The 63505-nt window shown below is 36.9% G+C and overlaps 1 protein-coding gene across 1 annotated transcript; it reads left to right on the forward strand.

Moving 5' to 3' along the window:
- Positions 1-1881: 1881 nt before the first annotated feature.
- On the forward strand, positions 1882-58147 carry NAALAD2 (N-acetylated alpha-linked acidic dipeptidase 2). The gene is made up of 19 exons (XM_046684728.1): positions 1882-2050; positions 2787-2898; positions 12924-13110; positions 14642-14743; positions 15445-15570; positions 17775-17961; positions 19498-19591; positions 21178-21276; positions 25167-25252; positions 25532-25651; positions 25756-25838; positions 28309-28372; positions 29467-29534; positions 33174-33265; positions 35056-35146; positions 37010-37274; positions 40267-40348; positions 41497-41589; positions 57060-58147. The coding sequence occupies exons 1-19, from the start codon at positions 1969-1971 to the stop codon at positions 57247-57249; spliced, it is 2223 nt and encodes a 740-aa protein (XP_046540684.1). The 5' UTR covers positions 1882-1968; the 3' UTR covers positions 57250-58147.
- The last annotated feature ends 5358 nt before the right edge of the window (positions 58148-63505 follow it).

Genomic DNA, 63505 nt, shown 5'->3' on the forward strand with positions numbered 1-63505 from the left:
TTGGCTGCAAAACTGCTTTTGGTTGGATATGAGGAATCTAATCAGGTATTGCTAAAGATTTCTTCCAGGGTTAAACGGATGGATGCAGGAGTCCTATCTACAAGGACCACCATTTGCAAACCTTCTAAATACTTTTAAAGAGAAATGCTCTATAAATGTCATAAGAGGAGGAGGACAGGCAGCCTGACATTGCTGAGAATCTACCATCAGTTACAGTAAAAGGCACTTTCAATGGTTAATCTTATTAATTTTGTCAACCTGCAAAAACAGAAACCAGTTGAAGAGGCAAAGCATTTATTTGGGGACAAAGAATTGCAATTCAGGGACCACAGATTCAGGTAGAAACACAAATCGTGTCCCCCTAGGGAGTAAAAGTCAGGGGCTGTTAAAGGCAAAGAAGGGAGGTTGCATTACAAAGAATTTTAATTGGAGTTGGAGGCAGAGAGCGAGCCTTAGCTAAACATTGATTGACTATTGATTCTTTCTTTGAAAGGCCACAATCCTCAGTCTTTGTGATCAGGATGTCTGTGCTCTTGCTGACTTTTCAAACAATAGCTCATAAAACAATTGTCGTTTTGACCCAGTCCAAAGTTTTGGCCCAGATCGAGATTCAAGACAGTAAAGCAGTTTGTCTGGAAAGGCAGCTCCTACTCAATTTTAAAATGGTTCCACTATAATGAATTTTAACAGTTTGAACCTATACCACACTAGTGAGGCAGGGAAAAACCCCAGTTACAGAAGAAGAAATGAGAATTCCAGAAATGTGGAGACTTGTTCAGTTAAGGGGAAACAAAAGAGTTCAGTCTCATCAGTGTTGATGTTGATACGTGGTTAAGGAATTGTCGACAAAAATAATCCATAACCAATCCATAAACGAAAATTTGGGAGAGTTTATTCTGAGCTGAAATCTGAGGACCATGGCCCGGGGCCTTTCTTCCCGAAGGAAGAAAGGGCACCAAAGAAGTGAGGTATACAGAGTGGTTACATACCCCCAAACAGGATGTTTCACATATGATTGAAATCTCCCTCCCACAATAGTCACAAGATTGGCCTGTCGGCACAGCACTTGATGGACACAGCAGGTAGTGGGTCTGCTATCTCAGGAGGGCATAGCAGGAGGCAAGTCTGTTGTCTGGAGCTGGGTGGTCACAGGTGAGTGCAGCAATCAGTTTCTAGCCTAAGGAAAGATGCTTAATCCTTAAAGAAATGCCAACGTTGGGAGGGGGAGGGAAGTTGCACCTTTATCTCAAGGGCCTTTTGATCTTGCCATAGGGAATCTCTAAAGCAGATATACAACGCATGCTCAAGGGCCTTGGTCAGGCCCTTTTGGAAAGACAAGGTCAGGCCGAATTAGGTTTACACCAAATGGCTTCCTCATATACCCCAATATAGCCTATTACTTGCCATTTTTATTTGTCAGAACTAATGTGTTTTGGTCCAGCAGCCAGGACTAGAAATGCTTCCCAAGCAAGAGCAGTTAGAAATGAGGACAGAGAATTTGGCAGCGGGGTAATCAACAAGGAAGAAAACGCAGAACTTTAACGCACTTCACAGTCGAAATTCAGCATTTTCTGGGTGAGCGTGGCAAAGAAGCGGGTCAGAACAACTTTGGGAAACAATTAGGGACATTTTCAGGAGCTCCCCACACAGACTTTGTCCGCATTACTGCAGGATCAACAGAATGGAAGTTGCCTGCCCATAGGAAGAATATGTCTCCTCCCCTTGCAGGGCTTCCTCTCTTCCTCTGTCCCCTAGAGGTCCCCAGGGGACCTAAGCAGCCAGGAGTGGTTTGGCGCTGCGTCTGGACCGACCTGGAGCGCAGAGGCGGGGCTTTGCAGACGATCTGCGGCTGACACAGGCTCCCGGGCCGCCGGAGCGCTCACTGCACTCCAGGCGTGCTCTCTGTTCTTCCGCAGCCCGGAGGCTTCCCACTGCAGCCGGCGCCCTAAGGTCAGTGCCCAGGAAGCCATGGCGAAGTCCAGGGGCCGCCTCTACCTTTGGATGTGCTTGGCTGCAGCGCTGGCATCTTTCCTGGCGGGATTCATGGTGGGTAAGTGCACGAACCCCTTCCCCCAGCCCGTTGCTGGTGTTCCTCCCTGCAGCCGCCCCTCAGCGGGGAAAGCGCGGGGAAAGCGCGGGGAAAGCGCGGAGCTGCGGTGCTTGGGCTGGGTGTGGGCTCGCCTGACCAGCTGAGCCCCCTCGGCCTGGCGAACTCCGGAATTTCGGCAAAACTGGAAACCGAATGGAATGCATTTTAGCCTTTCTGATAAAGTGTGTCTGAAATTCAGATTTATTAAATACTCACTGAGTTTAGGGTAATGTTATGGGCCGTGGAAAGACAATTTAGAATTGTCAGTATCCGAAGGGATGAAAAAGATAATTTCATTTCCAAGCACCATTAATGAGTCAAAACTTGCCACTAATATGGGCAGCACTGCAGAAACTGCCTTTCCCTCATCATTTATTAAATTAGTATTTGTGGAATGCTTCCTGTGTGTCAGGCACTGTGCCAAGAACCAGATACCTCCCGCCACCCCAGCACAAGAAAGACAGAGATCCATGCCTTGATGCATAACATCCCTCATATAAAACTCGTTTTAACCAACTCAAAATTATATTACACAGCAGAATTTGAAGGTTTTCTGCATTTAATGTGAATATTTTTGTAAATATCGTCATGATCTATTTCTTAGGGAAGGGCTATTTTTTGGCTTCTAGTTTTTGTAAAAGTCAAAAGCAATTATGTGTGTATGTGGTGTGCATCCGTGTATGTATTCTTCCCCCAGGCTGGTTCATTAAACCAATCAAAGAAACAGCCACTTCACTGCGCTATCATCAGAGTATACGGTGGAAACTGGTATCCGAGATGAAAGCTGAAAATATTAAATCATTTCTCCGGTAAGTTTTGCATATTTGATTTTAAAAATAAAGTGGTTAAAATATTGCAGAGTGAGAAGTGTATTAAAACTGGTTATCTTCATGTGGGTAATCTTCTTTGTGTGAGATTACGATAACACACCAATTTATGATAATTTAAAATGTCTCTTTAAACTACTCTTAGGATAAAATCTATTTGAACGTTGCAGGAGTGAAGTCTTTCCTGCCTAACTTCATCTACAGAAAAAGTATCTGGTTGCTTTGTTAGATGTTTCAACTTCATGTAACTTTGGACTGCAACTGAATGTTGTTCTTTGTTCCTCGTGCCTGGGCTTAATCAGCGATTTTATTTAAATGTCTTATTCTGTCAGGAAGTTTAGATGGTTGTAAACTCTGGTTTAGAGGAAAGAGATTAGAGTTTCAGATTGTGTCTGCCACAGATTAAACTTTATCCCATGTTACAAATATAAGTAACACAAACAGGACAAAATGAAAGCAAAAGGGTCAGTGCAAATCCACCAGTCTCTAAGGATGAAAAAGAGTGATGTTCAGGGCAGTGATTATGAGCTCCCTGAAGGTAATGACCATGACATTTATTTCTATCTTCAGTCTCTATCAAAGTAGTGTCGTATAAAGGAGCGTCAAAAAGTGGCTTTATTGAAGTATAATTTATAAAAAATACACTGCATCCACATAAAGCCTACAATTTGAGCGTATTGACAGAGGCGTCATATACTCTACAAACCACTTCCTCAATCAAGATACAGAAAATTGGGGTCGAGTGGTTAAGTTCGTGTGCTCCGCTGCAAGCGGCCCAGTGTTTCGTTGGTTCGAATCCTGGGCGCAGACATGGCACCGCTCATCAAACCACGCTGAGGCGGCGTCCCACATGCCACAACTAGAAGGACCCACAACTAAGAATATACAGCTATGTACTGTGGGGCTTTGGGGAGAAAAAGGAAAAACTAAAAAATCTTTAAAAAAAAGATACAGAAAATTTCCAGTTTATTCTTCCCTTCACACCTGGCCCTAGGCAATCAACTGATCAGTTTTATATCACTGTGGATTTCTTTGCATTTTCTAAAATTTTGTATAAATGGAATCATACAATATGTGCTTGTCAAAATTGACTTTAGTGGAGCCATTTGAAAATGGGCTCAGAGCTGCCTTTTCAGAGAAACTGCTTTGCTGTCTTGAACCTTGTTCTGGGCCAAACCTTTGGACTGGGCCAAAATGGCAATGTTTTTTCAAGTAATTGTTTGAGAAGTCAGCAGGGGAATAGACATCCTGATCAGAAAGACAGGATTGTGGACTTTCTTAAGATAGAAATCAATAGTCAATCAATGTTTAGCCAAGACCAGACCTCTGCCTCCAACACAATTAAAATTCTTTGGAATACAACGTCCCTTCTTTGCCTTTAAAAGCCCCTGACTTTACTCCCTAGTGGGACCCTATATGAGTTTCCACTTAAATTTGTGGTCCCCAAATTGCAATTCTCTGATCCCAAATTAACGCTTTGCCTCTTAAACTGGTTTCTGTTTTTGTAGGTCGTCGTGCTCGTTTGTGTCTGTCATCTTTTACTCAATGTAATGATTTGAGAATTCTTCCAGGTTGTTGCATGTATCAGTATTCCATTGTATGGATATGCTACAATGTGTAGTTGATGGACATTTGGGTTATTTCTAGTTTTCGGTTATTTTGAATAAAGCTACTGTGGACATACGTTTACAAGTTTTTGTGTGGACATACATTTTCATTTCTCTTGGATTGGCTGTGTTGGATGATAAGCGTATGTCTGGCTTTTTAAGAAAATGCCAAACAGATTTCAAAAGTGATGGTACCATTTTACATTCCTACCTATCATGTGTGAGTGTAGTAGTTACTCCGCATCCTGGTCAATGCTTAGTATTGTTGGTTGTTTTCATTTTAACCATTCTAACGGGTATGTAGTGGTATCTCACTGTGCTTTTAATTTGCATTTTCCTGATGACTAGTGAGGCAAAGCATCTTCTCAACTGCTTATTGGACATTTGTATATCTTTTTTTATAAAGTCTCGGTTCAAATATTTTCTTATTTCTAAATTGCTTTGTTTTCTTATTATTGAGTTGTAGTTCTTTATAATATTCTGGATATAATTCCTTTGCCAGACATGTACTGTGAATATTTTCTTCTGTTTTGTGGCTGGCCTTTTTGTTTTCTTAGTGGAGATTTTGAAAAGCAGAAATTTTTAATTTTCCTAAAGTACAGTTGACCAGGTCTTTGTTTTATGTTTCATACTTTGTGTCCTATCGAACTTGGCCTGGGAGAAGTTGTGAAGACTTTCTTCCGTGTTTACTTTTAGAAGTTTTATAATTTTTAGCTTGCACATTTCAGCCAATGATCCACTTCAAGTTAATTTTTATGTATAGTACAATGTAAGAATTGATGGTTTTTAAAATATAAATATTCACTTGTTCCTGCAACATTTGTTGAAAGAACTTTTCTTTTTCCATTGAGTTGCCTTGGCATCTTTGTCTAAAATCGCTTGATCATAAATGTGTAGGCTGTTTTTGGATTTTACATATTCTTCCATTGATCTATTGATTTGTATATCTACATATCATTGAGATGTATAGATCCACACTATCCCACAAGCCACACTATCTTGTTTAGTGTAGCTTAACAGTAAGTCTGAAAACCAGGTGGTCAATCCTACAGATTTTTCTTTCTCAAAATTGCTTTGAGTGGCTGGCCTGGTGGAGTAGTGGGGAAGTTTGAGTGCTCTACTACAGTGGCCTAGGGTTCTCAGATTTGGATTCTGGTTGTGGACCTACACACCTCTCATCAAACCATGCTGTGGCAGTGTCCCACATACAAAACAGAGGAAGATTGGCACAGATGTTAGCTCAGGCCCAATCTTCCTCACCAAAAAAAGAGAAAAATAGCTTTGACTATTTAAGTCATTTGTATTTCCAAGTAAATTTTATTTATTTTATTCTTTTTATATACATATATTTTTATTTACTTTCATCCTTTACATACTGTTTTGCATCTTGCTATTTCCTCTTCCAAATATCTTAGCTATCTTTCCATGTCATCTTTTTTTTTCCCCAAATAAATTTTCTAATCAACTTCTCAATTCCTACAAAAAAAAAAAAAACGCCTGCTGGAATTTTGATTAAAATTGCATTGGATCTATAGATGAATTTTGAAGAGAAGTGACATCTTTAGAATATCAAGTCTTTCACTCTCTTTATTCATTCATCGTAGGGATATTTCAGTTTAGCTTTTCACTGCTGATGGACATTTGCATTATTCCCAGTTTTTAGCTATTATAAATAAAGCTGCTATTAACATTTATTTATGGAAGTTTTTTATGTAATCGTAGGTTTTTCATTTCTGTGGGATAAATGCTGGGTTGTATGGTAAGTACGTTTTTAGTTTTAGAAGAATCTGCCAAACTGCTTTCTAGTATAGCTGTACCATTTTATATGTTCCGTTGATATTATCACTATTTTTAATTTTATCCTTTCCGACAGGTTCATAGTGATACGTTGTTGTGCTTTAATTTGCATTCCCCTAGTGGCTATGACATTGCGCCTCTTCTCCTGTTCTTGTCTGCCATCCATGTGCCCCTTGCAGTGAAGTATCTGTTCCTGTCTTGTACCTATTTTTGATTTGGATAGTTTTTTTCCTGTTGAGCTTTGAGCATTCTTTATATTTTCTAGATACCAGTCTTTTGTTGGCTTTATGGTGTACAAATATTTTTCCCAATCTGTTTTTGTCTTTTCACATCTTAATAGGGTCATTCGCAGGTGAGAAGTTTTAATTTTCATGAGGTCCAGTTTATCAGTTTTTCTTTTCATGGATCCTGCTTTTGGGTTCGTGTCTAAGAACTCTTTGACTGGCCCTAGATCTCTTTTCTCCTTCCAAACTTTGTGGATTATATTTTACGTTGAAGTTTGTGATGCATTTAGAGTTAATTTTTGCATGAGGTGGAAGGTTTGGTTGAGGTTCATTCTTTCGCCTATGGAGGTCCAGTTGCCTTAGCACCGTTTGTTGAAAGGCTATCCTTTTCCGTTTAATTGCTTTTGCACTTTGTCAAAAATCCTGGGCATATTTGGATGAGTCTGTTTCTGGGTTCTCTGTTCTGCTCTATTGATCTATGTATCTACTCTTTGCCAGCACCACACTGTCTTGATTATTGAAGCTATATAATAAACCTTAACAGTGCGTAGAATGATTCCTCCCACTTTATTCTTTTAGACGGTTGTTTTAGCTGTTCTATATCCTTTGCCTTTTCATATAAAATATAGAATAAACATATTTATGTCTAGAAAAATCGTTGTTGGGATTTTGATAGGAATTGCATTAATCTTATGGAGTAATCTGGGACTACTTGACATTTTTACCATATCCAGTCTTCTAATCCGTGAAAAGGTAAGTCTCTCCAATTATTTAGGTCTTCTTTGATTTTTTTAATCAAGATTTTGTAATCTTTGGGATGCAGATCTTATATATATATTGTTAGATTTATGTCTAAGTATTTCATTTTCTTTGGAAAAAATTTAAATTATATTGTGTTTAATTTCACTTTCCACAAGCCATCTTCAAATAGGGACAATTTTATTTCTGCCTTTCTAAACTTGTATACCTTTTACTTTTCTTTCTTTTGTCCTTACTGTGCTGGCTGGAATTCCAGTGCTATGCTGAATAAGTGTGATGAGAACAAACATACAACATCCTTTCCTTGGTTCTAATCTTAGGGGGGAAGCATTCAGAGTATCACCATTAAATGTGATGTTATCTATGGATTTTTATAGATGCGGTGTATCAAGTTAAGGAAATTCTCCTTTATTCTAAGATTGCTAAGAGGTTTTTTTTTTTTATCATGAGTAGGTATTAAATATTGTCAAATGGGTTTTCTGCATCAATTTATATATCATATAATTTTTCCTCTTTATCTGGTTAGTATGGTGATTCCTTTATTTCTTTTCTGGTTGGAGGGGGATTAAATTCTATCATGAAGGGTGTTATAATCTCCTCCAATAATGTGAAATTGTCTATTTTTTCCATTCTGTAAATTTTTTCTGTACATATTATGAGGCTTATTTTTAGGCATATACACATTTACATTGTTATGTCTTCAAGACAGAACTACCCTTTTCTATTTATGACATGTTTTTCTTTATCTTTGGTAATCATCTCGATCTTTAAGTTTATTTTATTTGGTATGAATATAGCCACATCAGCCTTCTTGTAGTTATGTCTGTGTGATGTATCTTCTTCCATCCACTTACTTTTAACCTATCATTTTCTTTACAATTAAAGTGTATCATCTATAGAGAGTATATAATTACCACTTTTTTTTTATACATTTTGGTAATCTTAATTAAAGTGTGTCCTCTGTAGGCAGCAGATAGTAGTAACTTGCTATTTTATCCATTCTGGTAAACTATGCCTTTTAATTTGAGTATCTAGTATCTAGTAACATATAATTCTACCACTTTATTGTTTTCTGTTTGCTCCCTTTATTTTTGTTCCTTTATTTCTCATTTTCTGTCCTTATTTGGTAGTGAGGGGAGTGTTTGAACTTTTATTTCATTTCAATTTATCTTTTGGCTATAGCTCTTTGCATTGGTTTTCTTCAGTAGGTGCTGTAGGGATTGCATTTTACATCTGTAACTCTTTACTGTATTCTTAAAGTTACTGTTGTACCACTTAATATGAAAGCAGAAAACTCACATTTCTGTATGTCCGTTCACCCTCTCTTCTACCATCCTTTATACTATAGCGGTCAAAAGTATCATGTATCCATACAGTATAAACCTCACAAAACAATGTTTTAATTTTTTCTTTGAACAGTTTATATGTATTGAAAGCCAATTAAGAGTTAAAAAATAGTATTTTCCGTTTCTCAGATATTTATTATTTCCAGTGATCATTTATTTCTGAAAATTTGGGTTATCCTATGGAATTTCGATTTAGTCTGAACAACTTTCTTTCTTTCTTTTTTTTTTCTTTGAGGAAGATTAGCCCTGAGCTAACTACTGCCAGTCCTCCTCATTTTTGCTGAGGAAGCCTGGCCCTGAGCTAACATCCGTGCCCATCTTCCTCTACTTTATATGTGGGACGCCTACCACAGCATGGCGTGCCAAGCGGTGCTGTGTCCACACCCGGGATCCAAACTGGAGAACCCCGGGCTGCTGAGAAGCGGAATGTGCGAACTTAACCTCTGTGCCACCGGGCCGGCCCCTGAACAACTTTCTTAATTTTAATCACTTTCTGTATTGTGGGGTTTGGTGGTGACAGATTCTCTTAGTTTTTCTTCATCTGTAAAATCCTTATTTCACCTTAATTTTTGAAGCATATTTTTCCTGGATATACAATTCTAAGATGACCTTGGTTTCTTTTCCTTTCAGAATTTTAACTGTTTTTCCACTGTCTCTGGCTAGTACTGTCATCTAATGAGAAGTCCATAGTCATTTAAGTTAGATAACATATGTCACTTTTGTCTTTAATTTTCAGCAGTTTTACTATATACCTGGGCATAGTTTTCTTCAAATTTATTCTGTTTACAATTCTCTGAGATTCTCGACTTTGTTAATTTATGTCTTTCACTAATTTAGGAAAGTGTTTTGTTCATTATTTCTTAAAATTTTCCTGCAGCATTCTTTCTCTTCTCCCCTTCTGAGACTCGAATTAAACTCTGGAATCAGAAAAGCCAAGTGAAGTGCATGGAGTGTGGTGTATTTCCTCCCCGTCTGTCCTGTGATTTGATGGGGTCACCAAGTTCCACCTTAGTTTCCACGGATGAACTAGAACAAGCAATAATAATGAGGAATGAAAACAGCTATACTGTCCTTATGAAGTCTGAGCTGATTTGTGACGGAGGCACGTCAGATATTAGGAAGCTAATTCAAAATGTCTGTTTTAAGGTGCTTGTTTCGAGATAAAAGAAAAGAGTCGGTAGGCAGTAGGATGGATGTCACTTGAAAAGAGGCTCAGTCCATATTTCTCATGTGGTATGGTAAAATGGCAGAATGTCTTATCACGAGAGACAGAATGCTTATATTTAAATTTATGTGAGTTAGAAGACCAGATAAAATGGTAACACTATTGAGCTCTGTCTGCAGCATAGCAGGAAGTGTCCAAAAGAAATCACCCGGAAAATTACATGAGGTGATGCTCTTGACCAAACATTAAAATTTATGTCTATTTTATCTCTGTTTTGCATGAGATGTTATGTCTGAATAGTTTGAATGACAATTATCCTGTTGGAGTTGTCTTTTCTCTCCTTTACAGCCAACTGAATACAGAAATCGCACACCAAAAATCATGACAAGAATAGAGGTAGAGTGAAAGACGTTGAATTAGGAATCCAAGACTTCAGTGAATGAAGAGGGGTGACCCACTGTTTTGACAGGACCTGGAAGGTAGAGTAGCTGGGGACATTTGACATGAGCTTTAAAAGAGTTGTTTTTGTTGAAAGAAAGAGGAAAAATATGAGGAAGAGCCAGTGGGTATTACAAAGGACTCCTGGCTGATCTTCTAGCCCTGAGATATGTGGGGCGTGAGAAATAAAACAGCCTGCAGGTAAGCAGGGTCCTCTGAGGAAACCGGTTAAGGAAGGAGGGCAAGCAAGCATTCAAAGAAGGGCCTAAGGATTTAGAATTGTCGATCACGGATCTAGAGGGTCTATGATCAGTGAAAGAGTCTAAGAGGGAAAGGGGGGGTTCAAGACTGGGTTAAAGGGGTTAATGTAGTGGGAATGATTTGATTTCTCCCCAGCCCCTTTCCTGTTGGCACAGCTGTTGCTGTGAGGTGTTTGCCCTCCGTCAAGGATTATCTTCCTTCCAGCCCAGGAATCTCTTGATTGGTCTATAATCCAATCATTATAACTGTCTTCCCTCTGGCGATGAATAGTTTGAGAAGGCATATATGACCTCATTACCCTAATGAATGGTAGGAAAATTTAGCTGAGATCTTCTACAAAAGGCTTTCCTCTGTTAAAAGAAACCCGAAAGAGGATAGCTGTTCTTGTTTGTACTTGTTTCTCCTGAACATTAGTGTGAATATATGACACCTGAAGCTGTAAGAGCCAACCTGAGACCATGCGGAGAAATTCAGATGTAAAGTAAAGGTTGTTATACCCTGCTGCTGTTCCTTTGCACTTCTTCCTTTTTTTTTTTTTTGAGGAAGATTAGCTCTGAGCTAACATCTGACGCCAAGCCTCCTCTTTTTGCTGAGGAAGACGGACCCTAAGCTAACATCATGCCCATCTTTCTCTATTTGATGTGGGACACCTGCCACAGCATGGCTTGACAAGCAGTGTGTAGGTCCGCAGCCGGGATCCAAACTGGCAAACCCTGGGCCGCCAAAGCAGAACATGTGAACTTAACTGCTGTGCCACTGGGCTGGCCCCTTTTTGCACTTCTGTATTTTGTTTCAGTGGGTTACCTAAAAGATGGGAGGCAAAAGTTCATGGTAAATCCTCCATCAAAAATATTTGTTGTTTTTCCTAGTTGTAAGAATATTATCTGTTCCTTATAGAAAATAAAACAATAATGAATTATATAAAGTAGAAATTGAATAATCCCAGGCTCACTGTTTTTCTATGCATATAAAATAACTTCTGTCTATGAACACTAATAATTTTTTTCAAGTAGTGTAAGATATTAAATATCTGTAACCTGTGGTTTTCATTTAATGAGATAGAAAGGCAAAGCTTCACAGAGAAGATGCTTGAGTCCTAATGGATGATTAAGAGCTTGCAGGTGGGAAAGGGATTGAACAGACGTGGTGATAGAGGGAGATTCAGGTAAATAGAATATTATTTATGTGTGAGAGAAGACTTTGTGCAAAGGCTAAAAGGTGGTCATTTCAGTAGAAAAATGCATAGACTAAATGATGTAGAGCAGAGAAGTGTATAAGGAGATGGGTAGGAAATGAAGGTGGAAGGGTGGGTGCATGAAAAAGGGCGCTCTGTGCCATGTTGGAGTGTGAACTTTATAATGCAGGGTAAAGGGAGCTGTAGAAGGATTTTAGGCAACTGAAAAATATGATCAGATAAATGATTTTAAAATATCGCTATTTCTCAAGGTCAGACATCTGTGACTTTCAGATTCTAGCCCCAGCATTTAATAGTTATAAAATTATGAGCAAGTTATTCAACTACTCTCTAATTTCCTCATTTGCAAAATGGGGACAATGGAAGAAGGGTTATGAGAATTAAATGAGAGAACCCATGTGAAAGAACCTGGTCAGGTGCCTGGCATATAGTAAGTTTTCCATAAATGTTCATTTTTCTTTACTGTCGATCTTTTTTGGTTGTCCTGTGGTTGGCTAAAAAACTAATTTACAAAAGTATTGCTCTACTGATCAGGGGGAGGGGTTTTGGGAAACTGTTTTAAAATATTATTTATCTCAAGCAAAGTGAATCTCTTTAAGAACTATGTCTGTGAGGTCACTTAAATCCTCCAAATCATTTACACCCAGAACCAAGAGAACACTGTCCAAATTCGATTCAACAAACCTGTATTGTGGAATTCCTGGATAACAGGCAGGAAGTAGGCACTAGAGAATATGAAAATAAAAATGCATGGACTTTAACATCAATGAGATAGTAAACAATGGCATACAATATGATAAAAATAGCAGAAGTATTTGTTAAACAGACTGCCCCACTTGGTCTCTGGCAAACATTATGATCTTGTTTTTCAAAATGTCTTCATTTACTGATGAACAACAAGAAGGAGCACCATTGTATACAGGCATGACATTCTTCCAGGTGTCTTTTCATACCTGGGCCTCTGCTGAGTGTGTGTTTACCATGGCATGTGTTATTTTTGGAGGGAGCAAAATGTGAAAACCGCAGTTACACACAGATATTTAAAAACTGGCATATCTAGAAACTTGTATCTCTAGCTGGGTTTTTTATATCTCTGATGCAGAAACGATAACTTAATGCCTAAATGGTGAGTAATGCATCTAGAATAGTTCTTGGGCACATTATCTGAATATAGTCTCTAACTTTAACTCCACTTGTGTTTTATTTTCATTTTAGTTCTTTTACAAAGCTTCCTCATCTGGCAGGAACAGAACAAAATTTACTGCTTGCCAAGAAAATCCAAACCCAGTGGAAGAAATTTGGACTGGATTCAGCCAAGTTGGTTCATTATGATGTTCTCCTATCTTACCCTAATGAGACAAATGCCAACTATATATCAGTCATGGATGAACATGGAGTTGAGGTGGTATAGAATTGTTGATACTTTTTGTACTTTATAACTCCATTTTTTGTGTGTGAATTAGAATTTAGGGTCAAGTAAAAGTAGAAATTTGTTAATAGTGCAATGGAACTCATAGTTCTTAGAAAAGTTAATAAGTTGCAAATTAATTAATCAGTGTCTACTATGAGTTAGACACAGTGTTAGGTCCTGAGGTCAGAATGAAGACTAGGCCATGGTTCTTCTGCTTAAAAAAGGTGAAGCAGACATTGGAACACATCATTTCAAATCAGTATGGTAAGTGCTTTGAAAAATGTGATTAGAGTTCTTTATCTACACAGAAAAGGACCACTCAGTCCAGCCCGGGAGTTAGAGAGGTTTCCTGAAAGGGTTGATATGTGAGTCATGAAAGATCCTAAGAGGTTAACCACATGAAAAAGCAAGGTAGGAGAATTCTAGGCAGAAGAGAAAATAACTGGCAAAGGTTTGGAGACATGTACTAGCTTAGTATTGGAGGAACTTAAGGATTTTCTGTATTTCAAAAGTGTAAAATACAAAGTGGGTCATGATAAGAGATAAACCAGTATGTATTTGGGGACAGGTCATAGAAGAACTTATGCGCTGTCCTAAGGAGCTCAGAATTCAACTTTAGTCAGTGGAAACATTTGATAAATCCTAAGCAGAGGAAGGATGTGGCTGGAGAGACAGTTTAGGTGGTTGGGGCAGTGTTTACATTAGACCCAGACTCAGCAAGGAGTTAAAGTTGGAGTCTTAAGACAGTAGTCCAAGTAAAAGATGATGAAGCCCTGATTTAGGAATGAGGAAGGGAGATGGATTGAAGAAATAGTTAGGAAGCAGTATTAGCAGGACCTGATTAGTGATCGACTGGAGGAAGGAGGTGAAGACAGAATTCAGAATGACTCCTAGGTGTCTGGTGTGGGTGGGTAGCTAGTGCTGCTATTAACAGTGGTAGGGAATGCAGAACCGGAAGTAGGCCTGGGATGAGAGAAGATAAATTCAAATTTTGACATGTTGACTTTGGACATCCAAGACGAAATCACCATCAGGTCCTTAAAATTACAAGTTTGGAAAGCTGAGTTTCATAAGCATGTTAGCTGTGGGTAAAATTTAGAGAGTCAATGACATCCTGCAGGAAGGGAGTGTAAAATGAGGCAAGCAGTGGGCTGGGAGTAAAACGCAGGAAATGTTACTTAAATGGAGTTGGAAAAAAGGGGGCTCACAAAGCTGAAAAGGAATAATTGGAAAAGGAGGAGGAGAATCTGAATGCCACCTTTAAAGCTCTTTTTTTATACTTCTCATGGGAACTTTTAGTTACCTGAGGTTGCATGCATTTGTGAAGTTTCTACTATTTTGAAGACAGCAATAATGGATACAGTTCTTTCTCATCGTTGTCAGTGGAATTTACCTATTTAATGATAGAACCAGTGTTTCAGAATGCTTCATCCTGAGTGTGTGCTTGGGGGCAAAATGCATTATTCTTTAATAACAATCTGGAATATTTCTCTTCAACTTTGTGTGTTTCAATTCTTGCTAGATTTTCAAAACATCATACCTTGAACCGCCACCAGATGGATATGAGAATGTTACAAATATTGTACTGCCATATAACGCTTTCTCAGCCCAAGGCACACCAGAGGTAAAATAAAAGACATTTTTATTCAATTCTTTAAACGTTTCTTTGTTGTATAAAATCTATGTAGAGGACTAAACCAAGGAGATTAGGTGGATCGTACATGCTGATCTATACTTTGAGGTTCAGTGCTATGAACACCCTCCCGAAAATAATTTAAAAAAAAAAAAGAATACCAGAAAAGGAAAAAAGGAAATAAATAAAAATCAAATTCTAATGAAGCAGATGCCACTCTTTGAAATAAGTGCTGAACACGATTTAATTCAGTAAGGGCAATAGAGGTTTTTATAACCTTTTTTCCTTTGTTCATAGTCTGACTTTGTTATAGGTTTATAGATCTGATTTTATAGATGACACTACAGAAGTTCTTAAATTAATACTATGGTTGGAAATTAAACAGAGTTGGGATTTTTTAAATGGCTTTTATTTTTTCTATTTCCTGTGGCTTAGCATACACTTATACTTTCTTCAAAACAGAACATACTGTTTAAAATATGTTTAAATATTGTCATTTTTTTTTTTAACTCTTCAGGATTTTGAAATATTCTCAAAAGACTTCTACACAATTAGCGTGGATCTATTTATTAAGGCAAAACCAGGAAAGATAACTTTTGATAATGCAGTATTGTGGAGCAAACTTAGTCTTTGGTTTTCCCTTTAATTCTAGCAATAGTATACATTTTTTTTCCTTTTTCTTTTCCTTACAGGGAGATCTTATATATGTGAACTATGCTCGAACTGAAGATTTTTTCAAACTAGAAAGAGAGATGAGCATCAACTGCACTGGAAAGATTGTTATTGCAAGATACGGGAAAATCTTCAGAGGAAATAAAGTATTGTGTTATTTGCTTTTCTAGAGAGAAGATAGGATATATCCTGTAAATATAAATGATCAGCTTGCATCACAATTTCCAAAATTGCTTCCAACACATATACAGTCATGCCCTGCATAATGATGTTTCGGTCAGTGATAGACCATGTATACAACGGGGGTCCCATGAGATTAGTGCCATGTAGCCTGGATGTGTAGTAGCCTGTACTATCCAGGTTTGTGTAAGTACACTCTATGATGTTCACACAATGATGAATTTGCTTAACAATGCATTTCTCAGAATGTAGCCCTGTCATCGTAAATGACTGTATTATGTGGTTTGCAATTTGCCATCTTTGCGCAGAAAATCCTGTATAACATATGTAAAAGTGACCTCACATATCTAGAGAGGGAAATTATTTTTATGACAAAGCAAAGTTTGCTTTTTAAAATTTAATCGAAGGAAATTTTTTATTTTTTTAATTTATTTTATTTATTTTTTGAGGAAGATTAGCCCTTAGCTAACATCTGCTGCCAGTCCTCCTCTTTTTGCTGAGGAAGACTGGCCCTGAGCTAACATCCGTGCCCATCTTCCTCTGCTTTATATGTGGGATGCCTGCCACAGCATGGCTTGACAAGCAGTGCCATGTCCTCACCTGAGATCTGAACCGGCAAACCCCAGGCCGCCAAAGTGGAACGTGCGAACTTAACCGCTGCGCCACCGGGCTGGCCCCTGAAGGAAATTTATATAAACTAAAAAATGAAAAACTTCCCTGCCTTACCCAACTCATTTCCCAGACATAATCAATCTTAACAGCTCTTTCCAGACCTAATTCTGTGAAATATTAGTATAAATATATCTATTTCTATATATTCATTTTACACATTATTTTTTTTTACAGAGAGTGGTCATACCCTGTATATTGTTTAACTTTATGTTTTTCACTCAGCAGTAACTTATTGGTATTCCTCCATAACAACACATTGAGAGTTGTGTAATGTAGTGGTAAAGAGTATAGGACTGTAGATCCATACAACCTGCGTTCTTGTCTAGTCTGGGCTCCCTATTCTCTAGATTTTTTACCATGAGCAAGTTATTTAACCTGTCTGTGCCAATATTTCCTCATGTATAAAATGGGGAATGCTAACAATAGCACTAATCTCATAGAACCCTCATTAGGGTTAAATGACTTTATATTTGAAAGCACTTAGGAGAGTGACTGGTACTTAGTAATTTCTGTATAACTGCTTATTAAGTAAATACCTCATTATTTTAGATGGCTGCATAGTATTTCGCAGAATTGACAAGCAATTTATTTAACAATTCCTCTTGACAGATACTTGTCTTAAATTTGTTGCTGTTACAAATAATTCCATTGTGAACAACTTTGTCCGTATGTACTTAACTTTCTGTGTGAAGATTTTTATAGTATAGATTCCTAGTAGTTGAATGGCTGAACCGTAGTGTATGTTATTTCAAAATTTTGATAGGTGTCATCAAATTGCCCCTCAAAAAAGTTGTGACAGATTGCACTCCCATTAATATTATGAGTGCTTTCTGAATATTGGAATGTGTTTTTAGTTTATTAAGATGATGGTCATCTGTCTTTTGCTATAATACTTCTGGTAATGAAGAATTCAGTATCTTATGGGGTAGATTTCCCTATTCGTGGTCAGTTTGGGTTGCTAGAAAAATATTTACAATAACACTCAGGGCAATTTTTTTACACACTATGACTGTTCTGCATAGAATTTTAAATTAGTTTAGTTCCACAAATATTTGTAGAGTGCTCACTATATGATGTGCCAGATTTTGGAGGGTGGATAGTTAAAAGTGGATAAGACATGGTCCCAGTTCTCAAAAACACCTCCAGTCTAGTAGGGGAGAAAGACATTTAAAAGATACTTTAAAACACTATGACCCATCTTGTGATAAAAATATATACAAAATATAGATGTACAAAGAAGGGAGATGTTAACTTTGCAGTTTTGGGGACAATAGGAATGTTTCACAGAAGATGCACTTGTTTAGAGTTGTACAGAATAAATTAGAGTTGTTAGGTCTACCAAGAGAAATTGTATTCAAGGCAAAGAGAACTGAATGTGATAACAGCAAGATAAAAAGCAGTGTCTAAATTTTCTTATATTATTAAATTGATTTTCTCTAAGATGAATAAGTCAATCACCTGTCTCTTCTACATTATGGATTGTACATTGCCCCTGCAGGTTAAAAATGCCATGTTAGCAGGGGCCATAGGAATCATCTTGTACTCAGATCCAGCTGACTACTTTGCCCCTGGGGTACAGCCGTATCCTAAAGGATGGAATCTTCCTGGCACTGCAGCCCAGAGAGGGAATGTGTTAAATTTGAATGGTGCTGGTGATCCCCTCACTCCAGGCTATCCAGCTAAAGGTAATGGATGAGCCCATCGTGGTCCACCCAGTTTTGCAAAATACTACTGCCCTTATAGAAGACATAAAAGCAAACATCTACAGAATAATGTTAAAACTAAAATTGTGTGCAGTTATAGTATTTTGGGTTACTATTTCTAGGAATTCAAAAACATTTCCTTTGTATGATTTTAGTTTTAAATTTTCATGAGCTGTGGATGTGGAGAAGGGAGAGTCCATAGACTTCTCTCTCTACCTTTAGTAGGTACAGTTCAGAAACACAGATCCTCAAACCCAAAGTAGTATCACTCTTACCAAACTAAAACTTAGGTCTTTTGAAATGGCTAGTGATTTTATTCTTCTCTAGATCATATACATTGTATTTTTTAAAATACCAATGAGTTTTTAGCGTTATTTAATATGTAAAATGTGCAAAGTTTTGAACTTTGTGTATCCATTTCTAGAATCAAGGTAATGAACATATCCATTAGCCTAAAAAAGTTTCCTTTCATTGCTTTGCAAACTCTTTCCTCCCAACTCTCCCTGTCCTCTCCCTGGCAATCCCTAGGCAGCCACTGACATGCTTTCTGTCAGCATAATTATTTTGAGATCCATTCATGTTGGCATCTCTGTCAGTAGTTCATCCTTTTTTTTGTTGAGTAATGTTCCACTGAATGGATATACAACAGTTTGTTTATTCACATACTTGTTGATGGACATTTGGGTTGTTTTCATATTGGGGGCTGCTATGAATAGTTGTATTCAAGTCTTTGTATGTATGTATGCTTTTATTTCTCTTGGGTAAATACATAGAAATGGAATGGCTGGATAATAATGTATGTTTTAACTTTTTGAGAAATTTTCAAATTGTTTTCCAAAGTGATTGTACCATTTTACATTCTAGCAGCAGTGTGTGACCATTCTAGTTCCTACATCCTTGCCAACACTTAGTATGGTCAATCTTTTTAACTTTACATTCTAATAGATATGTAAGTCTTTCAAGTTACAATTCTTTTTTAAAGTTGTTGTGGCTATTCTAGGTCCTTTCTATGTAAATTTTAGAACCAGCTTATCAATTTCCACTAAAAAGCCTCCTGGAAGTTTGACTGAGATTGAATTAAATCTGTCGATCAGTTTGGGGAGAATTGACATCTTAAAAAATATTGAATCTTCTGATCCATGAACATAGTACAACTCTCCATTTGCTTAGGTATTCTTTAATTTCCCTCAGCATGTTTGTAGTTTCACTGTAGAGATCATACACATTTTTTTTTCACATTTACCCATGAGCATTTTCACAGTTTTGTGCTATTTTAAATTTCAGTTTCCAACTGTTCATTGCTAGTAAATAGAAATATTATTTTATTTCTAGAAGACGTACGTTGATCTTATATCCTGCAAACTTGTGAAACTCACTAAATAGTTCTACTAGGTTTTTGTAGATTCCATTGGAGTTTTTACATAGATCATCATGTCATCTGCCATAGTAAAGAAATTCCTTCATACCCCTTGCTCAGATTCTTCAGTTGTTTTCATTTTGTGCAATTGATTTTTGCAGAGTACACCTTTAGACTTGATGTTGAAGAAGGAGTGGGAATCCCCAAAATCCCTGTGCATCCCATTGGATATAATGATGCTGAAATATTATTACGGTACAGTTTCCTAATCAGATATGAGGTTAAGATATTTTGCACTAATGTGTCCATTTTCTTATCTAAAACCATTGTAACCTAATTATGTTAAGTAGAGTCTTGTTGTATACCTGAAACTAATATAATGTTATATGTCAGTTATACTTCAATAAAAAACAATTAAGAATAAAAATAAAGGAAACAAAATAGGAAAATGAGAGTTAAAGAAAAAGTAAAGTCTTTTATCAAAGTAGCTCCTGAAGTAGAAATAACAAAGTACACTTTCTTTTTATTCCATAAGAGAAGAGCAGTCAGTATAGTGACTAAGAGATAGTAAGAAAACATTACTCTGCTACAAATGAAAGTCTCAAATGCAAAACTATGTCCAAAGATAAAACTGCTGATTTCAGATCTTTCAAGTGCAGTCATATGCCACTTAATGATGGGGGATACATTCTGAGAAATGTGTCATTAGGCAATTTCATCATTGTGTGAACATGATAGAGTGTACTTACATTCCACAAACCTAGATTGTATAGCCTACTACACACATAGGCTATATGTTACTAATCTTGTGGGACCACCATTGTATATGCAGTCCATTGTTAACCAAAATGTTATGTGGCGCATGACTGTAGTTGGATTTTCTTATATATTCATTTGATATTTATACTTGCATTTTAGAAATAGGATAATGCCTGCCACTTACTAGACGTGTGAACTTGGACTAGTTACTTAGTCTTTCTCTGATTCAGCTTCCTTATTTGTACAATGAGGACAGTAATAGTTTCTCCCTGATAGGGTTATTATGAGAAGTAATGAGATCTATGTAAGTATATGAGGTATCTAGAATATAGTAAACATTCAATTAATGTTTGTTATTATTGTATTTTGTAACTGATGTTTCTGTACAAATCGCCAAACTTCTATTTTTTAAATGTCTGTAACGGTACAATTTGATAATTACTTTATGAGTGCCTACTGTGTAGTGAGCAGCTTCTCTAGAAATTTCTTCTCCTTAAGTCACGAATTTCCTATTTTCAGGATTTCTTGGACCTAATACTTCCTTACATAAATAATTGAAGCCAAAAGTAAGGGGGCTTGGGGGCTGGCCCCGTGGCCGAGTGGTTAAGTTCGCGCGCTCCGCAGCAGGCGGCCCAGTGTTTCATTGGTTCGAATCCTGGGCGCGGACATGGCACTGCTCATCAAACCACGCTGAGGCAGCGTCCCACATGCCACAACTAGGACCCACAACGAAGAATATACAACTATGTACTGGGGGGCTTTGGGGAGAAAAAGGAAAAATAAAATCTTTAAAAAAAAAAAAAAGTAAGGGGGCTGATACTTCCCACACTATTTTGGTTGTTTTCTCTTAGCTCTTATCACTAACGTAAAAATATTTTACATATTTATCTCAGTTATGGTTCTTCCATTAAAATGGAAGCTCCACAAGGGAAGAGAATTTTGAGAGTACCTGGCACTTAGTAAATGCTCAATAAATATTTGTTAAATATATGAATGAAATATCTTATCATCAGACTTCATGATTTCTTCTAAGAAATTGTGATGCCCAGCCTTTTTCTGTCATTTTCATTTTCTCTTCACAGCCATATAGGAGGAAGCGCTCCACCAGATGAGAGCTGGAAGGGGAGTCTTAATGTGGATTACAATATCGGGCCTGGCTTCACAGGGCATGATTCTTTCAGGTAATTTTACATTACTTTAATAGTCTGGAAAAGTTTTATATGTTTAATGGAAAAATGTCAAGATGACTGTTTTGCCAGGTATATTTTGCTTATCTTCTTTTTCTCATTTCTCATAGTGAACCAGTGATCGTTTTATATCACTGAAGAAGTGCTTATAGAATGATGTATCGAATTCTTCTTCCAATAGAGATATCACAACATTTGTTTCGTAAAGTCTCAAACGTTACTACTTTTGAGTTATAGTTTTAACATTTTAACTTCCCTTTTCATCGAAGTTTTAGAAGTTTTTCAGATAACTTTCAAAATGCTACACGTGTGAACAAATAGGTTAACTCAAGGGAAGGAGTGAAAGAGAAGAGGGAAAGGAACTGACGTTTATTGAGCACTTACTGTGTGGTTAAATGAGTTAAAATGGGGAAGTACATGACTGTGGTAAGGCTCAGTACACGTTTCGTTTTAATCGTTGTTATTAACACCTTATAGCACTGTTGTAGTGGAGGAGTGATCACAGAATATGTGTTTATTGAGCTTAATGTTACCGAAAGAATAAGCTTTCCATTGGATCAAGGCAGCCAGGAGATGCCAGTGAGAGAGCTCAGCTTGTACAGAGCTGTGAAACAGCATGGCGTGATCAGAACTTGACATAGTTTGATTTGCCTGAAATGTAAAGGGAATGGGGAATTTAACACTGATAAGTCAGAGAAGATAATATCTGGTCTTATTAAACCAAAATTACGAAATCGATCTTGTTTGCTAGCAATTTACCTTAACAATGTGCACTTGGATTCTTACAGTGTTTTTTAGTTTCTATAAGAATTTTTATCTCAGAACTTTTAAAGTATTTGAAGTTCAATTTTCTTATTTTATAGGAATTTTAGAAATTTTTTTAATATAGTGCTTATTTATCTTTCTAACTCAATCAGAACAGAGTCCCCTTGCTATAAGAGATTTTATTACTAATTTATTACCTTCCAGTAGTAGGAAAACATAACTAGGTAAGATAAAGGGCTTTCTGATTTACAGACAGAACCATACAGACAAAGAAAGAACAGAAAACATATAGCTTCAGTTCTGCAATTTCAGGCTCAGCTCGAGAGTAAACTCAGAAACATAAAAATTCCCTGGTCAAGATATCGAAAAACTGTTCTTCTTTTCCATGGGCACAAAACCCAATTTGAGCTTAAAATGGACAAATTCACAAATTTGAAAAAATTGCTAAAAACCAAATTTTGTCATTTCTCACTCAAAAGAGATCTTGATAATCTATTAATCCATTTAGAGATTACCAAATGACAAGATATGAAACCAAATTCCTAAGCATTGCTGTTACCAACGGGGAATAGTTTATCTGCTACAGGCAAAATAGAAACATAAACAAAACACAAAATCAGTAGAGAAAATTAAGTTAGAGATAGAATCATCAAAGTTAAACTTCTGTTGCTGCTTGGGATTTACTTCTGAGAGCGCAAGGAAGACATGTCTGGGTTAAGCTGCCCATAGCTGATTCTGCAAGATGGATGATAAAGGATGACTTCTTTTTTTAAAGTAAAACCATAATTCTCATACAACATAAAATGAACATGTCAGAAATTTTATTTAATTCATTAATTAATAAGGGAACCAGAAAGGAGGTAAAACTCTTTCATTCAGGGAAATTCAAAGATGATAAAAAAGATCAGCTCATCAGGAATGCTGAAATGAGTGCACTTTCTAGCAGAAAACCCGATTTTTTCCACATTGGGAGGAGGGAAGTCATTTGCTTGTTCACTAGACAGATTGAGTGTTTCGGTGGACGTGAGTTATTTCTGTTACTATCATGTTCTTACAAGTTACCTTCTGTTTCCACAGAGTTCTAAAATACTCTAGTCAAAGACAATGATAGGCAGAGGGAACTCTGATGGGTGAGCTGAGGTCTGCCTCTGTTTTTCCTTCCAGGAGTATATTCATTCGTTTTACAAATATTTATTGAACATTTTCTGTACCCCAGGGCACCATTCTGGGTGCAGGGGATTCAGCAGTGAACAAAACAGGCAAAAATCTCTGCCCCCTGGAGCCTACATTCAGAGCGCAGTTTATCTGGAACATGAGTTTGAAGTGATGAGGACAAATAGATCTTCTTTTAGGTTCTTCTGGAGTCAAAGATACTAAAAACTACAAAGACATAGGATTAAAGATGTGGATGAACTTCTTTGAGAATCTGAGCAGATAGCCTATGTTTATTTTCACGTCAGTGAAAATATCAGTGAATTCAGGTTTCTTACTAATAGATCTTAGGCTCACATTTTTAGAAACACATGCTAAACAATGTTTCTGCTTTTTTGCTATTAATTTTTCTCTCTCAGGAGCAAAAATAAATCCTTTACTTAATGTCTTAAAATGGAGAAAACACTCACTGATTACTTTTCCTCCAAAAGCACTTTTAGTTGAATATTGCACATGAATTAAATATGCATTCAGGAGCACAGTACACTTTTGAAGGGGAAAACCAGCATCTGCACTTAACAATGTACTACAAATGTTTTGACACCTCGTTAGTTCTTCCATGCAAACATGAACCACAAATTAGAAACTGTTGGGATTCCCCCCACCCGCCACTGCAGATAAAGACTTTTGTGCCGTTGTGAAAAAGAGACTTGGCATTTTCCCATGTCATTTTGGATTCATAAAATGTGAATGGCATTTTTTTCTGTTGGTCTGAGTTTAATTGTATTTTCCCTTGAATTCTAATTTGGTTAATTGTAATTCATGAATGAATATTTACAAGGCTGGCCCAAATCAGAATGAACAGTGAGGGCCTGGAAAAGTTTTATTATATACTTTTCTTGTACATTTTAGCAGGCGCTCCCCAAATTCCCATTTAACAATAAAATTTATCTTGTTTCTTATAGGCAGCCCTCAGCCAGCTCTTTAACAATGGCCTGATATACTACTTGAGTAATCTTGAAGAAAATTACTGATTAGCAGGAATTAATGTAAATACAAAGACACATTAAAAGATAGGCTAATTTGGGGCCGGCCTGATGGTGTAATGGTTAAGTTTGTGTGCTCTGATTTGGGGGCCCGGGGTTCACAAGTTTGGATCCCAGGCATGGACCTAGCACCACTCATCAAGCCACACTGTGGCAGCATCCCACATAAGACAGAGGACGATTGGCAACAGATGCTAGCTCAGAGCCAATCTTTTTTTTTTTTTTTTGAGGAAGACTAGCCCTGAGCTAACTACTGCCAGTCCTCCTCTTTTTTGCTGAGGAAGCCTGGCCCTGAGCTAACATCCGTGCCCATCTTCCTCTACTTTTTTTTATATGTGGGACGCCTACCACAGCATGGCGTGCCAAATAGTGCCATGTCCACACCCAGGATCCGAACCGGCGAACCCCGGGCCGCTGAGAAACGGAACGTGCGAACTTAACTGCTGCGCCACTGGGCCTCAGGACCAATCTTCTTCACCAAAAAAAAAAAAAGAGGGTGACCTATTTGTCCTTTAATACATAATGGGCTTTCTTTATTTTTGTAATTAAGTACGGTATATTTAAAAATTTTAGAATGAATACCCAAGACATGTTGAATAATAGAATATTTTAAATTTTAAATAAATATCAATAATATAGCTATGAGAGGGGAGGAGTATAAAATACTGACCTTCAGTTTTTAGAATTTGACTTTAAGGTGCATGTTTAAGTACTTAGGAGTAAAATTTTATGATGTCTACAACTTGCTTGCAAATGGTTCAACAATATTAACAATTATAATTTAGGTAGTAGATATATGGAAGTTCATTGGTCTATTATAGAGTTTTCTGTACTTTTGAGATTTTTCATAATAAAATGTTGAAAGAAAGCTGTTAGACTTAATGCTCTATGTGAAATAATTTATTCCCTTTGAAATTCTAGGAAGGTTAGAATGCATGTTCATAACACCAATAAAATTACGAGAATTTACAATGTAATTGGAACCATCAGAGGATCTGTGGAACCTGGTGAGTCAGTGAACTGTTTTTAAACATTTGTTTTTACAAAGATTAAAAGAGTAAGAGAAGATAAATTGTAGTCAACAAGTGATTTTTCTTCTGGTTGCTGTGAAACAACAAAATTTGAAAAAAAAATTATACAACTCTAAAAGAAAACTCTACCTTATAGTGCTGATTTTTTTTCTATGGAGGAAATTCAAGTAGGAGGAAGTTTATTTTAAAAACATAAATTACAACAATTTATGATGCGTTCAGAATTGTGGTTCTTTGGAGCACGTTCTTTTCCAGACAGGTATGTTATTCTGGGAGGTCATCGGGACTCCTGGGTGTTTGGAGCTATTGACCCAACCAGTGGGACTGCTGTTTTGCAAGAAATTGTCCAGAGTTTTGGAAAACTGATGAGTAAAGGTAAATAATGTTTCTTTGCTAGGAGATGACAAAAAGTGCCTCATTTAATTGTCCTTTATTTGTAGGCAGGTGTACCTAACTCTGTATGTTAACCATGATTACAGGCTGGAAACCTAGAAGGACTATTATTTTTGCCAGCTGGGATGCAGAAGAATTTGGACTGCTGGGTTCCACAGAATGGGCTGAGGTAAATAGGACAGAAGACATTCTTATTTTCCTGATCAACAGGAAACGACTCTGTGTATCTCAGGATGATCACAAATAGATTCGGTTACCGAATATGGTTTTAATTTGGAGAAAGACTCCAAAGAATTTAAGAAATAGAGTTTGTTTTTACTTTCATATCAGTTTGGCAAAACAGAATAACGTCTTAATTACTGGACTACAAACATTATTGTCAAAATATTTTCGTTTCTGTTTGTATTTGTTTTGTGAAAAGTAAAATCTGTAAGCTCAGAGAATAGTCAAAACTAGCAAGCTGTTTCTGACAAGTCAGTCAACTTATCTGAAAACGGATACAGATCCTTGGAGTTAATTGTCAAGTTTTGGAAGTTTCCTTGGCGTTCTTCTATCTAAGAAAACATAAGATGTTCTACTAAGATGTCTGTACTCTGATGATATTCATGTTTACAGATTCCATTTTAAATTGCAATCACTAGACATATTTTACCATTCACAAAGATAAGGACCTGATTGTTGAGTATAAGATGATAATTTTGTAAATTGATTTACTTTAGTGAATTGCCTTATTTTACAATTTAAGAGATTTATTTTTTTCTTCAGATGTGATTGATTTTCATATGTCACTGGCTCTTAATGCTTTATCTTTAAGTGTCTCTCCTAGGCCCCTTTCTTTCATCTTCTTCCCTTAGCCTCTCTGTCGAGTAACTCTAAGTTCTTAAATGTACCAGGTAAGATTATACATTTTTATAAAGGCAGGTGCGCCATATAGCACTTGCTCTCTCTCCACTATCCTCTATTTATCTTTTAGAAGTCCAGATTTTATAGAATTGTTTTAAAGCATGTCACACACTTTTTGCCATTGTGTCTAATTTTTAAAATGCTTTCCTCTTGACTCATTTCCTCTTACTTTACTGTAAAATAATAATATGAATCAAATGAATATGGGGATAAAAATCACACACACAGTTACTTGTCTGATATCACTTATTGTTTGATTCCATTTACATTGCAGACTTTTATTATTACGTTGGTATCATGAATATGCGTTTTGGAAGTAGACTGTTTAGATGCATCAAATTTCATTAAGGTCATTTACTTTTAGAAATATGTAATTTCTTATGGATACATGTATAAATACATGTCTCTATCTGTAATTTCCACAGCTTAAAATAAATATCAAAGACATCTAAAATCTAAAATAATAAATATGCTTTACATTAATTTAAATACATGTGGGTTAAAAAACAATTTCAACACTGTTTCCAGTTTTCTGCTAGATTCTTGATCATATTCAGCAGCATACTTACTTTCTTTAAATATAGTTGAGGAATCTTCTTTATTTCTACTGTAAATCTGTTGTAATGGAAACTCTAAATTTATCTATAGCAGAGACAACTGTCGTCTGGTCTGTGTAGGCAAGTGCAGACAGGCAGAAGTCCTCATTTGCGTCATAACCACCCGCAGCTTTAAATGTTTTTATTACAAGCTGTTCTTATAAGATGTGTAATTTCAGCATATTCCCAGCTGTGTGTTGTGACATTAGTCTTTCTCTGTTTTTATCTTGGATCTCTGTGGGGTGGGGGTGGGGTTGAGAGAGAGAGAGAGAGAAAGAGACAGAGAATCTTATCTTTGTCCTTTCTTCTTTTTTTTTTTTTGAGGAAGATTAGCCCTGAGCTAACTACTGCCAGTCCTCCCCTTTTTGCTGTGGAAGCCTGGCCCTGAGCTAAGAACCGAGCCCATCTTCCTCTACTTTATATGTGGGACGCCTGCCACAGCCTGGCGTGCCAAGCGGTGCCATGGCCGCACCCGGGATCCGAACCTGCGATCCCCGGGCCGCTGAGAAGTGGAACGTGTAAACATAACTGCTGCGCCACTGGGCTGGCCCCCTCCTTATCTTTGTCCTAATGTCCTGCCTTCTCTCCTTCTAGTTTTTTCTCTATCCTCTTCTTTTTTTGTTCTTTTTCTTCATCAAATCTTCTCTTTAGAAGAAATATAGATAAATGGAAGTTTTCTATTTCTCACTTTTAAGATGATAAACTTATTTGGGTATCCAGTCTCAGTGGATCTCAAACTACAATGTATGTAAGGATTGCCAGGGATATCTTTGAGAAAATAAAGGTTTCCAGGCCTTACTTTCAGCAATTCTTATTCAGTAGATCTGGGTTGGGGCCCAGAATCTGGGAGCCTCACTCCTTCATATTCTGGTGCAGGAAATCGAGCAAACCACTCTTTGAATACTTTTTCTCTGGGCTTCCCAGCCATTGCCATAAACAGTAGCTCCAGCTTCACAGAATTGTTTTAATTGCATGAATGTTGTCGTCAACCAACCAGTCATAAGCATTTTCTCAAAAATAGGTGTTGGATTCATAAAGTTATTTGAAGACCCTTTTATAATAAATTAATTTGCTCATTTTGTTTACATTTCCACAATTGTAAATACTGTGAATTAAGTAACAACTTTGCTTCAACTATAGGAGAATGCGAAAACACTCCAGGAGAGAAGCATTGCTTATATCAACTCAGATTCATCTATAGAAGGTAAATTTTATTTCAGGTTGTTATTAAACACTATACCATTTTTTAAGTCTGTAAGTTCCAACTTGTAAAGTATCTAAGATTATCCTCTTCCTATGAGATACCTCAATAATACTTTCATTTTCACAGATAAAATCATTATGATTCAAGTGAATCAATGTAATTTATAACTAAGCTATTGATCTTAAATTCTTTGGTATATTTATCATTGCCTATCTTGGATTACTAATTAAAACTTCAGTATTAATCACATTCTTCCTGTGGAGATATTAAAAGAATTTGGCTAAAATATTTCAGAAGAAATATTTCACAGAATTTTTCATACAGAAGTACTTATTGTATATATTGGAACCAATTTGAAGTAAGCACAAACTACAGACTTCTTTTGAACTTGACATGTGATGTTTGTGTCTCTAAGCTTTCATTATATTATGATTATTTCTAGGTAAGTGTCAGAGCATACTTACTAATGACTGGCATGCTCTAGCCTAATGTCTTGATATATACTGTTGAATTGAGTGAATGAGAAATGAATGTTGTAGCCTTTCCACTTCCTTTGCTAAAGGCCTTCTAAGAGATAAAGTCTTAAGAATGCCCTTATGATTACTGTGGGAGCTGCTGCCTTAGCAACCAAAGTCCATGTATACCTTCTTCTGTCCGAAGTGTGTACTGTGTCCTCTCTCTTTCCTGAAGAACCATTTCCACCCTGTTTTTTTTGAGGAAGATTAGCCCAGAGCTAACATCTGCTACCAATCCTCCTCTTTTTGCTGAGGAAGACTGGCCCTGAGCTAACATCTGTGCCCATCTTCCTCTACTTTATATGTGGGACACCTACCACAGCATGGCGTGCCAAGCAGTGCAATGTCTGCACCCAGGATCCGAACCGGCAAACCGCGGGCCGCCAAAGCAGAATGTGCGCACTTAACCACTGTGCCACAGGGCCAGCCCCTCCACCCTATTTTTAATTCCCTAGGAATGATGCCTTAGATTTGAAGTCTCTTATATCTTGTTCATAATTAGAAAACAAAATTACAATTAAACATAGATTGGAATTTCATTTGGAAGTATTAAAATACTCTGTGTTTTTTTTTTTTCAGGCAATTATACTCTCAGAGTTGACTGTACACCCCTTCTTTACCAATTAGTATATCAACTGACAAAAGAGGTATGTAAGTAGATCCGTCTTAATGTTTTCTGATCAATGGATAAGTGAATAACAACACTTCTTTTCTTAATTAGTCGTACTTATTTTTAAACTAGTGACAGACATGGCTGATTTATATAAATAACAAGTCAGAACAAAATCTTTAATACACTATTTATGTGACATAACTAGGAAGATAATTTTGCTAGTTTCTCAGTTCTAATAATAGTTCTTACTAATCATTGTGTACATTCTTGTAATGTACAGGGTATATAATTTCATCTGGCAGAGGTATTTTGATATAACAGAAAGAACACTGAGCTAGAATAGAAAAGCCTTGGGTTCTAAGATTGCCTTGGCTATTCCTTCATTCATTCAGCAAATATTTACTGAGTGGTTACTATGTATCAGTACCTATAAAATGAATTCTAGCAGCAACGGTGATAAAAAGTCAAGATCACTGAATCCAAATGCCTGTAATCTAGAAAGGATACAGACCTGTAAATGAGGAATTTTAGTTCACTAGAATGTTCAATACCATATGCAATGGAGAACAATTATGGAATAGAGAACCTAAAATCCTATGGTATCTTGGGAAGTTGGGAGGCATCAAAGGATGTTTACAGTATAATTAATGCTTGGGCTGTAAAATGGAAGGATGTGAAAGTAAGGGAGAAGGCATTCTCAGCAGAGGACACAGTATCTAAAAAAGATGTGGAGGTATCAAAGAACATATTTCCTGACCTGCAGGTAGCTCAGTGTGACCTAAGCATAAGGTGTTGGTGGAAAGATGATAAGAAATGGAGCATGACAAATAGGCCAAGGAGTTCAGAAACCTGGTGATGGAGAAATTAAGTAGTCTTTAGTAAGGTTGTATATTATCATATTGCTCATTAGAAAGATCACTGTGTATCCGTGTAGTGAAGAGATGAAGCTGTAGCAAGTCTAAAAAGCAAAATGGAAATAGTTCCACATGCTTACTTATCACACAGGAATTTTATAAATATTAGTTATTGATAGAAAAAGTTCTCTGAAAACTAATGCATTCTGAATCTCTAATAATTATATAATCTGTTCATTTAATACCTGTGTACTTCATTTAAATAGTTCCTTGTTATAGAGTTTAATTTTAGAAACGTTTCTTTCAAGTAGGTGTCACTTGGATGACAATGTGAAGTAGGTATCACTTTTCTGTGGGTACTGTTTCTCACTCTCCCTTCATCTTGCCCTTTCCTTTTTACTGTTAGTGTGTTCAAAAACTATTTCTCCCAATGACAGTCCTCTCATTATTCCCATCACAACTCTCTCACCGTATTCGGTAGCTTATGTCCGTGATCCTTTCATTGGAATGTCCCATAAAAATGTCTTATCTAGAAGCAAGCTGTAAAGAAAATCCTCTTTGGAGAAGCCTTCTCAAGATATGCTTGTATGCTTTGTGCTGTCCTGCAGAGATGGCTCCTGCCTTTGATGTCAGGGCCAATAAGAGAGGGAGAAGTTTAGGTCTATGCCCCATTGTACAAAGGCAGATGCTTATCTATGGCCATACCAAAACCCAGCAGAAAAAGAAGAGTTTTTTTTCTTCTATGAACTGGTTATTACAATTTTATCAACCCCTAGTGTGTGTTGGCACAAACAGTCAAACTATACTGGTGGCATGAGAGTATGGTGTGGGTGGCGGAGAAGGGCTGAGCTTAGAGAGAAGGGCAGCTGCCTAATAGAAACAAGAAATGGGACAAGGAGTTGATATAATGGTGGAGGGCCAGCAATTATGACAATACATATAGATGAAACAGAAAATTCTGATCTAGGGTGTACAGGCTACAGGGACACAGGTCTGATTAGCACTTGACCGAGTTGTGTGATTCCAGGAAGTGAAGATTTTCGGGGAATTCAATCTGAGCAGGAAGTAGGGATTAGAGCAGGATCTTAGATATTGCAAATTGGCAGGAGCAGAGTAGGGAGTGGAACCCAGACAGCTGGCTGGAAACGAGCAGAACGTCCCTGCAGTTGCAACTTGGTGGCGGGGAAGAGGATGGCTCTGGAGTGCCAAGACTATTTGTACAAGCTGAAGACCTCATGTGTGATGATGAGGGAATAACCAATTCTGTATAAAAGCCAGAGCAGATGATGGGTTGAGTGGGTGCTGTTATCCCAGTTTCTACAGGTCAGAAACTAGAGTTTAAAGAGGAGAAGCAATACACCAAAGGTTATACTTTCACAGTTGCATAAGTAGGGTCTGCCTTGGGTCCACTTTTGAACAAAGCAGCGCTGTAAACAAACAAATAAAATTCAACCAATATGTGTGATAGCATGGATCTAAAATAGACATGTTAGACTCCATGGCCAAAATTTTTCCACCACATGGCCCTGCTTTTCTTAGAATGGAGAAAGAAAAGGAAAGTATAAGTTTCTAAGTGTACTTTGAGGTTAATAAAAAACGTTTGTGTATACACGGAAGTTCTTAAAATTCCCACACAGAAATCTAAGGTTATATAGAGTTTTTTGGACCAATCAAATTCCAACTTTGTTTAAATATAATTAGCCTTATGAAACCAGGACTTACGTTGCCTATTTCAAGTTCGGCCTTTTAACTTCTTTCTGCTGCCCTGAGGCATCTTTATTGGTCTTGGACAAAAGCAATTTACTAAAGTAAGTATTATATCTAAAGTTTCCCCCCAATGACTTCCCACTAAAAGCCAAGCTGCCAAACATTAAAGTGACATTTGTTAAAAATCTGAAACCCTATTAAAGTTGACCAAAATAGGCAGGAAATTTTTCCTAGGTACATGGCAAAATTACTAACATGCAGGCATCATAAATGAACAAGAATTTGGTTGGGATTTTTTTCTTGCCATTTGCAAAAGCATATTTTTCTATAAAGAAGATGATATACGAATATACATACAGTAGTACCCCCTTAGCCGTGGTTTTGCTTTCTTTGGTTTTAGTCACCTGCAGTCTGAAAATATTAAATGGAAAATTCCAGAAATAAACAAGTCATAAATTTTAAATTGTATGCCTTTCTGAGAAGTGTGATGAAATATGCCATCCTGCTTCATCCTTCTCGAGATGGGAATTAGCCCTTTGTCCAGCACATCCACACTACACACACTCCCTACCTGTTAGTCACTCAGTCGCTGTCTCAATTATCAGATGGACTGTCGAGGTATCGTAGTGCTTGTGTTCGAGTAACCCTTATTTTACTTAATAAAGGCCTGGGAGTGTAAGAGTAGTGATGCTGGCAATTTGCATATGCCAAAGAGAAACCATAAAGTGCTTCCTTTAAGTGAAAAGGTGAAAGTTCTCTACTTAATAAGGAAAGAAAAGAAATTGTATGCTGAGGTTGCTAAGATCTACAATAGGAACGAATCTTCTATCCACGAAATTGTGAAGATGGAAAAAGAAACTTGTGCTAGTTTTGCTGTCACACCTCAAATATGTGTATATAGGGAAAAGCATAGTCTGTAGGGTTCTGTACTATCTGAGGTTTCAGGCATCTGCTGGGGGTCTTGGAACATCTCCCTCGTGGTAAGGGGGTACTACTGTATAGGCAGATAGAAGTAGAAGTTGATGTGAACTGACATGTGGTTTTATTTTATTTATTGGCATAAACTTAGTTGCTTCTGCCTCTAATGCCCAATATTTGATTTATCTTTCCAGATCTCCAGCCCCGATGATGGTTTTGAGAATAAATCTCTTTATGAAAGCTGGTTGGAAAAGGACCCTTCGTCTGAAAATAAAAATCTTCCTAGGTAAATTACTTGTATGTATATTTTCTACCATAGGATAAATTATAAATTCTCCTTTGCCCCTTGTTTCTCCAGACATGCAATTCTTAGATGTCTTGTCAACAATTTGAGTGGAGAAAAGATAATTCCAAAGGATCCCTCTGTGCAGCCTTCAATTTTCTGATCAGCCAGGACAGCCAAGTTTTTTAACCTAGAATAGAACAGATAGATGTTTTGCAAATTTTTAGTCAAAATTATTTTGCCACTTTATTAGGCATTATTTTGCCTTCTTGCATAAAATTTCATTCAGATGTGTAATAAATGCATTAATAAGTAACTTCAAATAATAAAGTAAAAATGGATTATTTGTGGGGCCGGCCCAGTGGGAGAGCGGTTAAATTCACACGTTCTGCTTTGGCGGCCCGTGGTTCGCCAGTTCCGATCCTGGGTGCGGACATGGCACCTCTCATCAAGCCATGCTGTGGCAGGTGCCCTACATAGAAAGCAGAGGAAGATGGGCATGGATGTTAGCTCAGGGCTAATCTTCCTCAACAAAGAAAGAAACAAACAAAAACAATGGATAAATATTTGCTTTTAAATTTATTAAAGGGCATCATCAATAACCACCAAATTGTTTCTTTACCTGTTATCAATTTAGATTTTATCTAAGTATTTATTTTTTACTTATTCATACAATAGCAGCTTTCTTGTGTTTATATTTATTTGTTTTCTACTGTGATACTATTTCTAAAACCAGCAGATGGTAGTTTATAGCTTCATTCTATATTCCAGATAAGTCTTGTGGAAGTTTAAATGTGTTTTCATTATAAAAGTTCCACATACTTGTTCAAGAAAAAAGTAGAAAAAGTATTTTAAAAACATCCAAGGCCTCAATCTCAAAAACATATCTAATAATTTGAAAGTATACAATTGTGTTCTTAATGCATATGTCATTTTATATTCTGCTTCACTGACTTACCATTATATTATGAATTTTTCCATGTCCGTTACATTATATATATGTGTGCATATGTGTGTGTATATATATGTATGTATGAGTGTGCGTGTGTGTATATACAGTCATGCATATATATATGTGTATATATACAGCTGCATAATGACGTTGTGGTCAGTGTTGGATCACATATATGGTGGTGGTCCCGTAAGATTTGTACCATATGGCCTAGGTGTGTGGTAGGCTATACCATCTAGGTTTGTGTGAGTACACACTACGATGTTCACACAATGACAGAATTGCCTAACGACATGTTTCTCACAGTGTATCCCCGTCGTTAAGTGATGCATGACTGTACATGTAGCTATATATATATATAGTGGTTTCTTAATTAGATGCAAAGAAATATATTGCAATTAAATGAGTTTCTGAAATAAAATAAGGCACGTTATGATTCTCCATGATCTTAAATATGGAGTTTCTCATGGCAATTTTCTTACTAGACTGTAGTTCCCTGAGGGCAGGGACCACATCTTATTTGTGGTTTTCCCCTCTAAACAAATACTATTAATGCTGAACATACGGAAGAGAGCATAGTCACTGGGCTACCGTCTTTGGTGGCACTGCCCAACTCTAGTTGTAGTCAATACAGGTTTATAGGTCTATCACACAGCTTCCAGCAGGTGACAGGAAAGTGTCTTAGGGATGATATAATGTTTCCTAATTCTTACAAATGTGCCATGCAGGTCCTTGCTATTTTGGGGCCAGAGTTCATCGTCCCATCTATGTAACTTCATATTATTGATTTACTTATGCATTTATTTCTCCTCGTGTGTATTTATTTATATTCTATATCTAGAATCAATAAGCTGGGATCTGGAAGTGATTTTGAAGCTTATTTTCAGAGACTTGGAATTGCTTCGGGCAGAGCCCGTTACACTAAGAATAGGGTAAGTCATTTTATTTTTTTGGATACTTAGCACTTAATCCACATTCTTTTTGTTAGGAATTCTGTCATTTAGTTGTTTGGCAGCAGGCATCAGGTGGACATGTGGCCTGGGAAGAATTCCAGGCATAGAGACAGACTACATGTCCCTTTGTAGATGGACTAGGATGTAATTTGGGTTATTTTGTGAATTTTCACTGCCAGGGTTATTCAGTGAAGTGGTAGTGGACAGAGTAATGCCAGCTCCTTGACTGGTTATCAGTACCAAGTTGTTCATATCCTTTTCCTGATGCAGGCTTTGTCGGAAAATCTCATTCTTTTAGTCTTGTAGGCTCTGATGTACTTTTCCTAAGGAAAATGTGCACTTGGAGAACACATTTGATTACAGGGAAGGCTAAACTAAGATTCTTTTTTTTTTAAAGATTGGCACCTGAGATAACATCTGTTGCCAATCTTGCTTTTTTTCCTTCGTCTTCTTCTCCCGAAAGTCCCCCAGTACATAGTTGTATATTCTAGTTGTAGGGCCCCTGCTGTGTGGGACATCACCTCAGCAAGGCTTGATGATGAGTGGTGCTAGGTCTGTGCTCAGGGTCCAAAGCAGCGAAACCCCAGGCTGCTGAAGTGGAGCATGCGAACTTAACTACTCGGCCACGGGGCAGGCCCCTAGACTAAGATTCTTTGTTAGCAGCCCCTCTTCACATTCCCACTCCTGCCTGTCATCTGAGTCCAGGGCTCTTGGGAGGGGAATAAAACAAGTTTCTCTTAATTTTTAACTTGATCCTCTTTGTTGTTCTGCGCTGACTGGTTTGCAACTTGCCACACAAACACATTGATGATATGCAAGTACTTGGATGTGCTGAAATATACCATGTTTGCTTGTTTATGTTATAAATTATGTCGTAAGCCAAATTGAAGATTACATCAGTAAACTCAGATTTGTCAGATTTTTAATAATTTTCAAATCATAATTTCAATATACCAACGTCTTGCTTGTCGGCTATCCATATCCCTTGCAAATTTGACTCTCCAGAATACAACTAAGTAATAATTAAAAACAGCTCCAAAATAACCCAAAATAAATGCATGAATCTGTTTACTAATACTCATTAAACTTAATACAGAAAAGATGTGCTTTACCTCTTTCAAGGCCTGTTCACTTTTATACTCTATCAACAATCTGACGTTATCTAGTTTCTAAGATAATGCAGATTAAAAGCAGAATATTAGATAGAAGGAGACTGATACAAGGATTCCTTTAAATGATACTGAAAGCAATAAAAATGATAGCCTTCTAGCAAAGTAGCAGATAGGTAAAAGCTAAAGTGAGGAAGTGCAGACCTAAGAAGTCAAAAAATATTTATACAGAATAGCACCATGTAATTGTGTTTATAATGGTGGCCCTTGATTATGTGATAGAGGTTAAATGGCATTTGGTTATACACTGTTTGGGAAGGCAAGGAAGGTGCTTAAATACATAATCCTTTAGCTATATGGATACCTAGCTGCCCAGAACCTTTCATTCTCAATCAATTGATAATTTTAAACTGTGCTGATACGCCATTTAAGTATGTACTCCTTAATTTTAGTTATCAGAAATACAGTAAGGAAAATTCTCGGGAAGCAGTATTTTGAATGAAGATTTCATGAATTATAAAACGAATAATGGTAAAATTTTAAATAGTGTACATTTGGGGGTGGTGTTTTAGTTAATTAGATTTTACTATTTTTTGCTTTATGGTGATAAAACTCAGGGTGCCATATGATTGTATTTTTTTCCTGCAGTCATTTTTATGATTACATAAAATCTTGTCATTTGAATATTTAATGTTTGTACTCGGTCCTCCCCCAACCCTTTTTTTTTTTCCAGAAAACAGATAAGTACAGCAGCTACCCAGTATACCATACAATTTATGAGACATTTGAATTGGTAGAGAATTTCTATGACCCAACATTTAAAAAACAGCTTTCTGTGGCTCAGTTACGAGGAGCCCTGGTTTATGAGCTTGCAGACTCTAAAATCATTCCTTTCAATATTCAAGACTATGCAAAAGCTTTAAAAAACTATGCAACAAGTATCTACAATTTATCCAAGAAACATGACCAACAGCTGAGAGACCATGGAGTATCATTTGGTAAGAAATGGGCGGGTGGGCAGATTTTTATAATCTTTAAGTTAGAGCTTTAGATATCATCTTCTGTCATCATCGATACACACTATTTCATCCTAGAATTTATCCCTGCCTCACTTAATTAATTCTGACTTCTAGAAAAAAACTTTAAACACACTTATTACAGAATGTGATTTAATCTGATATTTGCAGGATGGATCCATTTTGCTGTTAGTGCTGCAAAAATTGAGTTGGTAAATATTTTCCCCATATTGCTGCCTTTAAAAATATTTTTACTGTTATAAGAACAATAGTATAAAAATGTAATAATATTACACAAAGATTGGAAGGTAGGGAATACTACCAATTCTACTACATGCATGTATTATAGTCATTATTTTCTTTTATTTATTTATTTTTTTTGGAGGAAGATTAGCCCTGAGCTAACTACTGCCAATCCTCCTCTTTTTGTGCTGAGGAAGCCTGGCCCTGAGCTAACATCTGTGCCCATCTTCCTCTACTTTATACATGGGATGCCTACCACAGCATGGCCTGTGCCGACTGGTGCCATATCCACACCCGGGATTTGAACCAGCAAACCCCAGGCCTCCGGGAAGCGGAACGTGCGAGCTTAACCACTGCGCCACCGGGCCGGCCCCTATAGTCATTTTTATTAATACTGCATACATCTTTTAGTGTTTGTCTACATGGAGGATTTTTTACATAGTTTTGAGTATTCTTTCCTTTGATATCCAGCTGTTTCGTGTTTGCTGCCCTACGTCATGTATCTCCTGCAAGGCAGGGATGAAATAAGTATAGTGTAGTAGCGTTGAGCATTGGGTCTGGAAGCAGTTTCCTGGTTCAAATCCTGGCTCTAATATTTAGTCACTGTGTATCCTTGGGAAAGCTACTTATCTCCTCTACGTGTCAGTTTTCTTATGAGTGAAATGGCAAAAAAGAATATAACATGTTTTCAAGATTGCTGTGGAGATTCAGTTGGTTGATTTATAGAAACACTAGTGACTGTGACTGACACTTAGTGCTCATAAAAGTTACCTATTACTACTGCTCTATTGTAACCATTTTCTTTTATTATTCTGGGAGTACACATTCTTAGTATATACCAAAATTATCAAATAGGTACTGAGTGTCTACTAGGTACCAAGTAGTATGTTAGTTCCTGGGAGTTGTAAGGATGTCTAAGACATAGTCATTGTCCTCAAAGAGCTTAAAATCTCATGTGAGGAAGGAGAAGACGCAATGCAAGGGACATGCTATTGTAGGGGTACAGAGAAGAGTACTGGAAGTGCACAGAGAATGAAGTGGGCAGTACTGGCTTTTGAATATTATGACATAAGAATTAGTAATCTTTAGAAAGTTATGATGAGCAGCAGATCTTTATTTCTAAGATCTAGAAATAAAATGAAGCAAAGAAAATTTAGGAAATTGTATTTACTTAGACATGATTGGAGAATCTCTGTAATGGTGGGGACAATGGAGAGATGAAATTGGAGAAATAAGTAGAGCCTAGAACAAGTTGGATATTCATAGTTCTGTGGCTGTCCAGCACTCAGTTCTCTTCCTAAATACCCTGACTGCCTTTGTTGAATTACCTTTTATCAACTTGTAGAAGTCAGGGTCCAGTTGAGAGACAGAAACCACACCGTTACAGTGGGAGGACTCTTTATATATACAAGGTTAATTGATCCACCGGTTACCTTCCTAGGGACCTAGTCTGATCTATTAATGCCTGTCTCCCCCATATTTTCAAACTCTCCATCTCTACTGGTGACTCTCCATCAGTGTTAAACATTCTCATATCTTTTCTAGCTTGAAAACGTTTATTCTACCTGATGTGCCCTACTTCCTTCACAATCAAAATTCTTCACGTAGCGCCAGGCAAAAAGTCCCTCAGAAAATGTTTTAATGAAGGAAGGAATGATGGATGGATAGACGCATATATAATCTACAGTCCCTGTCTTGTTCTTTACCTCCCACTAACCAATCCACTGCACTGTCTTAGGTTCCTACTCTACTGAAATTGCTCTTGCCCAAGTTATCACTCACTTGTGTCACTAAATCCCGGGGACACGTTTCAGTTCTTATCTATCTTCACTTCTGTGCTTCAGTGGAAATTTAAAATTCCTTCTTCAACACTCTTTTCTCACAGCTTCCATAATATCTATTCTTTATTTGATTGTACATGATTAAAAAAACAGCAACAATAATTAAAGCTGAAAGAATATCTAGGACTAAAAAGACCTCTTTTCTTAGACTGAATGTACTACTTACTAGCTGTGTGACCTAATAGAAATCCCATGTCTGGAGCTGTAGGGGTTTATCTGTAAAATGAGTATGTATTCCATGCCTCATAGGATTAATGCAAGAAGCAGATTGATATTGAATATTAATGTCTGGGTTAGAACAAATGGAAAAATGATAAATAGTTTGTAATAAAAAATATACTGAGAACCTAATCCCTTTTTCTGCAGAAACCTTGTGAACTAAAGAAGAGTTTGATCAGACTAAACCTGATCCTATTTCTTAGTCTACATATATCAGCTTGTCACAAGTTGCCTTTAAACAAGATCTTAAATCACTACTTAAAAACAACGATTAGCATTGTTTTATTCTGTAATAATTACAGGAACATCGCTCATTTATAGCTGTATCCAGTATCTAGCATATGGTAGTTTTCCCAATAAATATGCATTGAATGAATAACTAAATGAATGCTGGGTTTCGGGTAAATTATGAGTTAAAAGAATTATTTACATCTTAGACTCTTGAAAGTTATTTCCTTAAGAATCAATTTAGCCATTTTCTATCTTATACATTATTTTGTTACAATATTTTCTAATAATTCCCATGGATCTGCAAGAAGGCTCAGTAGAAAAATGGTTTCAGTATCTATTCTGTCATATCAGCCTGGAAGGGGAGGGCAGGAAGGTGAACCTCTGAAATATGAAGCACTTGTATTTATGAAATTCATTCTACTTTTCTTTTTTTAAAAAAGATTCCCTGTTTTCTGCTGTGAAAAACTTCTCAGAGGCTGCTTCAGATTTTCACAGAAGACTTACCCAAGTTGATCTTAATGAGTAAGTTTCAAATGTAAAGCTCCCTACTGTTTTGAAAAGCAATCTGCTTACTCGACTGAACTGTGTACACTCATGTAAGCATTCAGCTCTAAATCACTGCTACTCAGATCATGGTCTGCAAACCAGCAGCATCAGCGTCACCGGGAAGCTTGTCAGAAAGGCAGAATATCAGACCCCACCCAAGACCGACTCAATTAGAGTGCTGCACTTTAACAAGCTCTCCAGGTGGATTGTATTCACATGAAAGTTCGAGGAGCATTGCTCTAAATCGTAGACTAAAACTTCATCCCAACACAAGGGCCAAAGAGACATGCCTTTAGGAGTTTACATGATAAGAATTCTGACTATAGCTGGAAATTCATAGTTCTGCAGCTTTAAGTGCCTTTGTAGTATATTTCACTACAGGCCTAATACTCCTATGACCAGTGTAGAAATTCTTTTTTTATTGATATTTTTCTGCATTTCATTTAACCTGTTGCTACTTTTAGGTTGAAAAATAAAAGTTGCACTCAAAGCATTATTTAATAAGCATAAATTTTTCCACAGTACAGTCCATGTCATATTTCTTTATTTTTTCAGAGTCAATCAGAATAAGCTTTCCCACCTCCCATATTGCCAGAAAGCTTTCCAGTCATTTTGAGGGGCTCACACAGTACCCCAAAAAGAGAGTTGGCAGATTCTGAGTGGGAATCTACCATTCTGTAGGCAGCTGTCTGCCAACTTCTTGCAGGCTCCTGCAACTTTCCTTTGTTCTTCACTGTTCAGCCTTTATTCTGCTTCTTTCCTCCACAGTAGAAGTGAATGGCTTATCAAGAACAACTGGATAGTACGCCTTGTCTACCTTTGCAAGAGGCCTGGATATCCTTCTAGAAAGAATTAAAAATGTCTTTCACTTCTTTCTGATCAATCTGTGGTCTTGAAAAACAAAACAAACCATTTTGCAATAGGTCTCTCTGCTTATTATAAATATTAGAAAGATGTCCCTGCTAGTATATGTAGCCTACCATGTAAAGCAATACTCTGTTACTATGCATTTTCTTAACTTCTAAAATCAATAGATTTTTATGTTCCCATTCCTTATCCTTATTTAATATTATTTTAAAATATGGTTCCGTGGTAAGAGTTATAATTATTCTCTCTCCTCAAAGTCCCATTGCAGTGAGAATCATGAATGACCAGTTGATGCTCCTGGAAAGAGCATTCATCGACCCCCTTGGTTTGCCAGGGAGGCAGTTCTATAGGTAAGGAAGCAACAGGTGTCCCACTAAAGGACACCAAATACCTCACTGACCCAAACCAGCCTCCCTAAGGTCAGCTTTAAACTACTGCCATCAGGTGAATGGAAGGTGAATATGTATGCTGAGAGGAACGTGGGTAAGATTATACATAACAGTATAAGTTGTAATATTAGAAAAATTAATTTCATATTGTTTATTGCTTTGCTGTAGATGTAAATGGTAAATGATAGTTGACAAAGAACTCTTTATAAGAAAATCTAAAAGCCCTAGGATCTCAAAGGGCGTCTTAGAGCTCATGTCATTCAAATTTCTACATGAATCTGTTCTATGAGATCTCAGCTAAGTAGTTATCCAGCCTCTGTTTGAATCTTCCATTGATGAGAAGCTTACTATCTCATGCGGAAGTCCATTCCATTTTAGGAAAGGTCTACTTCATGGAAAGTTTTCTTTATAAAGATCTATTTCCCTGTAATTTTCTCCCTCTGATCCGTTCTGCTCTCCAGAGTCATACAGAGTAAGTCCAGATCTATTTCCATACATTTTAGGTTTTTGAAGCTGGCCACTAGGTTTCCCCTAAAGTATCCTCTTTTGTGTCTATATCTCTATGTTTTCTTTCAGTGTCTTAGCTGCATGCTTTTGGATAGCCTCGTTTTTCAAGGTACTTCTTAAACTACGGTTCCTTGGTAGAAAATCATAAAAGTCATACCATTTAGAATCAGAAAATCTGTGGTCTAGTTTACTTACACGTGTGATTTAGAGCAAGTCACTACTAGTTTTCTCATCTGAATTAAGATGGTGATAACTGCTACTTTACAAGGCTGTTTATCAGCAAATAACATATGCGAAAGACAGTTCTATATATTACCTTTCTTAGAAATATTAGTGATTAGTATTAACACTTAACTAACTATAAACACAGGCTTTTACAGCCCAGCTCTGTCACATGCTAAGAGTGACCTGGGCAATTACTTCTCCCAGCTTCAGGTTCCTCAGCTATCAATGGAGATTATAACTGCTTTCACCTCGTAAGTTTGTAGATTTAAGGAATGCAAAAGACTTAGCTCAGGAATCGATACACTCAGCAAATGGTTGCTATTTTTATAAAGTCATAAGTAATATGAACATAAATGTTTTATTGATACAAATGAAATAGCATCCATCAATTATTTACATAAATCAAAGAAATTGAAAGCAATGTATATGTTAATCCTCTCTTGCCTAGTCTTAGTCTATCTTTATATATTTATTTATATTATAAGCAAAACATCTCTATTTTGTCAAAATAAATTCAAACTCTGTAGAAGCCTATAGAATGAAAAGGGACAGTACACCTTCAGCATTCCCTCCTATAACCTGCACCCAGACACTTGTTATCCTTTCAGAGAAAATCACTGCTAAGAGTTTGGTGTGAATTTTTTAGTGCATTTATGTACAAATGTACATATATATCTATTCATCTCTTTTTACATAAATGGGACCATACATTATTTTGCAACTTGCTTTTTTTCTTAATACTTTATCTTAGAGATCTTTCCATGTCAGTGTATATAGTTTTAGCTCTTTCTTCTATCTGCTACATAGTGTTGCATTGTATGGTTTACATGTATAATTTTTTTAGTCCTGAATTTTCAATTGGATTTGTTTTTTCCCCAATTATTTACTATTATAAAAAGTACCACCACAGATGTCCTTGTGTCCTACTGGAACATTTTTTTAATATCTCTATAATCAACATCTGGGATTTCAGGCTTAAAGGGTAAACATATTTGAAATTTGATTAAGTAAATGCCAAACTGTTCTCTAAAAAGACTGTACTATATTTTAAAAATTTATTTGGAACTATTAACTGAATATTAAGACTCTATTCTAAAGCCAAGGGGAGAGGTGGTTTAAGATGGCGATGTAGGAAGATCCTGAACTCACCTCCTCCTATGAATACACTGAACCTATAGCTACATATGGAACAATTTCCTCTGTAAAGGCCTGAAAACTAACTGAGCAACTCCTTCACATCGGGCAAATGAGAAAAAGGTTACGTTGCAGCAGGAAGGAGAAGCTGAGACCCAGTCTCACCATAAACCCCACCACTGGCGTGGTAACCCACAATCAGAAGGGAACGCACAAACCTGGCGCTTCCTCGTGAAGAGCAAAGGGTTCGTACCCCAATTTGGGCGCCCAACTTTTAAGACTTGCACCTGAGAGGAGTTCTCAAAACATCTGGCCTTGAAAACCAATGGGGCTCATGTCTGTGACACCAAAAGGGCTGTAGCAAACTGAGAAACATCTCCTAAAGGGCTTGTGTGGACTCAGTCACTATAGGAAACCACCCTTTGAAAAGCACCCAGATTTTATGTGAAAGAGATTCATTTGCTAATCTTAAAGCATCAGCGAGAAGGGCAGAGGCCTGCAGGGATGCTCTCTGGATTAAGGCTGGTGGGCACCATCTTCACGCTCTCCTTCTGCCAAGCTCCAAAGTGTCAGTATCTCCCAGAGGGGAGCTTTTACCTGAATCTGGACCCAAGTTTTTACAGCTGCCACCCAGGGGATGCCACTTGAGTGCCTGGTTCTAGTGGCCAGAGGGGCTTGTGCTCCTAGGTCCCTCAGAACTGTTAACAATTGGAGAAATGGTGCTTGGCAGGCTACCATCCCCAGGGTATCGCACAGACAGCAGACTGAAACACACCACCAGTCTTTCTGAAAGAGGCCTATTTGCTTGTCCTAGAGCTTCAGCCTGAGGAGCAGGCTTGAGGTTTGGCACAAATCTAGAGGCCACAGAGATGCTCTCAGAGAATGTAGGCTGGGGAAATGCCATCTTTGTGCTCTCCCTCTGCCTTACTACAACTCTCTGGTATATCCCAGAAAGGAGCTCATACAGTTTTACAACTGTTGACACCTCCATATCACCTGGCTCTGGTGGCCACCAGGGCTTACACTTGTGGTCCCACAGGGTGGTATATATTTGCTTACTTTAAAAGCTGCTGCCTGAGGGGCTGGCTTCCAGTCAACCTGAAACTGAGGGCTGACTGAGATACTCCCCTTTGGTACACTGACCAGTCCTGGCACAGTCTAAACTACTGGGAGCTATTAAAAATAAAATAGGCTGTTGGGCAATCACAAAGGTATGAGAGACAGCCAAGAGCTAGGGCAAGTTTGAATGATAGGTTCATCTTCTACATGAAGACACTCCTTCAAGAGCAGGAGAGGTGGCTTTTCATCTAACGCATAGAGACCAACATAAAGAGTAAAAAGCAAAATGAGGAAACAGAGAAATATGTTCCGAACAAATGAACAAGATAAAACCTTAGGAAAAAACCTTAATGAAATGGACATAAGTAATCTACCTGATAAAGAGTTCAAAGTAATGGCCATAAAGATGCTCACTGAACTTGGGAGAAGCAAATGAACTGAACACACTGAAAATTTCAATGAAGAGATAGAAATTTAAAAAAGTACAAAATAGAAGTCACAGAGTTGAAGAATACAATAATTGAACTGAAAAATACAGTAGAAGGGTTCAACAGCAGACTAGATGAAGCAGAAGAAAGGATCAGTGAATTCAAATAGAGAGCAGTGGAACTCACCGAATCAGAGCAGTAAAAAGAAAAGATAATGAAAAAAAGTGACGTTATCTTAAGGGGCTCATGGGAAAACTTCAAACATAGTAACATTCACATCACAGGGGTCCCAGAAGAAGAGCAAGAGAAAGGGGCTTAAAACTTCCCTAACCTTGGGAAGGAAACAGACATCCAGGAAGCCCATAGTTCTAAATAAGATAAACCCAAAGAGACCCACATCAAGACACATTATAATTAAAATGTCGAAAGTTAAAGACAAGGAGAGAATCTTAAAAGCAGCAAGAGAAAATAACTTGTTATGCACAAAGGAACCCCCATAAGAATATGAGAAGATTTTTCAGCACAAACTTGGCAGGCCAGAAAGGAGTGGCATGATATATTCAAAGTGCTCAAAGAAGAAAACCTTCCAACCAAGAATGATCTGTCCAGCAAAGTTATCATTCAGAATCGAAGGGGAAAGTTTTCTAGACAAACAAAAGCTGAAGGAGTTCATCATCACTAAAGTAGCCTTACAGGAAATGTTAAAAGGAGTTCTTTAAGATGAAAAGAAAGGGCACTAATTAGTAACAAGAAAATATATGAAAGTATAAACCTCACTGGTAAAGGTAAATATATACTAGAGGTAGAGGATTAATATAAAGCTAGTATGAAGGTTAAAATACAAAAGTAGTAAAATAACTACAATTGTAGTAATTAAGAGATACACAGGATAAAAAGAAGTAAAATGTGACATCAAAAACATAAAATGTGGGGAGAGAAGAGTAAAAATGTAGAGCTTTAGGATGTGTTCAAATTTAAGTTGTTATCAAACTAAAATAGACTGTTATAGATACAAGTTGTTATATGTAAGCATCATGGTAACCACAAAGCAAAAACCTATAGTAGATACACAAAAGGTAATGAGAAAGGAATCTAGATACCATTAAGGAAAGTCATCAAACCACAAAGGAAGAAACCAAGAGAAGAAAGGAACAAAGAGGAACCACAAAACAGCCAGGAAACAATGAACAAAATGGCAATAAGTACATACTTATCAATAATTACTTTAAATGTAAATGGACAAGTTTTCCAATCAAAAGACATAGAATGGCTGAATGGATAAAAAAAAAACAAGACCCATCTACATGCCACCTATAAGAGATTCACTTCAGATGTAAGGACAGACAGAAAGTGAGTGGATCGAAAGTGAAAGGATGGAAAAAGACTTTCCATGCAAATGAAACCAAAAGAAAGTGAGGGTAGGGGCTGGCCCCATGGCCAAGTGGTTAAGTTTGCGTGCTCCACTTCTGTTGCCCAGGGTTTCACTGGTTTAAATCCTGGATGTGGACATGGCACGGCTTGTCAGGCCATGCTGAGGCAGCATCCCACATACCACAACTAGAAGGACCCACAACTAAAAATACACAACTGTGTACTGGGGGGCTTTGGAGGGAAAAAGGAAAAATAAAATAAAATAAAAAGAAAGTGAGGGTAGCTATACTTGTATCAAACAAGATACTTTAAAGAAAACGTTGTAGTAAGAGACAAAAAAGGGTGTTACACAATGGTAAAGGGGTCAATCCAAGAAAAGGATACAACATTTGTAAATATTTATGAACTTATCTAGGAGCAACTAAATATGTAAAGCAAGTATTAACAGACCTAAAGGGAGAAACAGATAGTAATACAGTAATAGTAGAGGTCAAGTCAAGAAAGAAACACCAGCCTTAAACAACATGTTAGACCAAATGGACTTAAAAGACATATACAGAACATTCCACCCAAAAGCAGAACACACATTCTTCTCAAGTTCACATGGAATATTCTCCAGGGTAGATCATATGTTATGCCACAAAACAAGTCTCAACAAATTTAAGAAGATTGAAATCATATCAAGCATCTTTTCTGACCACAGTGGTTTGAAACTAGAAATAAATTACAAGGAGAAAACTGGAAAATTCACAAATATGTGGAGATTAAACAACATGCTACTGAACAACCGATGAATCAAAAGAGAAATAAAAAAATATCTTGACAGAGACAAAAATGGAAATACAACATGCCAAAATTTATGGAAAGAGGCAAAAGCAGTTCTAAGAGGAAAGTTCATAGTGATAAATACCTACCTCAAGAAACAAGAAAAATTTCAAATAAACAACCTAGCATTGCACCCCAAGGAACTAGAAAAAGAAGAAAAAATGAAGTCCAAAGTTAGTAGAAGGAAGCAAATAAAGATAAGAGTGGAAATAAATAGAGACTAAAAACACAACAGAAAAGATCAATGAAACTAAGAAATAGTTCTTTGAAAACATAAACAAAATTGACAGACCTTTAGCTAGACTCACCAAGACAAAAAGAGGGCTAAAATAAATAAAACCAGAAGTGAAAGAGGTAACGTTACAACTGAAACCAAAGAAATACAAAGATCATAAGAAACTACTATGAAAAATTATAAGCCAACAAATTGGACTACCTAGAAGATATGGATGAATTCCCAGAAACATACAACCTTTCAGGACTGAATCATAAATAGAAAATCTGAATAGACCAACTACCAGTAAGGAGATTGAATCAGTACTAAAAACCATCCCAAGAAACAAAAGTCCAAGACTAGACAGCTTCACTGGTGAATTCTACCAGACATTCAAAGAAGAATTAACACCAGTCCTTGTCAAACTCATCCAAAAAGCTAAAGAGAAGGGAACACTTCAAAACTCATTTTATGAGGCCAGCATTACCCTGATACCAAAACCAGATAAGGATAACACAAAAAAAGAAAATTACAGGCCTGTATCCCTGATGAATATGGATGCAAAGATCCTCCATAAAATATTAGCAAACCAAATTCAACAATACATTAAAAGGATCATATACCATGACCAAGAGGGATTCATTCCAGGGATGCAAGGATGGTTCAACATCCACAAATAAATCAATGTGATACACCACCTTAAAAAAATGAAGAAGTGACATCAGCATCATGGTGGTGTGACTCATTCCCTTTATCTATTCCCTCTAAGTTACAACCAATGGAACATCCATAGACCAACACAGGATCCTTTACTCCACACAACAAAATGCCTGAGAGATCCACACATCTGTACATCTGAAGGAGGGTAGACTCTCCCTTGTGGAGATAGCAGAACCAGGGGGTGGTGGCAGCTGCTCCTGGGATGAGAGGCTCCAAAAACACGTCAGGTGCACACAACCAGAGGCTCTAGGAACTGTGGCAGCACCCACATCACCCTGGCAGTGGTGGCTGTATCTAAGACAGTGCTACCCCCAGCAGTGGTGATGGCACCCTCGACCTGAGGTTCCAGGAACTGTGCTGGCTTCTGAGACCAGAGGCTTCAGAAACCAAGGTAGCACCTACAATCAGAGGCTCCAGGAACTGCAGTGGCACTTGCGAACCAGCACTCCCTACCCAGTAGCAACAATGCCTTTGACCCTGGCACTCCCAGCAGTGGAGGTCACGTTTTATTTTTTTTATTATTTTTTATTCTTCTTCCCAAACCCCTCAGTACATAGTTATATATTCTAGTTGTAGGTCCTCTGGCTCTGCTATGTGGGACACCACCCCAACATGGCTTGATGAGTGGTGCCAGGTCCACACCCAGGATCCACCAGTGAAACCCTGGGCCACCAAAGTGGAGCATGTGAACTTAACCAGTCAGCCACAGGTCTAGCCCTTGGCAGCTGCATTTTAGATCTTGGTGTCCACAGCAGCAGTGGCCACAAACTGAAGCTCCAGGAACTGTGGCAGCATCAGCAACTGGAGGCTCCAGGAACCCCAATGGCACCCACAACCTAAAGACCCTCTGCCCGGCAGGGGTGCTGATGACCTCAGCTTGCCTGGCTGCAGTGGCAACACCTGAGAACCTGATGCCCTCAGCAGTGGTGGTGCCAGCACCCCCAGAAAACCCAGTAGCAGCAGTGGTGGCTCCTGCCATCCTGGACCCCCAAGTCACAGCAGGAGCCACAACCCCAGTGTCTCCACCCACAGGGGCAGCACCTACAAACCAGACAACCTCTGAGGCAGAGGTTCCCATGACCTAGCTTCCACCCTCTCCTTCCCCCTCCCCTTGCTGTGGTGGTGGAGCCCGCAACCCTGGAAGCAGCAAGATACCAGCAATCTCAGTGGCACAAGCAGTGGCAACAAGGGTAATGAAAACACCTCTGGCAGAGGCAGTAGAGTATGGAAAGAGCTGTCTTTAAAATATAACCAGAGGCAGCTCAGAATCAAAGTAAACAAAGCCTTACCAAAATAAGAAAGGTGTTCACTACTAAAAATGCACCAGTGAAGGAAAACTCATCAAGCAACATTAAAAATTATGGTTACATAGTATCACAAAAAGAAGATGACGATTCTCCAGAAACCAAACTTGAAGTCATGGAAGATTGCAATTTAACTCATAGAGAATTCAAAATAGCATTCATAAAGAAATTCAATGAGCTACAAGAAAACTCAGAAAGTTCAGTGAACTCAGGAATAAAATTCATTATTAGAAGTATTTACTGAAGATATTGAAACTCTAAAAAAGAAAGAAACAGAAATTCTGGAGCTGCAGGACTCAATAAATCAGATGAAGAATACACTAGAAAGCATTGGAAATAGAGCAGACCATATGGAAAAGAGAATTAGCAACCTCAAATGTGGAAGAGGAGAGACAACTAACATGTTTTAAAATTAAGAAGCTCTACAAGAAATATGTGACAAATATATTACAAAAAGCAACATAAGGCTAATGGGTATCTCAGAAGGAGAATACAAGGAGAAGAGAGTGGAGAGCTTAGTTAACAAAATGATAGCTGAGAACTACCCACTCTTTGAGAAGTACCTGGATATACAATTACATGAAGCTAACAGAACATTTAATTATCTCAACACAAAAAGACCTTCTCCAAGATATATTTTATTGAAACTGTCAGAAGTCAATGACAAAGAATTTTAAATAGAGCCAAGGAAAAAAAGACAGTAACCTTCAAAGGAACTCCCATTAGGCTATTAGCAGAATTCTCAGCAGAAATTCTGCAGACCAGGAGAGGGTGGAATAACATATTCAAAATATTGAAAGATAAATACTGCTGGCCAAGAATACTCTATCCAGCAAAGTTATCCTCCAGACATGAAAAAGAAATAAAGGCTTTCCCAGACAAAAGCTGAGGGAGTTCACTACCCACTAGACTTGCCTTATAAGAAATGTTGAAAGGAGCTCTTCTACCAGAAATGAAAGTGAAAAAGTACACACAACTTTGAGTAAAGTAATAAGTAAACAGAACCAGAAAATTGCAAAGCTATTGCAGAATAGGGTGTTAAACACTTAATTGTAGCATAAAGGTTAAAGGGAAAAAACTAATTAAAAATAACTAAAGCTACTTCAATATGGTAATGAGCTCACAACATAAAAAGGGATAATGTGGACAACAAAAACATAAAAGGGGAAGAGGAAAAGGATGAACCCTGTATAGGAAAATGAAAATAAGATACTATCAGCAGAAAAAAGACAATTTTATCTGTGAGATATTGTAAACAAACTGCATCGTAACCATAAAACAAAAATCTAGAGTGGACACACAAAACAAAAAAAAAATGAGAAAAACATCATAGAAAATGACTAAAAAAAAAAGGCATATAGAAACACAAGGGAAAAGAAACAATGGAGATATAGAGCAACCAGAAAACAAGATAAAATGGCAGTAGTAAGTCCTTATATATCAATAAAAACCTTAAATGTAATTGGATTGAACTCACTAATCAAAAGACACAGAGTAGCTAGATGGATTAAAAAACAAGACCAAACAATATGCTGCCTTCAGGAGACTCATCTGAGCTCAAAGCCAAACATAGGCTCAAAGTGAAGGGATGAAAGATGATAATCCAAGCAAATGGCAACCAAAAGAAAGTGGGTATAGCCATACTTACATCAGACTAAATAGATTTCAAGCCAAATAAGGCAACAAGAGACAAAGATAGACATTATATAATGATAAAGGTGACAACCCATCAAGAAGGCATGACATTTATTAATATATATGCACCCAACATAGGAGCACCAAAATATATAAAGCAACTGCTAACAGACCTAAAGGGAGAAATTGACAGCAATACAACAAAAGTAAGGGACTTTAACACCCTACTTACGTTGATGGATAGATCATCCAGACAGAGAGTCAACAACGAAAAATTGGCCTTGAATAACACATTAGACCAGATAGACTTAATAGATATATACAGAACATTCCATCCAAAAGCAGAGTACACATTCTTCTCAAGTACACATGGAACATTCTCAAGGATAGACTATACATTGGGAAACAAAACACGTCTCAATAAATTTAATAATGAAATCATATAAAGTATCTTTTCTGATCAAAATGGTATAAAACTAGGAATCAACTAAAGAAGACTGGAAATCACAAATATGTGGAGATTAAACAACATGCTACTGAAGAGCTATTGGATCAATGAAGAAACCAAAGGAGAAATAAAAAAATACATGGAGATAAATAAAAATGAAAATACGACATACCAAAATCTTTGGGATACAACAAAAGTTGTACTAAAAGGGAAGTTTATAGCAAAATAGGTCTACCTCAAGAAACAAAAAATTCTCAGTCTAACCTTACACAAAAAAGAACTAGAAAAAGAACAAGTGAACTCAAAGAAAGTTGAAGGAAGGAAATAGAAACCACAGAGGAAATAAACAGAAACTAAGGAGACAGTAGAAAAGATCAATAAAACTAAGACCTTGTTCCTTGAAAAAATAAACAAAATTGAAAACCTTTAGCTAAACTCACTAAGAAAAAGAGAAGCCTCAAATAAATAAAATCAGAAATGAAAGAGCAGAAGTTACAGTGGATACCCTAGAAATACAAAGGATCACAAGAGACTAATACAAACAGCTATACACCAACAAATTAGAAAATCTAAAAGAAATGGATAAATTTTTAGAATCAAACAACCTTCCCAGACTAAACCATGAAAAAATAGAAAATATTTTAGACCAATCTTTCCAAAAGAGATTGAAACAGTAATCAAAACTTCCTAACAAACGAAAGTCCAGGACCAGGCAACTTCCCTGGTGAATTCTACGAAACTTCAAAGAAGATTTAACATTTATCCTTCTCAGACTGTTCCAAAACACTGAAAAGGAAAGAACACTTCTTCCTAATTCATTGTAAGACCAACATCACCTTGATACCAAAACCAGATAAAGATAACACAAAAAAAGAAAATTACAGGTCAATATCTCTGATCAACTTAGATGCAAAAATCCTCAACAAAACATTAGCAAACCAAATACAACAATACATTAAAAAGGATCGTAACACCATGACAAGTGGGCTTTATTTCAGGGATGCAAGGATAGTTCAACATCTGCAAGTCAATCAACATGATACACCACAGTAACAAATTAAAGGATAAAAATCATATGATCATCTCAATAGATGCAGAAAAAGCATCTGACAAGATTAAGCATCCATTTATGATAAAAAAAACTCTTGAAAAATGGGTACAGAAGAGAAGTACATCAACATAATAAAGGCCATCTATGATAAACCTACATCTAAATCATACTCAATGGTGAGAAACTGAGAGCTTTTCCTCTAAGATCAGGAAGAAGACAAGGATGCCCACTCTCACCACTTTTACTCAACATACTGCAAGTCCCAGCCAGAGCAGTGAGGCAAGAAAAAGAAAGAAAAGGGATCCAAGTTGAAAAGGAAGAGTAAAACTGTCACTATTTGTGGACTCCATGATTTTATATAGAGAGAACCCTAAAGACTCCACCAAAAACTATTAAAAATAATAAACGACTATAGTAAAGTGGCAGAATACACAATCAATATAGAAAAATCTGTTGCATTTCTATATGCCAACAACAAACTATCAGAAAGAAAAATTAAGAAAACAATCCCATTTACAATTTAAAAAGTAAAATAAAATACCTACTAATAAATTTAACCAAGGATGTGAAATACTTGTATGCTGAAAACTAAGACATTGCTGAAAGAAATTGAAGTAGACACAAAGAAATGGAAATATATTCCATGCTCACGGATTGGAAGAATTACATTGTTAAAATGTCCATATTATCTAAAACAATCTAAGATTCAGTGCAATCCCTATCAAAATCCTACTGGCATTTTTCACAGAAATAGAACAAGAAAATCCTAAAATTTATATGGAACCAAAAAAGATTCTGAAAGAGCCAAAGCAATTCTGAGAAAAAAGAACAAAGCAGAAGGTATCACACTCCCTGATTTCAAACTACACTACAAAGCTATAGTAACCAAAATAGTATGGTATTGGCAGAAAAACAGACACACAGATAAATGGAACAGAATTGAGAGCCCAGAAATAAACCCCCATACATATAGACAATTAATTTATGACAAAGGAGCCAAGAGTATACAATGGAGAAAGTAGTCTATTCAATAAATGGTGTTGGGAAAACTGGACAGCCACGTGCAAAAGAGTGACACTAGACCACTACTTTAACACCATACAGAAAAATGAACTCAAAATGAATTAAAGATTAAGTGTGGGGCTGGTCCAGTGGTATAGTTGTTAAGTTTGTGTGCTCTGCTTCAGTGGCTCAGGGTTCACAGGTTCCGATCCCAGGCGTGGACCTAGCACCACTCATGAAGCCACACTGTGGCAGCATCCCACGTAAAATAGGATTGATTGGCACAGACGTTAGCTCAGTGACAATCTTCCTCAAGCAAAAAGGGGAAGATTGGCAACAGATGTTAGCTCAGGGCCAGTCTTCCTCAGCAAAAAGAGGAGGTTCAGCAGCAGATGTTGGCTCAGGACTTATCTTCCTCAAAAAAAACCCCCAAATAGGGGCTGGCCCTGTGGCCGAGTGGTTAAGTTCGCGCACTCCGCAGCAGGCGGCCCAGTGTTTCGTTGGTTCGAATCCTGGGTGCGGACATGGCACTGCTCGTCAGACCACGCTGAGGCGGCGTCCCACATGCCACAACTAGAAGAACCCACAACGAAGAATACACAACTATGTACCGGGGGGCTTTGGGGAGAAAAAGAAAAAATAAAATCTTAAAAAAAAAAAAAAAAACCCAAATACACTTTTTGTAACTATGTAAGGTGACCAGTGTTAACTAGACTTATTGTGGTGATCATTTGGCAATATATACAAATATCAAATCATTATGTTGTATACCTGAAATTTATATAATGTTATATGTCAATTATACATCAATAAAAAATTTTAAAAAGCCAGATAATACTGCTGTGTTTCAGTCTGCAGTGGTATGGAAATAAGTTTTCCCTTCCTGATTATAAGGATTACTTTTTAACTGAATATATGTTACACACTTCCACTTTCCCCAGTAACTCTAAAAAGAAATGTAGCTATAATATTAATACCAGCTACCTAGAATTTTTCATTTTTTAAATAATTTATTTCAAAACTTTTTTTCCTCATCTGGCAATGTAGATCAGGTTAAAAACAGCTTGTGAATCTTTTTAAAATGTATTTTCTTTATGGAGGTAACATTGGTTTATAATGTTATATAAATTTTAAGTGTACATCATATTTCGATTTCTGTGTAGACTATAGCATGTTCACCACCCAAAGATTAATTACCATCTGTCACTGTACACAGATGCCCTATCACCTCTTTCACCCTCCCTCCTCCCCGCTTCCCGTCTGTTAACCACCAGTCTAATCTCTATGTATTCATTTGTTGTTATCTTCTACTTATGAGTGAAATCAAACAGTATTTGACTTTCTCTGATTTATTTCCCTTAGCACAATACCTCAAGGTCTATCCATGTTGTCACAAATGGCAAGATTTCATCCTTTTTATAAAGCTGAGTAGAATTGCATTGTGTATATACACCACATCTTTATTTATTCATCCACTGATCCCACTTAGGTTGTTTCCAAATCTTGGCTATTGTGAATAATGTTGCAGTGAACACAGAGGTGCAAATATCTTTACACATTCATGTTTTCGTGTTCTTTGGATAAATACCCAGAAGTCGAATAGCTGGATCATGTGGTAGTTTTATTCCTAATCTTTTGAGGAATCTCCATACTGTTTTCCATAGTGGCTGCAGCAGTTTGCACTCCCACCAGCAGTGGATGAGGGTTCCCTTCTCTCCACACCCTCTCCAACACTTGTTATTTCTTGTCTTGTTAATTACAGCCCTTCTGACAGGTGTGAGGTGATAGCTCATTGTAGTTTTGATTTGCACTTCCCTAATAATTATTGATATTGAACATCCTGTTTCTTGTGCCTTTGTAGATCTTTTAAAACCTGAGATTAAAAAGTTTCAGTATACATATTGGATCAATGCCATTTTTAAGTTATGTTATTTCATAAACTTCAAAAAAGGATAGTAGATTACCAGATTTCTAGTGGAATAAAATTTTTTTACCACTTAGAATTGATAAATATTGGATAAAAATATCAGAGTAATCCAATGTGTACATATATGTATTATATAGGTGTATATATTATATGTATTTATTATAACTTCATAGTGTGATTAATAATGAAAGAATCAGTAAAAATTGCACATATTTTAAAATGTTTTTACTGTGAATATATTTAAAACATCTTAAAATTCAGAAGTGTAAATGTTCACTGCAGAATAAAAAGCATGAGTTACATTAATCTCTGAAAACTTGAGTTGTGGGTAATACACTGAAACTATCACAAGAAAGGCAAATATCCTTCATTGAGCATATTTTAGACATTCTAATACTCTTGTCATTTTTTTTCTTTAAGGAAGTTCCTTAAACTTAATGGCTCTATGTGGCAGGCAAAATAATGATCTCCCAAAGATGCCCATTCCCTAATACCCAGAGCCTGTGAATATGATAGGTTACGTGGCAAAGAAGAATTAAGGTTGCAGATAGAATTCAGGTTTGTAGTCAACCGACCTTATGAAAGGGAAGTTTTCCTGGGTTATCCAGGTAGGCCCAATGATGTGATCAGAGGGGTCTTTTATAGTGGGAGCGAGAGGCAGAACAGAAAGGTAGAGTGATGCCGTGTGAAGGGGCCTCACTCTGACCTGCTGTTGCTGGTTTTGCAGATGGAGAAATGAGGGAGGCCTCTAGAAGACAGAAAACAGCAGGCAAATGGATTCTCCCCTAGAGCCTCCAGAAAAGCATGTGGCCCTGCTGACACCTTGATTTTAGCCTAGTGAGACCCATATCAGATGCTAACTGACAGTACTATAAGATAACAAAATCGTGGAATACAAGTTTCTTTCATTATTGTTTTTTAAGGTCTGAAGAAGATTGGGAACAGCTGTCATTGTTGAATCTCTCAAAAAAGGCAACACAAAAATAAAAGTTTTTTTCAGTCTCCTCTCTCATTAAATATGTCCATAAAGCATACATGTTATCACTGTTTGTGGGCATGTCCAGGCAGTTAGACAAACCTACTTTCTTCCAACTATATGGGTTAGCAACATATGATTCATGAGACATGTCCTAGCAAATGCATACTGTCAGCTCCTTTCTTTGCTTAAAATTATACCATTACATAAGTATCTCAAGTCAATTATACAGTCATGTGCCACATAACGACATTTCAGTCAATGGCAGACCAAATATATGACGGTGGTCCTATAAGATTAGTAACATATAGCCTAGATGTGTAGCAGGCTATACCATCTAGGTTTGTGTAAGTATACTCTGTGATGTTCACACGACAACAAAATCACCCAAGAATGCATTTCTTAGAATGTATCCCTGTCATTAAGTGACTCATGACTGTACGTGTCTTTATTTAGGAGTAACAAAAGTGAATGCCATGAGGAGACACAGAATACTCACTAAGACGTAGTCTATCAAAAGGGAGTGACTAAAGAAAAAGCATCTAAAATGTCATATATGTATACTCTTTAGCTCAACCTGCCTTCTTTATGTTTTTTTCTGTTAGGCACATCATCTTTGCTCCAAGTAGCCACAACAAATATGCTGGAGAATCATTTCCTGGGATATACGATGCTATGTTTGATATTGAAAATAAAGCAGACCCTCGTTCCGCCTGGACAGAAGTAAAGAAACACATTTCTGTTGCAGCCTTTACAATTCAAGCAGCAGCAGGGACTCTGAAAGAAGTGTTATAATAAGGTCTCAGCCAAGTGACTAGCCATTAAAAACTGTTACTGAAAGTCTGAGGATAAAATCCATCTTTCTTTCTAATAACTCATGAAGCCAGAGTCTTCTAAAATCTTGCTTTTCATGTCATGTTTATTTTAGACTTCCACCTTGTTCATCTGCAAAGAGTTTTTTGCCTCTTTAAAAATTCATAACTTCATCAGCAAAGTGTTAATGTAATAAAACAAAACAAAAAACTCCGGTCATGTGGCAGAAAGAGAGAAAGTAACTAAAAATTCCCTAAAATAAAATATGGCAAGGAACTTGAACTTTCAGACATTGCTGGTAGGAATGTAAAACCGTAAAACCACTCTGGAAAACAGTTTGGCGGTTTCTTATGAAGTTAAATAAATATAGTTACTTTATGACTCCAAAATTCCACTTGTAGGTATTTACTAAAGAAAAGCAAAAACATAATCACAAGAAGACTCTTACATGCATGTTCATAGCAGTTTAAAAAGGAAACAACCCAAATGTCCATCAACAGATGAGTGGATAAATTGTGGTATGCTCACAATGGAATATGGCTCAGCAATGAAAATGAGATAGCTGCCAATACATGTAATATTATTGGCAGACATTGTTGAGGGAAAGAAGCCAGAAACAAGAGAATACTTCGTATATGATTCTATTTATATGAAGAAGAGGCAAAACTAATCTATGGTGTTCGAAATTAGATGGGTGATTGCCTGAGGCAAGTAAGGAGAGGGAGGAGATTGGCTGCAAAGAGGCATAGGGAAACTTTCTGGGATGATGGGCATTTTCTGTATCTTGATCTGGGTGATGGTTACACAGGCATATACATTTGTTAAACCTCCTAAAACTGTAAACTTAAAATGTGTGAAAATTTTACCTCAATAAATTCGATTATCAAAAAAACAGTCTGGCAGGGAAACTGGAATAACACACTTTCTCTTATGAGATCACTGTGGAGTGCCAAATGGTAAGGAAAAAAGTGAATAATATCCATACTCTTGATAACTTCAATTCTACTGAATAATACATAAGTCTGATAGGTAAAGAAAATACTTGCCACAAATCTTCATACTCTGACTCCTATAAAGAAAAACGGAAATCAGCATTGGCAAACTTTTATGCAGAGCCTAATGACTCAGAATTATGGGTAAGCTGTGATGAAAACTTCAACAAGCTTGATTCTTCAGTTACTTTGCCTTTTAAAAAGAGTTGAGAATCAAAAATTGAAAGACCTTTTATAGGCAGGCACACTAACTACAATAAGGATTGACAACTCAAAGTCTGACTGTAAGGAGAAACTACCCCTGCTAGCCTTGCTCACTGACCAACAATACAATTTAATTTAACGAACAGTGGAAGTATTTAGTTTAGGGACAAAATTTTCATATATATTTCAATATTACCATAAGGTATCACACTGATTCTCCACAATAAAATAAGTGGCATGCACAGAAATGCCTTAAGTCATAATGATAAATTTTAAATAGGATCTATTCCTTCTGCTTAAAGAGGCAATAGAGTATTCTGCTTAAAAAAGACCGTAAAGTATATTATTTATACAGTATAAATTTATAAAGCATATAAAATTAAGGCTTTTGTAAAAATAGTTTCAGCAAATCTAGGGATTTAACTTCACTACCATACCATATTACCTTGGTACAACACTTTATTTTAGGGTAAAGAGGAGTAACTGTCTTTAATTTTTGCCTTAAAGCATTATGTTGTAGATAGGATACTGAGTTAAGACCCATAAGTCACACGTTTCCACTATCCAACTGAGTAAATCATTACATATTTCTAGGCATCAGTCTCCTCATTCTCCAACTCTATTATATCATTTTTAAAGAGGACAAAACACAAAAGTTTCTCTCTTTTTGTCTTCTTCCTGCTGGTAGCTTTCCTGAAGAAAGATATGGGTTGCTAAAACAGCAAGTGTAGTTGGAAATATTAGTTTGGAGGAAAACAGTAACACTTGCAACTTATTGTTCCCTTTAATTGGTAAGTTATTTTGTTTTTTATCATATTTAATCAACAGCTGATCATTACAACAAGTGATTATGTGGCATGCACTGTAATCAATCTAGGATATTAGATATAGAAATACATGCTACCATTTGTCCAATACACAGAACATGTGTTTGACCTATTTTTTAAAAACTTTTTCCCCTAGGACTATTTTATCTATGAGATGTTTTATGTAAGCCATCTAGCAACCACACAGCAAAAATCTAGAGTCACAAAACAAAGTAAGGGAGAAACTGAGCAAATCACTATGGAAAACCATCACTTTACAAAGGTAGACAGAAAGAGGGAAAAAGAAACAAAGGAGATACAAAACAACCAGAAGGCAAATGGTAAGATGGCAGTAGTAAGTCATTACATATCAATAATCACTCTAAATATAAATGGATTAAATTCGCCAATCAAAAGGCATCAACCTAAAGGCTGGCTGGATTAAAAAACCAAAACTATATGTTGTCTAAGGAAAGTCATTTCAGCTCTAAAGAAACACACAGGCTCAAAGTGAAGGAAGGAAGAGGGTATTCCATGCAAGTCGAAACCAAAAGAAAGTGGGCACAGCCATTCTTATATCAGACAAAAGAGACTTCAAGCCAAAATAAGAAATGAGGAAGGTCATTATATAATGATAAAAGAGTCAATACATCAAGAAGATGTAACAATCATAAATATATACACACCCAACATTGGAGCACTGAAATATATTAAGCAAAAACTAACAGATATAAGGGAGAAATAGACAACAATGCAATAATAGTAGGAGACTTCAATACCCCACTATCAGCAATGGATAGATTATCCAAACAAAATTAGCAGGAAATGTTGGAATTGAACCGTACTCTAGATAAATGACTTAACAGATATATAGAGAACGTTCCATCCAACAGGAGCAGAATGCACATTCTTCTCGCGTGCACGTGGAACATTTTCCAGGATAGATAATATGATATGCACAAAACAAATGGTGGAAAATTTAAGATGATGGAAATCATATCAACTATCTTTTCTGACCACAGTGATACGAAACTAGAAATCAACAAGAGAAAGGCTGGAAAATATACAAATATGTGGAAACTAACGAACACACTTCCGAACAACCAATGAGTCAAAGAAAAAATCAAAAGGAAAATAAAAAATTATCTTGAAGCAAATAAAAATGGAAATACAGTAGTCCCCCTCATCGTCAATTTCACTTTGCATAGTTTAAGTTACCCTCAGTCAACTGCAGTCTGAAAATGTTAAATGGAAAATTCCAGACATAATTTATAAGTTTTAAACTGCACACCATTCTGGACAGCATGATGAAATCCTGACCTGTCCCACTCCATTCTACCCCAAGAGGTGAAGCATCCCTTTGTCCAGCATAGTCAGGCTGTAGACACTACCCGCCTCTTAGTCACTTAGCTGTCTCAGTCATCAGATCAGCTGTTGTGATATCAGTGTTTGTGTTCAAGAAACCCTTATTTTACTTAATAATGGCCCCAAAGCACCACTAATCTATTACTGTGCCTAAATGATAAGTTAAACTTTATCATAGGTATGTATGCATAGGAAAAAACAGTATATATAGGGTTCAGTACTATCCACAGTTGCAGGCATCCACTGGGGATGCTGGAATGTATTCCACACAGATAAGAGGGGGCTACAATACAACATATCAAATCTTATGGATGCAGCAAAAGCAGTTCTGAATGTTTATAGTGATAAATGCATATATTAAGACATTAGAGATATCTTAAATAAAAAACCTAACTTTACACCAAAGAATTGAAAAAAGGACAAATTAAGCCCAAGCTAGCAGAAAGAAGGAAATAATAAAGATCAGAGTAGAAATAAATGAAATAGGGACCAGAAAAAAATAGAAAGGATCAACAGAACTAAAAGCCGATTCTTTGAAAAGATAAAGTTGGCAAACCAGTAGTCAGATTAAGAAAAAGAGAAAGAAGACTCAAATAAATGAAATAAAATGAAAAGACATTACAACTGATACTGAAGAAATACATGAGCATAAGAGACTCTTAACAATTATATGTCAACAAATTAGATAACCTAGAAGAAATGGATAAATTTCTAGAAGGACAACCTACAAAGGCTGAATCAGGAAAAACAAATAGAAAATCTGAACAGACCAATAACAAACAGATTGACTCAGCAACCAAAAGCCTTCCAAAACAGAAAACTCCAGGACTGGATGACTTCACTGGTGAACTCTACGAAACATCCAAAGAATTAACACCAACCCTTCTCAAACTCTTCCAAAACACTGAAGAGGGAATACTTCCAAGCTCATCCTATGAGGGTAACATTAACTTGATGCCAAAACAAGATAAGGAGACCACAAGAAAAGAAAACTGTAGACAAATATCCCCATGAATACACATGCAAAAATCCTCAACAAAATTAGCAAACCAAATTCAAGAACACATAAAAAGGATTATACACTATGACCAAGTGGGATTTATCCCTGGGATGCAAGGATAGTTCAACATATGCAAATCAATAAATGTAATACATCACATTAATAAAATGAAAGATAAAAAGCACACCATCATCTCAATAGCTGTAGGAAAAGCATTTAACAAAATACAACATCCTTTCATGGTAAAAACCCTCAGCAGATTGGGTATAGAAGGAACATACCTCAACATAATAAAGGCCATGTATGACAAACCCACAGCGAACCATGACACTCAAAGGAGAAAAACTGAAAGCTTTTCCTCTAAGATCTTGAAGAAGACAAGAATGCTGGGACTGGCCCCGTGGCCAAGTGGTTAAGTTCACGTGCTCTGCTGCAGGTGGCCCAGTGTTTTGTTGGTTCGAATCCTGGGCGCAGACATGGCACTGCTCATCAAACCACGCTGAGGCAGCGTTCCACATGCCACAACTAGAAGGACCCACAACGAACAGTATACAACTATGTACTGGGGGATTTGGGGAGAAAAAGGAAAAAAATAAAATCTTTAAAAAAAAAAAAGACAAGAATGCTCACTCTCATCATTCTTATTCAATGTAATACTAGAAGTACTAACTAGAGCAATTAGGCAAGACAAAGAGATAAAAGACATCCAAATCAGGAAGGAAGAAGGAAAACTGTTGTTATTTGCAGATGATATAATTTTGTACATAAAAAATCCCAAAGACTCAACCAAAAAACTGTTAGAACTAATGAATGATTTCAGTAAAATTGCAGGACATAAAATCAACATACAGAAATCAGTTATATTTCTATAAATGAAGCATGAAATATCTGAAAAAGAAATAAAGGAAACTATCTATTCATGATAGCATCAAAAACAATAAAATACTTAGAAATAAGTTTAACCATGGAAGTATAAGATCTGTACAACAAAAATTACAAGACTTTGCTGAAAGAAATCAAAGATGATGCAATCAAATTGAAAGATATCCCCTGTTCATGGACCAGAAGAATTAATATTGTTAAAAAATCCATACTACTCAAAGCCATCTATAGATTCAACACAATCCCCATCAAAATACCAATGGCATTCTTCATATAATAGAAAAAAAATCCTAAAATGTGTATGGAATCACAAAAGACACTGAATGGCCAAAGCAATCCTGAGGAAAAAGAACAAAGCTGGAGGTATCACACTTCCTGATTTCAAACTATACTACTACAGAGCTACAGTAATAAAAACAGTAGGGTACGGGCACAGAACGACAGAACAGAATAGAACCCAGACCTAAACCCCTGCTTATATGGTCAATTAATATTCACAAGGGAGCCAAGAGCACCCACTGGGGAAAGGACAGTCTTCAACAAATGGTGTTGGGGAAATGAGACAAACACACGCAGAACAATGAAAATGGACCCCTATCTTATACCACTCACAAGAATTAACTTGAAATGGATCAAACAAAGACTTAAACATAAGACCTGATGCTATAAAGCTCCTAGAAGGAAACATAGGGAAGATGCTCCTTGACATTAGTCTTGGCAATGATTCTTTGGATGTGACACCAAAAGAACAAACAACAAAAGCAAAAATCAACAAATAGGAGTATGTCAAACTTAAAAGCTTTTGCATAGCAAAAGAAACCATTAACGAAATGAAAAGGCAACCTACAGAATTAGAGAAATCTTTTGCAAACCATATATATATATATATATATATATATATAAAACTCATACAAAATATATAAAGAACTCATATAACTCAGTAACAAAAAAAGGAACAATCTAATTAAAAAATGGGCCGAACTAAATAG

This window comes from Equus quagga, chromosome 14 (genome assembly GCF_021613505.1).
Source record: "Equus quagga isolate Etosha38 chromosome 14, UCLA_HA_Equagga_1.0, whole genome shotgun sequence".
NCBI classification, from domain to species: Eukaryota; Metazoa; Chordata; class Mammalia; order Perissodactyla; family Equidae; genus Equus; species Equus quagga.

What these genes read in the sequence shown, in the direction of transcription:
- NAALAD2 (XM_046684728.1), top strand. Translation starts at nt 1,969, where the DNA reads ATGGCGAAGTCCAGGGGCCGCCTCTACCTTTGGATGTGCTTGGCTGCA. An exon ending in GTTCCACAGAATGGGCTGAG is followed by an intron (nt 25,839 to 28,308) that starts GTAAATAGGACA and finishes CTTCAACTATAG; the next exon opens with GAGAATGCGAAAACACTCCA. An exon ending in ACCCAAGTTGATCTTAATGA is followed by an intron (nt 40,349 to 41,496) that starts GTAAGTTTCAAA and finishes CTCTCCTCAAAG; the next exon opens with TCCCATTGCAGTGAGAATCA.